Here is a 60,948-nt window from a genome sequence, read left to right as displayed (position 1 = left end):
AAGGGCGTATTCGGTTTAGTTTTCGGGTGTCTGTATTCTGGAGCTTTTTTCACTGTCGTAACGTGTGTTTTCAAACATTTATTCATCGTTGACATCTTGCTTAATTTTAGCCTTTCTGGTAAATAGTATTTATCTCTTTCTGAGACTGTTTTTAGATGTTGTACGTGGTCGATATAGTATGGTGGTAGTGTCAAAGGTTACAATCATTGTGTGGTTTCAAACATCTCTTTGTATGCTCTTTCTTCTATCTATAATTCCTTTTTTCCTCTCCTCAAAACGTCTTGATTTATCGGCCAAATTACGATTCATTGATCGGAGTCTTACCTGGAGTTTAAAAAAAAAAAATGAAGAAATTATTTTAATACCTAACAAATGGAAACATGTGAATTGGTTCTTCATTTTATTTATTTAATTTTCTTTTTTTTTAAAGCCATGCCGAGAAAAATATGACAGAGGTGAAAAGAAATGTGTTAATATTTAAAAACTTAAAAATCATCTCAAATATACCATCCTCGGATTTTCTAATAAGCATGATGGAGGTATTTGTCGCTACTTAACATAACCCTAATCTCACAAACAACTTAAAGTTGCTCTGAATGAGGTCGTTCATTTTGCCATTCCATCAAGATTTACACAAGATTAAGCTGGTTATCAGGTATTCTTGGTAATAATTTGCGTTATTATGAAAAACAGATATTTTCTTTTGGGAAAATGGCATATGCCATTAACGGTAATAGTTATAGGTTAAGCCAAATACCTAAGTAAATAGGTTTGTTAAGTAGGCTTAGGCAGAGTGTTAGGAATAATAACCCGTTGTAAACTATTTTGGTCATCTTTGCAATCGGTTTCAATTTTGGAAGAAAGCTGTTATATATTAGTGATAAAAAGTGAGTTAAACCCTTTTAGATATGATATTACTTTCATCTATTCATCACTAATATGTGAGCTTCATCTTGTCAGTTGGCTACTTCTTCAAGGTGTTTAGAATCGACAGATTCAATATATAAATATATATATATATAAATATATATATATATATATATATATATATATATACATATATATATACAAGGTTTGTTTGTTTCCATAGTAACATGAGGGAAAATGTAAAGATTGAAATATTGACTAAGCATCAAGTTGGATTCAAATTTTCAAACTTTTCTATCAATTTTCATGACAATTTTCTTGTAATATTTGGGGTTTTGGTCAATTAACTCTCTCTTGCTCATGAATTAATTTCTTTATGAGGGCACATTGTGAATTCTTAACGAAAGAAATGAGACCTTTTCAAGATATGGATAGAACACGTGGGGGCTATACTTCCGGAACTGGAATAAAAGGAAACATTCTCGATCATTCTAGACAAGAGGTTCAAACAGAAGTTGGGCTGTTATGTATCGAAAGCTTTTGTAAACAATCCTGATTTTGGTGTGGGTCAACATCAATGTATTATCCTAACGTCATCAGTTTTATATTAATATGCATTCATTATATGACATGAATGTTCTGTCAGGGGTAAATCGCAGAGAACAGGAGGAAACTGCTCTGTTTTACGAAACCACAGAGAGGCAGCCGTTTCTCATGGCTGAAACAATGGGAAAAGTGTTATTTGTAATACATTGTAATTAAGTATGTCATAACAATTTTGTATTCATATCCCAAGAGGGATATGTATTCATGTCATTTCGTCTTACTTTCTGTAGTATTTTTCTGTTTTCTAGAATTTTATGTAATTTATTTTGGAATAGTCCATTACAGAAAAAAAGTTATTTGTGAATTTGTAATGGAAAAAAATTCTTGAAATCAATACCTTATTTTACCCACCGAAAGAGAGAAAGATGTTTTTTGTTTTTGTTTGTCTACTACTATTTTTATTTTATTTTTTTTTGTCAGTGGGTTTTTACTTTCATCTTTGTAAAATATATATATAAATATATATAGAACGGAGAGCTAGAAATGTTAGCATTTTGGAGTCTCTTGTACGATATTCCTTGGAGGCCGTTATGTGTGATGTATCTGTTCCTCTGAGAAAAACAAAAGCTTTGTCAATCCTGTAGAAATATGGAAAAAAAAAACATGAAGTTCAAAACTTAATAATTTCTTTGAATTGGTTTTTTTGTTTTATATGTCTTAATATTATCCCATTTTATTCTCCATCTTTTTAGTCACAAAAACAATTCCCTGTAGAGTATAAAAAGCAAACACAAAGAAGAAAATTGCATACCAAATTTTATATCAATTATATAAATTTGAAACTAAATCCCAAACACATATGGTGGTTATTATTCCCACAAAATAAAATGATTTTAGCCTCTGAAGAAGATCCTGCTAGGATCGAAACATCAGGCCAACTTACTTTTACACAAGATAAAATGTTGCATATGCTGGGGGACATCTTTTTTGGTTTGGATTAATCTTAGCTTGCAAGTTATTCATGTTAGGTGTGCTCATTTAATTAAGGCATATTTTATGATGAGACCAGCTTTGTTATGAAGACGTTATTTTCCGTGATAACACACTGCTTAAAATAGGTTATATAATCTACTATAAATAACGGAACACTCACTCAAAATGGCCAAAATCTCACACAATATGGCAAGTTTTCTACTGCATATATCATCTTGTTTGAGATCATCAACATGTTGTCTTCAGAAGAAAATTTCATGGATCAACACAAGACCATTATAGGTCTGTTTAGCAAATCAGATCATCCAAGACATATGCTGAATCTTGACAATTACTAGTGACAAAAACGAATAATCTAAATTTGTAGATACCTTTGTATTTGGGGACATTCTACACTGTCAACACCGGTTTAATTAGAACATCCCTCTGCAGTGACTGATCCAGGATATTTCTTTGAAGAAGTGTGTTTGCACCAACATTTTAGTGCCAAAATAAATTTGAGAAGAGGGTTACAGGTCCCTTGGGGGGTCCATCAGGGTTGGGAGGGGGAAATAAATCCTGGGTGCCTTAGGGCACCAGAGCCTAACAACTAGTACACACAAAGTTTTGTGTTCAGACAAGATTCCAATACTGGCACTCGTCTTTTTATGCAAGCTGCCAAATGTGTAACTATACATACCCCATATCAGTGGCATATGCAGGGGGAGGGGGCTGGTAGGGAACCATGGCTTCACCACCTCCCCATGATTGTCAGTCGGGGATTATTTCAATAAGCAGAACAATTAGAGTAATTATGAAGGCAACGTTGTGTTTAGAGCAACTTATAGACCTTATTAATTATACCCACATCTGTCGTAGTGGGAAATAATTCCCCACTCCCCATCCCACACATTTTGAAATTTTGTGCACGCCACTGCTCAATATATACCCTTGCATATCCGGGGTTGCGTGATTACCAATTTAGGCTTCAAACTTTCGAATTACCTTCTTGATCACTCCAATAAAGGATAACAAGGTTCAAATTGATTCGTTGCTTCATTCTATCCTTCTCGCAAGTTAATGTAAGTATAACTATTAATGGAAACTTGAAACTAGGGATAACTCAACCTATAGAACAGGGTTTCCCTAACTTTATACCACCACGAACCCCCTGTGGATGTCAGAGTTGTCCACTAACCCCCATCTTTTCGAGACACGATCTGAGTCATTATCATACTATAATACGCATAACAGTGCTTCGTAAAAAGTTCATAGTGTAATATTGTAATGAATAAAAATGAGTTTGTCGATAGGTACGACTTTTGTACATTACTAAATTATATGATATATCAGATTTTAGTTCAACAAAAAGTACTCTAGTTTTGACTTTCAGAAACGTCTCACGAAACCCCTGGTATGGACTCTCGCACCCCCTGGGGGTTCATGCACCCCAGTTAGGGAACCCCTGTAATAGAGTCTTGATCAGTAGCTACTATGATGGGATGTTATGTACCGAATCTCGTGATTGGTCGAAAAAGGCACACCCTTAAAATATATTTATTAGAAAGTTCCTACAAACAGCCAATCACGGGTGAAGATGGATTACCAAATATCAGTTGTCTGGATGGTAAAGCAAAAACAAAAAGAGGGGAAAAGTGCTCTCTCGTTAAAAATAGAGTTGCCCCTGCTGCCCCCCCCCCTCTCCCGCTCAGGATATATTTCTTTGGACGTCCATGTCATCATAATGTGGCGGATAGGTCTAAACACTGAGATCATGTGGGTCTAAAACAGTCCAGCTCCTACCGCTTTGCAAATGCCTTTCAGCCTTTGGTTCAGAGAAACTGCAATATCCTGTTTTTTGATGATTGCATGTTTCATATGTCACAATTACATGGCGCTGCCAACTTCGAAAGAAATACCCAACTTCCGTGCTACTTTCTACTGTAAGAAAGCTACTCTGGATCGCAAAAACGTATAGATTTCTGTGCTCTGGATGAGTGGAGCTGAGTGAGGCGATGTTTGACAAATCCTCATTATGGGGCAATGTGACACAGCGCCACTATACTCAAGCTGTAAAGCTACATTGATCAGGGTTGCATGCGAAACGTATAACGTCAGGGTCAACATTGACTGCCTGTGTCAATAAGTCTCGCGAAACTGGATCTTGTTATAGTCAGTCAAGAGAAAGAAGAACAGTTTGCCAAAGTAGATTTTATAACTGCCGACAGAATATGCAGTAATACAGTATCCGGCCTAGTCGCTGTACACCACTTTCGCCAGGTGTCCTGTGGTGTACATACCTGTAATTTTCTTGTAAAATTGTCATTGGTAACCGAGGATGAATTTTCTCATCGTGTGATGGAAAACTCCGTGTAAAGAAGGTAAGCCGACAGATACTGAGGTACCGAGCCTATAGGCTACGCTAATGATCTTCTACCAACCAAACGATTTGGGTTCTGTTTGGTATTTTTATGGCATAAATGCCCCCCCAAAAATGTGCTGAGCTGATTTTTTCAGTTTCATATTGATGTGATAGACCTAGGCCATGTGAATTCACTATTATTAAAAACAAAACATCTTTCTTAAAGTTTGTACATTTTGTCATCTCTCTTTATTTGTAGCAAAAGTTCTGCTTTGTTGTTAGAATTGTCCATGTCTATCAATAGTTGGCACCCCTTCCCCTCCACTCCTTTGCAGAATGCGGACCATACCTAGGCCAACCTGCTATATCCATGGCTCTTAATCTCATGTATAGTAGCCTAGCCTATGCATTGAGAACCCTCAATGGGAGAGGTGGACCAAGGAGAGGGATACCATTCCATCGACCACAGAGAACATGTTTACATACAATGTTAAACTTACATAACTTTTGTGACAATTTTATGTGTGTTATTGGCTTTGTGTGATATTCAGTGTTCTCTGTGGTTCATTAAATGAAACAAACCAGAGAATTCATAATGTAGATGAATGAAATACACATTGTTCAATTTATCCTTGATTCACAGGTCCAATTCTTTGATTGATTTCTCTATGTAAAGACTCTGTTTAATAATGAGGATTTCAGGTCCTGCCAGTATTCTTTTCTCAGCACTTCTACTTGGTGTCCTGGTGACCTTGTGGAATATCTATGAGCTCTCTTTACTACAGAGACAGCATATGGATTTTCATAAAGATGAGTTTTCCATGAGTGATACTGTTCAAAGGAAAAGCACTTCTCACAGTGACAGCCCTGTATTCTGGATAAATGGCAAAAATGTGAGTATAGCCTACACTAATTTAACTGTAGCCAAGGGCCATATAGGGGTGCACAAAAACCAGGAGCCATCTTTTAATTAATTTACTACTGACAGTGAAGCCTTCTAGAACACATTTTTTTATTTAAAAATAAATGTACTTAAATCATAAGTGCGGTCCCATATTGTTGCATGATGCATAATTAGTTCTGCACATCAAAAGGATTAGTTCTAAAGTAGATTAAAGAAATCCAAATAGCTCTTAGATACACTCAAGTGACCCTTTGGTTAAACCAATGTGCCTATATCAACCAGAGCCCATATTTTTAAAAAGTCATCTGGTCCTAGAAACCCTGAATTCACATGTGGTTGTAGCATTATAAAATTGTTACTATTTGTGTCCATCACCCCCCCCCCCATGTTCACACTTTCACTTGACAAATTTAGAAGTATGTGACAAAGTGCATTCTTAGGCATATTTATACTATAAATTAGGTCTATAATTAGCTATTAATTAACTATCAAGTTAAGGTTGTGGTAATAAATGCACTTGATATTTTTATTTGGTTGAAAAGGGGTCTAGTTCTTCCCTGGCTGAGTGTAAAATACCCTCCATCTGAACCATTTTCCAAGAATGATGATGGAAGGTGGACCCCCCCACCCCCTCCCCCAATCCCCTTGTGCATGCCACTGGAAATACTATGAAATGAATGGTAATTAATCTTATAGTAAATTTTATATGTAGTACATATTCTTTTAAATGTAAAATTTTGTATCTGAGGGGTCTGGGATATTATCTTGGAGACCTCATCTTTTAATATATAGCTCTAACACTAAACATCGATGCATAAAACCCTTTATAAATAAATACAAAATTTTTCCTTCATTTCTCAGATCAACAAGGGTTACTTGGATCATGTGTTTGATATCTTTAAAAAGGTGGGCTACATACAGGGTGATAAAGATTCATCGTGGGATGTTCTATGGTCTCATGAATATCCATTCACACAGCTGCAGAGTGTTATAAGAAGCATGGAACCACATCAGAAGGTACAGCAATAATTTATGTATGTAATTTTTAATGCTTATTATGTACTCTGATCTCATGAATATCCATTCATAGAGCTACAGAGTGTTATTAATAGCATGGAACAACATCAGAAGGTACAGCAATAATTCATGGATGTAAGTTCAATGTTTTATTGTGTTCTCTGGTCTCATAAATATCCATTCATAGAGCTACAGAGTATTGTAAATATACTTGACACTAAGAATTGCCTCTATATTTTTTCCTCATTTGATTTTTCAGTAAGGTTTCAAACAGTTTTATTCATGTAACATCATCCTAGTATATTTAATACCAAAAAGAGATAGTTGTACTATTAATAAAATTTCCAACTAATACATGTATATATACCATACCATGATTGACATGTTAATGGTGTTCTCTGATTTCATGAATATCCATTCATAGAGCTACAAGGTGTCATTAATAGCATCGAACCACATCAGAAGGTACAGCAATAATTAATGTATGTAATGTTTAAAATACTTATTGTGTACTCTGACCTCATGAATATCCATTCATAGAGCTACAGAGTGTTATTAGTAGCATGGAACAACATCAGAAGGTACAGCAATAATTCATAGATGTAATGTTAAATGTTTATTTTGGTCTCTGGTCTACCATGCCATAATTTTCTTCACAATCATTTTTTGTGTTCTTTCTTTCTCTTTGATTTACATAGGTCAATCATTTCCCCGGGACCGGTTACATCACAAATAAAGTTTTCTTAGCGACATCGGACATCAAGTTCATCCCAAAGGCTTTCTCTTTGCCAGCTCAGAAGATCAAGTTTTTGGAAGAGGTAGATCAGTTCCAGTTTGATTTTTAATTAAGTTTACTATAAATCAATCCTCCCTAGATTGGAAATTAAAAAATTTAGTTATAATTTTGCAAAGAGATATTTGATGCATGGTAGACTCTTTGTCAAATTGCATGTTGTATCGCTGTACCTTCTTTGGGGTATCTTTTGCGTTCGGTCTAAAATTAACAAAATTATGAGTATTTCGTAAAATAAAGGTTAGTTATTATGCAAAACAAGACATCCTTCTAGAGTTTTTCACCAGATGAATGTAAAATTGAGTGAAAAATTAATGAATTTGATTCTATCCTCAATATTTTGTCTGATGGACACTGCTCATGTTAGTATAAAACACATTTAAAAGCAAGTTTAAAAATTTTAGACTTTTGTTTTAATTTGAAATGAATCTTTAATAGCTGAACAAATTAATGAGTTCCATTGTTCAGTCATTTTACTGTGGACTAGCAGTGAAATACAACTAAAAAAATAACATTTCAGGTTTGGCAAGATATCTGAGATACTGTAGTGATCAGAAGCAATCTAGCATTCATTGAATGTCTTTGAGTTTAAAAGTGCATCAAAGACAGTATTAACTATTAACAGTGACAATCATATACAAAGGGTTTCTTGGTAGGGAAGGGGTAGGGATGGCACGGGGTTGTTGATCCCTAAACACTGTTTAACCCTGTGAACTTTCTTTCATTTGGACTTTTGACCTCAATTGACCTTTGACCTCAACCCATAACAACTAAATCTGTCCTATTTTAATATATATCTCATAATTCTCTACATGTGGTTTAATGGCTTTTTCCTACACCTTGACAAGCAGGAATGGCTAAAAAAAAATAGATTTTTTGACCTTTGACATATGACATCATCAATCACACAGGCACGCGCTTACATGGTCAGGCACCAAACCACCAAGTTTGAACTTGATCTAACTTTTGTTCTAGGTGGAGTTGCGGCACACATTTTTTGCTCACTCACACACACTTCCTCACATTTCTGGTGTAGGGTGAAGTACAGTATCTCACCTCCCTATACATTACATGTAGGGAGATATGAGATCATAACATCAATAATGACAGATAAATAATATATTAATAAATCTGAATTAAATACCAACAATCATGTTTGGGCTGAGGTCATTTCTAAAACTCACAACAGTAATTTGGGGGGGGGGGTCTGTGAAGATTAATCATTATCTCCAGGATACTGTTGATGAAAATAGATTGATTCTAGCATATATAGTAGCTTGAATCTAGCATATATAGTAGCTTGAATCTAGCAAATATATAGTAGCTTGAATCTAGCAAATATATAGTAGCTTGAATCTAGCATATATAGCAGCTTGAATCTAGCATTTATAGTAGCTTGAATCTAGCTATATAGTAGCTTGAATCTAGCAAATACATAGTAGCTTGAATCTAGCATATATAGTAGCTTGAATCTAGCAAATATATAGTAGCTTGAATCTAGCATATGTAGCAGCTTGAATCTAGCATATATAGTAGCTTGAATCTAGCATATATGTAGTAGCTTGGATCTAGCATATATCATAACTTGAATCTAGCATATATAGTAGCTTGAATCTAGCATATATAGTAGCTTGAATCTAGCTATATAGTAGCTTGGATCTAGCACATATATAGTAGCTTGAATCTAGTTTATATATTAGCTTGAATCTAGCATATATAGTAGCTTGAATCTAGCATATATAGTAGCTTGGATCTAGCATATATTAGCTTGAATCTAGCATATGTATAGTAGCTTGGATCTAGCATATATCATAACTTGAATCTAGGATATATAGTAGCTTGAATCTAGCATATATAGTAGCTTGGATCTAGCATATATTAGCTTGAATCTAGCATATGTATAGTAGCTTGGATCTAGCATATATTGTAGCTTGAATCTATCTAGCTTGAATCTATTCATATAGTAGCTTGAATCTAGCATATAGTATATATAGTAGCTTGAGTCTAGCATATATATAGTAGTGCTTATATGTTTATTTTATGAGGTAACAAGTTTTCTCAAAGCATTAACTGGTGCTGTTGCTGAGTGGATAAAGGTGGTGGCATTTTAAGCAATGACGCTTAGCAATCAGGAGGTTCAAAGTTCGATACCCGGCCAGGTCTTAGTAAAGTGGGTTTTTTCATCCCAGAGCAATCCATGGTTTTCCCATCTGAAATGACTTTCTAAATTGAAAAGATTCTAAATTTGAGTTAAAATGTTGAATTGGAAGCCACCCGACATGTCAGTTGTAATCCATAAGCCCTTGCGAGTTTCTCCTACATTTGTGGTCGCTTAAGTGGCCTAAAAGTAAAGTTCTGATTATAATTAATATTATTATTAAAACATTTAAAACATTAATGCAACAAATAAAAGTCAATGCATTTATGCTGTAGGCTTTTTTTGGTTCTAAAAATCCAAATGTAATAAAAATGAAAACCATTTTTTTATAAATGTCCTGTGGCAGAATGTCAAATACAGGTAGCAAAGTTTTCTGCAACATTGGATAAAAAAACACATTCTGAGAAAATGTAACTTCATCATTATGAAGATTCCAAGCTTTAATAATTAACTGAACTTGTATAATTTATAGCTGTCAACAATAGAGTGCAATTTACATCAGATTGTTAATCGAGCCGAAAATGTCTTTCTTTACTCAAGAAGATGTTCATCGGTGGAGAGAAATAGAACATTCATGCTAAAAGATTGCATAAAATGATTAAAGAAACTTATAATTCAGAGAATAGCAAAGCTATTCAGTTTACGAATAATGTTGAACTGAACCTCATTTCAATGAGAGAATCAGCAACAAGATAATTATTTGGAAATTATGAAGAAACATTTTTGAAGAAGATTTATCATAATGACATATTACAGTCTATCTACTTTTGTTCATTTTACATCGGAGGTTTTATTTTTGTAAAGAATAAAGTCACCTTCAAAACAACAACATTGAGATTGTGGGGGGGGTTGCAGGTGGGAGGGAGGGTGGGGACAGGATTAGAGCATTGCTCATATTCAATAAAATTATAGCTAAATGGTGGCAGCATGTCCACTTGCAAATTGTTGGGGATCCATGGTCCACAAAACCCTGATTTACAGCTAGATGCAAAAAGATATTCAAATGAGGTTTTACCAAGCATTGTGTAATGTATTTGTCAAGATACAAATATAAAGTAATATTTTTTGTCACTACACAGTCCCTTAAACTCTGAAAGAGCCAGAAAAAGACCCATGGTCACCCCCCTCTGAAGAAACGACTTCTTTGATAGTCTTTATTGGAGATCAAATGTAATCCATTTGTTAAATGTCGAAATGTTTAAGATATATCCAAAGTTTAGCATGCAACATTTGTCAAAACCACAATATGTGTTTTTCATTTTTTTTTTAAATCTAGCAGATATCAACAACCTTCCCATAATAGTATCACTGAGTGAACATTCTATAATTGTTTTCTCTCTTTCTTTCTTTCTTATATTCATGCTAAAAAATATCTTATTAGTCACAATACATTTCTTTCATAATGTGTTTGACAATTTATTGGCTGCAGCCATATTAGTTCAAATTTTGTGTATAACGAATCATGAATTTGAGCCAAGCCTACTGTACATTGCTATGTTATGTAAAGCTTCCCAACACCAAACACCAAAGTTTCAATAGATATGCTATTTTACACCTGACATGATAATTTACATATCATGTGAATCTGTAAAACTGTTCCGATTGTTGTGCCAACACCTCCAGTGAACACCCTGCAGCCTTTTGAGAAAATCGTCTTTCTCAAAACTATAGATATGATATTTTGCACCTGACATTATAATTTATATAGAATGTGGTCTGTACAACTGTTCCAACTGTTGTGTCAACACCTCCCTTGAACACCCAGCCCTTTTGAGAAAATTGTCACTCTTAAAACTATCACCTTGAAAGTTGTCCTAAAGGCGTTACTGCAGACTTAAGTTAATGCCGGCCTTTAAAATATTAGCTTTCCGTAGAACTCCAAGATTGTGATACTTATATACTAATTTGTGTGTACACAAGTGCAAGTTATAATGTGCGAGTGTGTGTGTGTGTGTTTGCATTACTTTATGAATTCCTACCAGTGGGAGTGGTCTTCTCTCTTCAACTCAATCATTTCTTCAAGGCCATTTCGTCTCATATAGTAGTTTTCCAAATATATTTTCCTTTAATACCAAAGTTTTGGAAACAAATGAAGCTTTTTAATGAATAACATATATGTGGAGTGCATGTTTGCCTTATACAGTGCCTGTATGTGCAAACAATATCAGTAGAAATTTATTTTTGGTAAATTCAAAACATAATTTTTTTGTCTCCTTTTGAGTCCCCTGCCTTATCTCTTTCTGGGATCCTGGGTTGTTCAGAGATAGAAAAACGCTTCCAGAGCACATTTGACTTTACTTCTCCAATTTGACAATCTAGCAGTATGTTCTCACAGACACAAAAGCAGAACCACTTAACCCAACAAAAAACTAAGTCATCATTTTTTGTTCTGTGTGTTCGTAAATATTCCCTTCCATCAAGTTATAGATTTCTCTCCACTTCATATTTACTGAAATATACTTCAAATACTGGCAAGTGTGTGATGCTGACTCTGTCATGTGATCTGGGGCAGTGTAAACACAAAGAGTTCTCACTAGCCAACAGATGTCAAGGCCATGGACTACTTTAATCAGACCAGTAAAACCATGGAAGGCCAAAAATGAAATTTGAAGTAGCTCACAGTTCTAAAATGATCATATTCTGTTTCCATTCTGTCAAAATTACAAGTGTGAAATCAGAAATGGATCCGTTTCTACCAAGGTTGTATCTGATCTGTTGAAAGTGTCTGATGCAATATTGTAAATGCTGACTATTTGCATCACTTTGAGCTGCAATTTGCATTTTGAAATGGTCGCTATCTTGTGGTACCTACCATAATGAAATGTTAAGGGAAAACATTACGTACCTGAAAATATTGCCATATTGTCTCAGTTTGGAAAGGATTTTTCTGGTGACAAAACAATGTTTAAATTTATTTTGATGAGCCAAAAAAAATCCACACTGCTAGTTGAAAACCCCATCTCAGTATCTTACCCCTAACTTGAGATATGATTGATTGAATATAAGGTTGACTTCAACTACTCCAGAAAGTAGGAACACGGTAATGGGACTGTGATGTCATCTGAGCAAATACTTTTCAAAAAGCCTAACCTCTAGAGGCTACTATAATATTCCTGTTAGGCTGTTAATTTATCTATTTAATCCTGATACACTTGTTTGCTAAGATGTCAGAGTTATCTGTTCATAGAATTTCATCAAAATATATCTCTTCTCTTTTTTTCTTCTTAAAATGTTCTTTTCGTCTGTTGATAAATTGTCGAACATTATGATGAAAAACAACAACATTTTCCAGCTGATTTGCTTTGATGACTTCATCCATTCTATTGTGTTCCCCTGCACTTATCAAATATCCTACATTTTGAAAAATTCATATGTTTGTAATAAAGATGCTATGAGGATATGGTCTTCCCATATAACTGTAGTCAGAACATTTTTTTTTAGCAATTTAGGCTATTAGGCAATCAACTTCAGCAACTGTATAAAAAATCCTTTTAAGTCGACCAAAATCTTACAAGGAGTGATGAAATAAAGCAAAGATGCTAAAGGTCTTACTATGAATCTTTAAAATATTACATTAATATTAAAAAAATTATATAAAAAGACTATTGGTTTAAGCTGTTTATCAGTTGATCGGTAGCATCAGATAAATGGTTGTACAGACATCTACTATTTAGTGGTATTCGATTATCTGTGAATAATATATATTGAATGTTTAAAAATTTACAATCCAGCTCAAAAGTCTCTGTTAAGTGACACTTACAATTTGTCACTCTCTGTCAGTGACCATGCTCGACCTTCGACGAAGAGTTTAGGATTATCTGATTGTTTGATCCATCAAAAATAAAAGTAGTTAAGAAAGATGAAAATGGGTTATTAACCAGAAAATTTTGAAACAATAATATTGCATTACGTCTTTCAGACGAGAAGTTCTGTATTAGATGATGGATTAAAATAAATTGATGATAAACTAATAGCCGTTAAATTTAAATGGACAGAATCAGACACATTTTTCTAGCTACATTTGAGGGGTACATTGTTTTTTTTTTCTGAATTGGATAGAAAGTTTTAGCAAACATGATAAACTAGGAGTAGCAGGATGGATGTAACCACTTAGACCTCATTGTAACTAAATTGAGAGGTAGGCCTGCATATAATTATGTGTAAGCACCACATAACTTGGTCAAATTGAGGTACACTTACAACACACACACTTCAGCTTCAAAGCAGTCAATTGAGCCTGGACTGTGTTTTGTAGACTGGGTTTTTTCACAAATATGAATAGAATTCGATGAAACTTAGAAATTCTGTAAAATATGTCTTTCATCCGGTTTACCTGGGAGACATGGCTCTCTCACCAATCTGTGTCAACTGTCATATCATTACAGCAAGCTCATGGAAATGTGTGCAAACCTAAGATCCAATAAGGCACATATTTACAGAAGGTTGTTGATGGTATTGTAACACAGTTATTTTAAACACACCAAATAGAATATGAGCAAAAGTGTTACAAAAATTGTCATCAGGGATGAATATCAGTAATGCCCCCTTCCATCTCTTATCCTCCCCCCCCCCTTCCCGAACCCTTCTTGAAAAGGAGACGTTCTCTGTTTGCTCAGAAGGAACAGTGAAGAAGAAACCCATGTTGCTGTAAGGTGATTGGTTCATTTCACCTGACTGAACTATATACTTCAGTTGCCATTTTCGTGTTTAACGAGTGTTCTTTATTCGTTTATTTGTAGGCCAGTCAGAATCCTGAGAAACTTTGGGTCCAGAAAAGTAGTTCTCACCGAGGCATCCAGGTGAAACCGGTAAAGGGTGAGTTGCAATAACCGTTCCTTCCCTGTGATACATTCTGCACTCCACGTGTATCTGTCTCAGATTTCCCATTATTGCATTTCCATTAATAACTAATGTAGCACTGTAAGCTCCCCCACCCCCCCTCCCCCACACCCCCCTCTAATACTGGATACCCTAGCTCAAGCAAAACTGTGTGTCATTCCATTTCATATATAAACATACACATTCGTGCATATACAAGCATATACATACTTTGTACATGTGTTTATATACAGGACATTAGAAAAACATGACAGTGTTTATTGAGGCTAGTAAGCTTGAAAGGAAAGTTAAGAGAAGTAAATGTAGCAACTTGCTGGTATGGAAAACAAAAGCATCAGACTTTTTAATTGAACATTTGTAAATTTGGCCGGCAACTCTGGTCGTGAATAATTAATTCATAAATGTTTCACTTATTACTCATGGTGAAAAGTGCTTATTTAATCTCAATGGGGGGGGGTGGGTGGGTGGGAGGGGTTGGGAGGTTCAAGGCTCAGGCTGTATGGGAAGGGTTACCAGTACTTTTGAAACAGACCTAAACTATTGTGCAGCCATCGCTTCTCTCTTTTGCAAGTATTAGTTCCCCCTCCCCACCCCCAACGGCACAACCCACCACTGCAACTGGCTAAGGCAATAAACCTATAGATACACTTTACTTTATGATCTAAACGCAATTTCTCTACAAATAAGATATGATCATTTGAGTTGCCTAAACCATCTTTATTTTCTTTGTTCTCCTTTTTTAGAGCTGGATCTTAACCAGCAGGACACCTTCGTTCAGGAATACATCCGAAATCCATACCTCATAGACGGAAGAAAATTTGACATTGGAATCTACGCTACGCTTACGTCAGTGAATCCCCTGAGGGTCTATATCTTACACGACGATCTGCTGGTCAGATTCTGTCCCAAAGACTACAATCCTATCGACTTCAAGGATGTCAACAAATACGTGGTCGGAGATGACTACACTCCCGTGTGGGAGGTAAGCGCTTGCTTGCACTTTGTAGTTTCACCTGGTCAGAACAACTTCTTTTTATAAACTGAAACTTTTGTGTCACTGGTCATTGGTCAACTCACTTTGCACCAACTGTATGAGCAAGTATGACTGTCTAATTTGTGTTAGGATAAAGGTTCAGTATTGTATAAATACTGTCCGTATGATTGCTTTGAATCTTGACATGAATGTACTGTACAGAGTGGTATTAGCACTAAGAAGTTATCCCAACTAGCTGATTGGTTTATATTGTGAATATATGAATATTCAGTGTATTGCTAATGCATTATGCACTACAACAGTTAGGCTTAATTGTTAGGATATATCCTACAGAAAGTTATATTTCTGTGAACAAAAGAACACATATCCTCCACGAATAAGAACATTACCTATGGATATATCGTAACCCGAGGATATGGATAATTGGATGAATATGTGTTGGCATTCCTATCTAACATCTTGTAAACTAATTTCCGTTTCTATTGTTTTGTCTTTTCCATTCCTTTTTCTCTTTTTCTTTTATTTTATTTCATCTCTCTTTCATGCAAATTGCCATTGATTATTCGATTAAAGTCATCTTTTTGGACCTTTAATGAACTTTGAAGACCTGTTGGCAAACTTTTCTTGCACCTTTTCTTCTCTCACTTCTCTCTCCCTTTGTCCAGATGCCCTCTTTGAAGAAATATTACACAGAACATTACATGAGCTTCAAGGAGACTTTGAATAGCTACTTGAAAAGTGAAGGTACGGTTACATTTACTCTGTGCCTCTTTAGTATGTACAGGCCCATTAAAACTTACTGTATCTATGATAGAATAGTGAGAAAAAAAAACTAAATAAGTTTCAAATTATTGTGGAATTGCCTTGAAGGGAGCTGCATTATGTCAGGGCCCTCTGATTTGTGTGGTTAACATATTAACACCTTACACAGAGGCAAAACAATACCATTCCCTTGTTTCTGCTTTGAAGTTTCGTAAATGACATTAATGTCCTAAAACTACGGACTTGCGATCTAAGGATGGCAGGTCCAAGTTCTAATCAGATCATTACGACGTGTCTTTGGGCAAGGCACTTTATCTTAATAGCCTCTCTTGACCCAGGTGTGTAAATGGGAACCTGCCACTAAGGTAAGTTGTAAATATTGGTTGTGTGTACTGCTTTGTGGCTGTCCCCTTTGGGAATTCCATCAGAGGACATGTAGATGTGGCAAACTTTAGTGCCCCCGGAGCGACCGTTTTGAATTGTGCACACTTGGGTGTGTGAGTGCCACAAGTTACCAATGACCGGTGGTGAAATGTTGTAAGGTCGTTTGTGTGAGACGACCCTTGCCTTGGTACAAGACCGTAAACTTTCAACTTTGACTGTAACTTTAAAGACAGCTGAGATTCAAGTTTCTAACTACCAGACCATAAATGCAGTGATACTTGTTTGATGATGTTTAAATTTGTTGGCCTTCAGATGTCATAATACACTGTGTTAAAAAGCATCACTGCCTAGCTCTCCTTCACACTTAAAATCCATTTGGCAATATCATTTTGATTGGTTGGGGGAGTCCCAGATACCTTCAATCACTAAAAACTCACCGCCCAGTGTCCTAATAAATTTTGAAGTTTTTTCACGTAAATATTCTTATTTTAGGGCCATATGTTGTTACTGAGATAAAAATGTATACAAAAGACCTCATTGTGAACACATACTGACCTCTCCTTCTCTCCCCCCCCCACCCCCTCCATTTTCACACACATGCTCACACCCACACACATCTATTAAGAACTTGGGGCATTCTGGTGTTGAACTATCTGTCATGAGGGCTGTTAAACAATTAGTAAATTCTGTGCAAACTTTCAAAAAGTCTGGAGAAAAAAAACATTTCACAATTTCCGTCCAAAGGTTGTCGATTTGCAACCATGTTCAAGCTTGAAACAGTAGTCTATGATTTGCTCTCAAAATGAGATTTACCTAAAAGAAATTTTTGCCATCGATTGTAACAAATGTTTGATATCAAAGTCCATCAGTGGTGCAGTTTATTACCTGCTTTGACTGAAGCCAGTAATATAGGTTTCAAAATTGAGAATAACAGCGAGAGAGCGAGAGAGTAAAAACAAATTTATTGTTTCTGAGTCGATGCATGTAACTAATATTAAAATTTTATTTTAACTTAAATTTTTTTTTTTTCCTTATTTGAGATTGAATCTCAAAGCTTAACAAGAGGGCATTACCGTAGAGTAACAGTGTCGACAAAGAAACTTCACAATACAATCCCACGACCTGCTTTAAAAATGTATATATAAAAAGGGGAAGAGAGAGAAAATTCCTACGAGGGGATATTTAACATCTACCAGATCAAGGGAGAGCAACGGATCCTTATCTAATAATCCTGTCGTAATAATTGTTAAAATTTACAACTTGATGTCCAATGAAGTTTGATAAGTGCAAAGTTCGGTTAGCAAGGGAAATAATCTGCTTGCAGTTAAACATTTCACGATATGCTTTTATTCGCATTAATCTTGCCAGTAATCACATCATAATGTTTCACAGGGATAACCTTAGTGTTTGGAAGTTACATTGTAAGACAAGAAAAAAAACAAAAAGAAAAAAACATCTCGCCAAGCTATGGTATAGTAGCTAGCATAAAATGCCACAGTGACTTAATGTAGCCTTGCAGTTTTCGGTTAAAAGAGTAAAGGATGCCACGGCCCTCACATCAAGATTGAAAATAAACAACCGTAAATCACCGAACCATGCTGCCGTCACATATTCGCCGATGCATTCGAATGTTTCACTGTCATGGGAGGAGGCGATAGGTCGTAAATCATTTTTTAGAGAGGGATGGAAGGAGTGATTTTATGTTGCCGGATATGTCCGGTGGAAGTGTTTCAACATTTTTTATTTGTAGGATATGAAACTTATTCTGTTGCTTGTTGCAGGAGATGGGTTAAAGTCAAAGTCCTACTCGATTCTTTTACTCGCAATGGCAAGTTTTCAAATTGGCATATCGTCGACTTGTTTGCTTTCGTTGTCGTCCGCAGGGTTTTAACTCAGTTGTGGAGTGCTTTGTCTCGTGTGAACATTTTTTTTTTTTCATTTGGAATAGTTAGTTGGAAAATGTAAGTTACAAAGAGTAGCGTGCAATGATATCGCTACAGCTAAAAATTTGACGGATCACATCATCTGAATTCGTTCCGTCACGAAAATTCATTACCGACGATACGAGTGCTCTGAAGCAGGACATGACACTACAGTATAGAAAAAATTGTCCCAACTGGGTGGTTTATTATAGCAACTATTGAATATTCATTATATATAACTATATTGAAACTACCTAGCAGCTATTGACTATTCATTTCTCATATATAAACTGAGTCATAATAGCAACTATTGAATATTCATTTTTCTATATCTATATAAATTGATATTACCTAGCAGCTATTGAATATTCATTTCTCATGTCTATACTGAGTTTATAATAGCACCTATTGAATATTCATTGTTTTATATCTATATTGATATCACCTAGCAGCTATTGAATATTCATTTCTCATCCCATACTGAGTCATAATAGCAGCTATTGAATATTCATTTTTTATATATCTATATTGATATTACCTAGTAGCTATTGACTATTAAATTTTCAGGTCTATCAAACACCTTATTTTCATAGAAAGGCTTAATTGTTATGATTTATCCCAATAAGAAGTGCATTTCTGTGAAAAAAGAACACACGGTCCTGCGTACACATCCTTCAAAGACTAGAATATTTGCTATGTATATTCCCTAGCCAGGGTGTGGATATTTGGGCATAAGTAAAGCTATACTCACATTGTATAAGTTGACACTAGTATGAACCTGACATTAATGTTCTTGTGAAAAAATTTATGCCTATTTTTTTCTCTCTGCAAGTCATCAATCTTGTCCTGATTTGTTTGTTACTGCGAATAAACTGGAATGAGGTAAAAGGCTATTTTTGTCCCCTTCAGAGAGGAGATGAATAGGGGTTGGGGAAGGGGAGGATTGAATAACTACTGTAAATTATTGTTTCGTTAAATTCTGTTGTGCTTTCAATAGGAAATAAAACAATTCCAAACAACATTAATACTTTGGCTCTGAGGTCAAAGGTTTGTTGACAAAGATAGAGCTTGTGGCAGGAGTTGTTGCCTGAATATTGATTAAAATTAACCAAAAAATTTGTAAGTTTTTTTTCTTTTTTTTCTTTCTTTCAACTTTTTGACTTTGTGCCAATCCAAATATAGCTCCTTGAAACACTTATAGATCTCACACGACTGTCTCCAGTATGAATTGTTCCAGTAATTAATGTATAAATATTACAGTGATATTTCAATAACTCCAATAAATCTTCCTCTCATCTCGAATTGTTAGGTGAAGATCCAAATATAATACAAAGACAGATCTACGAAGCGATCGCCGGTGTTTTTTTGAGTAAACATTCGAACTTGATCAAATCGATGGAAAAGATGACGAACAAGAGGTGAGTTTTCAATATCATGCTTGCTTTGTTTGGGGGGGGGTTGTTTTCCAGTTGGTGTTCGTATGTAAGACATTTCAGTCACTGATGATGGGTGGGGGGATGGAGGTAGGAAAGGGGGGGGGACAGTAGGGGTTGGTAGTTTTGACATTCCAGTGACTGTTTTTCAATTGGATATCACCACAGCTGCTATGGCTTACTTTCAAATATCATTTCTGTAATACTTTTGATGTACTTGCAACCAACATGATTGGTACTATACATGGAATCCATCACAGGGAGGGAGGAAGGGGGGTGACAGAAGGGTTTGGTAGTTTTGACCTTCCAGTGACTGTTTTTCAATTGGATATCACCACAGCAGGCTGCTATGGCTTCTTTAAAACATCATTTCTGTGATACTTTTGAAGTACTTGCAACCTGCAAATGATTGGTACTATACATGGAATCCATCGCATCCTTCCTAAAAGAGTGATTTGTCTTCATGAGCGATCAACTGAAATTGAAGGACAGTGTTTGTTATCTTCCAATTTTTGTTACCTAGCAACCCATATGAGAATGCTCTCTACTTTTTTAAGCTTTATCTCATCTCATCCCTCTCTTAGGTCTTTCTTTGAACTGATGAGATGTGACTTTGTTTTGGACGAAGATCTCAATCTCTATTTGATGGAGGTGAGAGATTGCTTGTGTGGCTCCTCTCGGTAGAAATAATGTTTATCTCTTTGGAGTTTTAAACTCGGGGGAAATGGGGAGGGGATCATATTATGGATGCTATAGTCCCACTTTTTGTGGCTATTGGCTTAACTATGATGGTTATTATTAGAGGTTAAAGCAATAAGGGAAAAGAACCATAAAAGCATTTCAGGGGGCTATGTGATGGGAGGTATCATTTCAGTCGCTTCTGTTGAAGAAATTCTCTGGAATAGTGCATTAGCAAAATGTTATGAGATATTATTTGTATAGTGAGGAACTGGTGGGATGATTTTAGAGGGCTAGGGTCAGGGGTCATTAAAGCTATATATCAATTTGTAACTATATATTTATTTATCTCTGTAACCATGTAGTTAGTTCTCTGTAACCGTGTATTTAGTAGTCTATAAATTTTGCATTTCATTTTGAAGATATGCATTGTGTATTTATGTAACCATGATGTGAAATATACAAGTGCATTAAGTTTGTAGCTATATGAAATTAGCCTATAAGTTAACAACAACCTCATACAGTACATTACAATGTAATGTGATCCAATACAATACAATACAAATATTACAATACAATAGAAACAATACCATACTATGCATGAAATGCAATACAATGCTATGCATACAGTACAATATAATACAATAGAAACAATACAATGCATGAAATACAATAGAATACTATGCATATAGTACAATATATTACAAAACAATAGAAACAATACAATACGTAGAATACAATTGAAACAATACAATACAAACAATACAAAAGAAACGATACAATACATGATACAGTACAATGTGATACTATTACGATGCAATACAGTTTGTTACCAAGAGACACGTATTAGATTCATTTTTAAAAACAAAACCTCTCTAAGACTTCGTAACACAGTACATTACAATACATACAACATAAAACAAAACAACGCAAAACAATACAATACAGTACCATTTTGCTACATGTTATCTATAACAAACATGGATATTACATCTTCCTCCGTATTTCATCATTTTTATATCAGGTGAATATGTCTCCCAATCTATCATCGGCTCATTTCGATGGTAATAAACATCTGTACGAACAGGTGATTTATAACACGCTGAGCGTGGCCGGTGTCGCTAGGAATGTTCCCTTCAGTCTCAAGGGGAGGTAAGTCATGAATAGAGGACCTACTCTTCCATGGTTTCTAAAGTCACTTTCTATTCTATGAGTGCTCACCAAAGCAAGCTCTCTGAGTTTTTGAATGCTGCCATCACTGATAATATACTTTGCCTAGCTGCACTACATTGCACTATACTGTATGTTGAATAGCAAAGTTTGTATTTTAAGTTACTGACTTCTCTTAAAACTCAAAGTACCATTTCACTTTATTCTTGTATTTCCTGTGTGTTTTCTCCAATTGTTTATGTTTACTTTTACACACTTCAAATAGAAATACATGGCCAGTTTTGTAGAAACCACGTTCAGAGACGTTAGAAATTCTTTCCTCTTTCGTTTTTTTCTGCTTCCTAAAAATATTCTGGCTTCTAATTTAATTTCTTTTGGGGGGTTTTGACAGCAACATTCATTTTTCTTGTTGTCTATTGTACATTTATCTAAATAAATTCATAAAGTATCTGTACTTTTGCAATTTTCATGTCTTGCCTTTGTGTTTACAGACAATCTCATATGAATGACTTTCAAGTAAGCGATAGAGAGGTGGCTGTCCAAATGGAAGAATGTTCTAGTCAGGCCTGTCAAGTTTGTGGCGAAGAGGTGAGTTGCCTGCATTTATCATAACTAGAACATTACCTAGTATACTGTTATCATTGCTGAAGAGGTGAGTTGCCTGCATTTATCAAAACTAGAGAATTACATAGTTTTGTTATCATTGCTGAAGAGGTGAGTTGCCTGCATTTATGAAAACTAGAGAATTACATAGTTTGTTATCGTTGCTGTAGAGGTGAATTGCCTGCATTTTTCATAACTAGAACATAACCTACACTCTCATCGTTGCTATGCATATACTGCAAGGGTATGTCATGAGTAATATACAGCAATATGCTAAAACAACCACCAGCTAGCCATCTCTGGCTTTTCCCTATTTCTATAGTTTAAAACTCATGACTTTCTCAAAATGATGCCAGCTAAGCCAAATGCAGGTCGTCATCATGGCATCAAGCGCAAATATCGGCTGTCAGCTGCAAATCACAACGTACCATCAGGTAACTTTATTTGCATATGCAAGTAGTCAACAACTGTTCGATATCAACCATGTTTCCAAGGTTGGCAGGAGATTTAAATATCAGTGTGTTTGCACTCTAGCTCTATTTATGAATAGCGCCATCTATTAACTGTAGATGCTTTGTAAACAAGTTTACACAGCAGTATAGGAAAGTTATTTAAGTTTTGCTTGAAGTGTGCAACTATGTACAGTCATGTGATGCTTATTTAGAATGACTTCAGGCAGACGTTTAGACTTGATGTGTAATAATACAAGATAAAAAAGAAACTTTTGAGTGTTGGTATTTTGCTATAAGCTGTTTAAGTGTATATTCAGCTTGAAATTGTGCTCTTATCTCAGGAAATCGGTACGGTACCGTTGTGGGACACAGCAAAGTTTCTATGTTGGGTTTAAGAAGTAACAAACTTGGGGAGTTTCAAGAGTAGTTAGATTATTTTTAGCAAGTTACTTAGATCTCTCTATTTAGATTGAGCGGTTAATATCCTGATATTGTATTTACAGATGGCTTCAACAGAATGATGCAATTTGCTATCTTACATTGAAAATGCAAGCTGTGCATAGCATACCTCATTGGGTTATATAGTGATTTAGGAAACTGTTAAAGAATGTCTGTGAAATTTATTTGGACAACTCTCTGCGACAATTACTGTTTCCTGTATCATTAATCTTGGAAATTGCTAGCTACCACTGGTGAAATTTTACATCTCTCTCAAAGTAATTAGAATGATCCACATTTTCTTTAACTACCACAAAGTAATCGGAATCATACACTTTGACATAACCGCAACATATCTCAACTGGTCGTAATTATTAAAATTGTAAAAAAAAAAAATGTTCGGAAGGGAAGGGTGAATGAACGAGAAGGATGAAGTGAACCCAAAATACCACTTTCACTTCCTGTACAATAAGAAAGCAAGCTTTGAATGGCAATGTTTGTTTTATCATTTGTACGTTATAAAAAAGCTTTCGTTAATACTCAAACAATTATCTGACAGAGGGGTCATATTTTTTCTGTCAGACCAGCTGAATCAAGGAAAGTATTAACTGTTGTATCGCTGCAATGTCGATCACCTCTTTGCACGATTGAAATACCATTTTTATGTCCCCTTTCACCTCATGTTCATGCTCAAAGTGATGAAAGCCAACCAAATTGTTCCAACAACGTTGAATAATTCTCGGTCTTGCTCAGCCGTTTGCTTCGAATGCATCAAGTTCCTCAGAAAGTATAGCTCAGAGCTCTCATATTATTGGCCTTGTAAATATTGCCCAAAGTACAAAGGAAGCCTATACCTCAAGTGATTCCTCTTTTGTTAACAAGGTCATAGCGGTGTTTTGAATCTTGAATGCTGAAGAGATAGATTTGCTTCACTTTGCGTTCAGAAATGATCTTTGTAGCCTGCAGGAACGACGAGCATCCAAATGATAACAGTGGCAGTATAAGCTGATATTCGTTGTGTTGATGACTAGTGTTCAATCAGCGTATGATATATCATTTATAGATAATAGGAGACTGTCAGCCAAAAACAGTCAGTATTGATAGCCTGTCATAACACCCAGATTCATGTCCCTCATTGGCTGTTAGTAGTAATACATGGATTGTGACAGTCTCCCGGTATAACCATACTTCTGCTGTTCCTTTGTTAACATTAATAAAGTAACATAAGTCAGAATCAGAAAATTGAGACCTCAAATGTTTGGATTACATTGTCATTTTGGTTTGATTCCTTACCGAAGGTAGAAGGAATCTGTGTGTTGGTAATGGTGTGTTAGTATGTGTGTGTATCTGACACTTCCCTGTAAACACTGTGACTCAAATAGTTAATGTTGGATTAACTTCATACTTGGTATGTAGATATGTCTTTAATATTTAGTATAAGAACCCTATTGTTTTCTGTGAAGTTCAATGGTCATTTGGTGTCGACAGAGGTCAAAGTCCGAAAACTTTGTAAAACATGATAACTCAAAAAGTACATCTTTGTTGAACTTTATACATGGTTGGCAGATCCAACTTGGGTGAGTAAAGAACCCTATTAAAACTGGTGGAGGTCAAAGGTCATTTGCCGTCAACATTTGAGTCAAAGTCTGACAATCTTGTAAACACGATAACACGAGAAGTACATCTTCGTTGAACTTTATACTTAGTATGTAGATCCAGCTTGGTGAGTGCAAAAACCTGTCGAAATTGGTAGAGGTCAAAGGTCAAATGAGGTCAACAGGTGCCAAAGTCTGGAAACCCTTTAAACATGAAAACTCCAAAACTAAAGCTACAATTCACCTGTAAATGCTCCAATGCTATGATTTTCTTTTTGTGAACATAGTTTTGGGCAAATTCAATTCAGTTTGGTTTTGTGAAGGGGCTCTATAGGTCTTCAAGGAAACACATAAAGTCATCCAGGAAATGAAATCTGCTTCAATCTGTTGATAATATCTAACACACTCACTTTAACACACTTAGCAGGCCCTTATCAGTTTTCACCCTCTGAACTTCAAGGGATCAACAGGTTATCTCAAATGGTGAAAAATATTGTCTCAAGGGGTCAACAGATTATCTCAAATGGTCTCAAACTTGGCCATTTTCTCTATGGTTTATACTGGGTGACTTTTGCTTTGACAGTAGGTTGTGAAAATATTTCACAGTGTATAAAACAATGTCTTGTAGAGCTCAACTTCATTAAAATACAATTATTAAAGGGGTGCAAGATGGCAGAGCTGATTTACTAGTTCAAAATTTGTAAAATAAAATGTCTTTTCATTTCATACATCTATGTGTCTATATTACACAGAGGAAGACTGTTCTTTCTGGATATTGAAAAAAAATGAAATAAAACTGTTAGCAAACTGCTTATCCACTAGAGAGCCTGTGTAATAGAATGTGTAAAAGTAAGTTGGCCTGACGTTTCGATCCTAGCAGGATCTTCTTCAGAGGCTAAATGACAAGTTACAGTAACAGAGGGGACAAAAACACGCACAGAATACAGACAGGTTAATGAGCACGGTGAACACAATGAGATGGATGAAAGGGGATTATAAGTAGAAAGCAACAGGAGAAGAGGAGAGGAAGGAGATAAACTGTGGAGGGACAAAGAGAGGATTAAAGGCACAGGGTGAGGAATAAACTGGAGAGGGACAAAGACAGAAAGGTGTGAAGAAAAATGGAGGGGAAGAGAGCTGTGAGAGGAAGAGTGAAAGGGGGGGGGGGGAAGGGAGAAAGGGGAGAAGGAGTAGGGAACAGAGGAAAGTTAGTCATGTCCTTCCTGAATGTTCAGCCCATGAGGTTGAATGGTACGAAGGCGTTGCATCCAGAGCCTCTCTCTGCTGATACGTACTAGGTCAGGACGGCTACCTAAGGATTCAATCCCCTGTAGGGACATGTCGTAAATGGTATGGTTGGGAAGGTTAAAATGTTCTCCAACTGGGGTCTCAGTCTTCATGGTGTTGACTGTGGATCTGTGACCATAGAAACGCTTCTTGAGGGTGGTTTTGGTTTCGCCAACATACTGGATGCCGCAAATTCTACAAGAGATCAGATAGATGACATTGGTGGTAGTGCAAGTGATGTGACCCTTAGTCTTGTGTGTGAGTTGCATGCTGTGGCTGGTGATGGAATTGGATTCAACAATGTGGTGGCTGCAGACGATGCATCTCGAAGTACGATCACATTTGAAGGTACCATGCTGAATGGGTGTGGGGTTAGAAGTTAGAGGTGGAACAGCAGCACGTACAAGAAGGTCTCGTAGGTTGCGTGGTCGTCTGTAGGCGATGATGGGTTTTTCAGGGACGGCTCGTTGGAGTCTATCTGAAGTGAGGAGAATGTTGTGGTTGTTAGAGGTGATTTTCTGAAGGGGAGGAAGATTTGGGTGGAAAGTAACAACGAGGGGCAGCTTGTTGTCGCAATCTCGTCCCTTTTTGTCCTTCACTGCCAAAGTAGATGATCTGGAAAGGGAGCGGACTCTCTGAATGGCTTCACGCACCCTTCTGGCACTATGGCCCCTGGCAATAAGGTGTTTTTCCAAAGCATCTGTATGGCGAATGAAAGAGGAATTGTTAGAGCAAATGCGACGAAGACGTAGTGCTTGACTGTAGGCAATTCCAGACTTGCAGTGACGGGGATGGCAGCTTGAAGAATGGAGATACTGGTGTGTGTCTGTGGGCTTGGTGTATAAGTCTGTGGAGAGAGAACCGTGTTCCTTGCGAACAGTCACATCGAGAAAGTTAACCTGTTGGTGAGAGTAATCAGAGGTGAATTTGATGGTGCTGTGGAAAGAATTGATATGATTGATGAAGGTGAGCAGGCTATCCTCATCACTGGTCCAAATGAAGAAGATGTCATCGATGTAGCGCCACCAGATAAGGGGACGACAGGGAGCCGTACTGAGCATGCGTTCTTCAAGGCTAGACATAAACAGGCATGCATAGGAAGGAGCCATCCTGGTTCCCATGGCTGTCCCGTGTCTTTGAAGGTAATGCTTGTCCATGAACGTGAAGTTGTTTTTGGTGAGAACCTGTTGCATGAGAGCTTTGATGTCAGAGATGGGTGGACAAGGGTGGACCTTCTTAGACAGGGCTGCACACGTGGCTGCGATACCTTCAGCATGAGGGATGTTAGTGTACAGAGAAGTGACGTCGAAAGTACCGATGATGGCTGTACTGGGGATTTGGTTTTTGATATCTTCAAGTTTCCTGAGGAAATCTGGAGTGTCATGGATATAAGAATTAATCTGAGGAACAAGAGGTTTGATGAAGTGGTCCACAAACAAGGATATCTTCTCGGTGGGGGACCCATTGCCCGAGATGATAGGCCTACCAGGGTTACCAGGCTTGTGAATTTTGGGCAGGAGATAAAACCTGGCTGCCTTACAGTCTGTGGGAGAAAGGAAAGAAACAGCCTTCTTAGAGATCTGGTTCCGCTGGTACATATCAGTGATGGTCTGTTTTATCTGCTGGGAGAAAATATCTGTGGGATCAGAATCAAGAAGAGTGTAAATATCACTGTTGGAGAGATGACGCATGGCTTCCTTGATGTAATCCTGTCGATCCTGGATGACAACTGCAGAACCTTTGTCGGCTGGCTTGATGATAATGTCACTGCGAGACATCAGTGAGGAGAGTGCTGTTCGCTCATCTCTTGGAAGGTCCCTCTTGTCCCTCCCTTTGTCCCTCTCCAGTTTATTCCTCACCCTGTGCCTTTAATCCTCTCTTTGTCCCTCCACAGTTTATCTCCTTCCTCTCCTCTTCTCCTGTTGCTTTCTACTTATAATCCCCTTTCATCCATCTCATTGTGTTCACCGTGCTCATTAACCTGTCTGTATTCTGTGCGTGTTTTTGTCCCCTCTGTTACTGTAACTTGTCATTTAGCCTCTGAAGAAGATCCTGCTAGGATCGAAACGTCAGGCCAACTTACTTTTACACATTGAAAAAAAATGTGATTAAAATTCTATACTATAAAATCCTTACCAGTGAATGACATGGTTGATGCCACCAAGGGAATACTACTAATAAGAGCTGAAAACCTCTGATTTCACTTAATTCTTGGACAGATTTAACTTACTTGGTCTACAATAGTCAGTTATTTTGAATTTTGACCATATTGTATGGCAACTGGCTTCTGGTTTTTTTTTCCACCCTCCTTTATGTTACTCCATATTGATTTTTAGTAGATTATTTGTAATAAATGTTATGACATTTTCTAAAGGATAACTAGTGTTTGTCTAAAGGGAATGGTTATATGTTATAGACATTTAGAATTTATGCTTAGAGTTATTCTAACATAAATGATAATGTTTCTCATTCTGTTTTGTATGTGTAAAGGTAAGTGGGCATGACATTTTGATCCAAGCAGGATCTGCTTCAGAGGCTGAACGACAAGTAGCCTCTGATGAAGATCCTGCTAGGATCGAAACGTCTGGCCCACTTACTTGTACCCATTCTCTTACACAGGCTCTTTAATGGATAAGCACTTTGCTATCAGTTTTGTTTTATTTTGATTCTGTTTTGTACTCAGAAGTGTAAACTCTGTTTGAAGTGTATGACTGAAGAAGAGAAGTACATGTTGAAAGAGGCTTTCCTGGAGCATCACAATAGGAGGAGTACTAGGAGGGTGTACCCTGAACCAATGGTAAGATGCTAGATCTCTCATGAATATTCATAGACATGCTAACCAGCCCAAGACCTCAATTTTTGTTCATCTCTCAAGACAAGTTATAATATGGCAAGTTGCATTGCCTCAAGAAGCAATGTATTGCATGATACTACATGTGATGCAGTATTTCTCGGGTTAAGGTTAGGATCAATCCTAGGGGTTAACTCTAACCATTGGGTTTCCCCAGTCCACAAGATGCGTCACTCATTGGGCTTTATCATGCATGATGACATTGTTCGACATATTACACTGTGTACAAAACGGTTCTCTTGAGAAATACTGTCACTTGAGGATTGGCTGTAACCAGTCTGAATTTTCAGATTTATTTAGTCTGGATTTTGTGCGCACCTGCAATTTTTCGAAACAATGCCTGTCTGAGACAATGAAGCATCTTTAGTAGTATCCTGGCTTCTTATATCTTCAGACATGCAACTCCTACTTCCACATAACAATACACTGAATGTAAGAATAAGTAACCAAAAATCATAAATTATGACTAATTTACATTGGTGTATTATTACTGTCAGATCTCCCTTAGTGGAAGTAAAATATCCAAATGTTTGTGTTACAAAGATTTCTAGGATTAAATATACTAAATACCAAAATTTAGGTAAAGCTGTTGCAACTGATCATTAAGGGTTGAGTGAAAACATGTCATATAAAGCTGTATTTCTTCTAGTAAAGTTATTACATGTTAAAAGTACTGATTTTGTGTAGGAAATACTAATTTTCTTGGCCTCTTGTGTATGGAAAAAGTATTTTTCAAATTTGACGTCTCTGCTCATATACTAGAAATGGAAAGAATTGTAGATGGTTCCATCTTGGACCAGTGGTACGGTATCTTACAAATATTTAATTCTTTTATTTAAGAAAAAAGATACTGGTGAGACAAATTAAATGATGAAATTGGAGATGTATCTGTCCGATTGTTAACCTGAAAGTAATAAAGTGTAAAATCCTGAAGATTGGAACAAATTCTTGATGAGGAATCTAACATATTTCACATCTGATAATGAAGCCACTCAACTTGACTCAAAGAAGAGTCAGCACAAACTGATTTATATTTAAGGTGTTTTTGTTGCAGATTGTGTGGAAAAGTATTAAAAGACCTCTTTTCCTTTCCTATTAACTTTTATTCTCACAGACTCAGGAAGAGGCAAGGACTTTTAACAATGATGATGATTCAAGTCTGGGAAGAAATGATGGTCTAATGAGGGCGTGGTTTAGAGCCAAGTGCCTGGCCGATGCATCGTGGTGTCAGTGAGAGACCAGCAACTATGGGATGTGGGAGGGGGAGGGGAGGGGGTGAGGGGGAGGGGGAGGGAGGGGAAATGATGGTCTGATGAGGGCGTGGTTTAGAGCCAAGTGTTTGGCCAATGCATCGTGGTGTCAGTGAGAGACCAACGACCATGGGAGGGGGAGGAGGGGGAGGGGGATGCGGGGGGGGAATGGAAGGTATAATCTGGTGAAATCCACAGTACTACTTAGATCACCTTGAAGAATGTAGAAAACACCACCAGGTATTAATGGTTAGTAATTGTTAGCTCCGTATTGTACGTGGGTCTGCGACATCCATTTTTAAAGTAGACAACGAGAATAGCTTTAATATAGTTTTATGTATTTATCTAATTTTTCGTCATTTCAAATGAAAAATGTTTCTTTCTTTTGAGTACTGCTTCTTCAAGTGGAATTTCTGGTTTGAGTGAAGTGTTGAAAAAAGAAAAAAACACAGACGTTACGTCAGGTACAATAACATTTTAGAATGTCTTAGAAGGCTCATCGTGATCCTCTTGCAAACCTTTAAACACAGACGACCAAACATCATTCTCTGTATGCAATAATTATCGTCGTGCAGAATTTTGCTCTCTGCATGCATTAAATACCCAGTTGCCTTGGTTTGGTCAGTGTAAGTTCTTCAGTGGTGTTTTTTTTATCTCTTTCTTGTCCATTTTACTATCTTTGACTGTTTCTAAACTTTGCACTAACAGCGGATTTTCCTTCTTCTTGTAGTAGTAATGGTACTTGGTCTCATTGTAATCCTAATTTAGGGGCATTCTTTTCACAAGGGCGAATAGTTTCAGTTATCAGCAAAAGTATTGATATATGAATTTTTGCAATATTCACTTTTTATCGTTTATTCCATGAAAACATGACCAATGGTGCAGAATTTGTTTTGGTTTATAGTTGGATAAAGTGGACACCGATAAACTTTCAAAGTTTTTAACATAAAACCAATAAGTAAGATTAATTAGGGTAAACTTGAACTTGTTTTGCAACACTCAATTCTAGACACTATTGAACCCCCAAAATTTTGAAAGTTTTTGAAAATTTGAAAATGTTTGGAAAATTGGATTGTTAAGTAAGCAGTAAAGCTAAATCAAGCTCAAGATGAGTTTGAAATAGTTGTTGTCATTTAAATTTGACATTTTTGACCTGGAAAGCATGTTTCCAATCTGACTCTTGCCATTTGAGGATTTTTGTGTCCATCACAAGATATTTATTTTGCATAATTGTAAGAAACTTAGCGTTGCTGTCTTTGGGGGGGGGGGGGGGTGGGGGGGTTCACACCAAGTGGATAAGTGTGAAATAACATTGTTGACACAAGCATTGAAATTTATTGTAATATATATTTATTGTTTTAGAATATTGATTATGTTCATCTATTTAATAACCAAATTTGTTATTTGTACTATAAGGCACAACTTTTTTTAAAACTCAAATGATCAAATTTTCTAGTGGAAGTAACCCATCAAAATGTTAAAATATTTTGCTCTGTAAAGTCAAACTTCATCTGGCTTTCAGTGCCATTATTACCTGTTTAGCCATAAATGTGCTGAAGTTAAATTATAGAGCAAAAACCAGAAAAAATGTTTACCAAACTGCTCATCACCACAAAACCAAAACCTAAAAATCGTAAAAAAAAATATGTAAATTAGAGGGCGCAATGCTCATGTCCTCCATCTTGTTCAGTTGTTGTGTGTGTGTTATTTCTGTTACAGTGTATGTCTGAAGATGATAATGAATATAATATAAGGAATTTGTAGTTAAATTTAATCAGACATTTTTTTGATAGTTACTGTTCATTTGGTTGAAGAAAATGAATCGTCCATTTCGTATCGATTCAAATCTGTTTTCTTATCCAAAGGAGTGCCATGATTGATGACTCATCATTTGTCTTAGCCATTGTTTTTAACTCTTGCAACTTTTGCGATATACATTTTTATATATTTCTTCGTTACTTTGACGTAATTTTTCAATTTTCTGCTTGATATTACGTTTACACTCAATGCAACTTTTCTTAGGTATCTTCGTTCGTAGATGTTTTCATCACTGAATTTTTCCATACAGTTTTAAATATCTGTTGTATGCACTTAGCTTTGTACCTTGTGTAGTTTTTCCTATGATACCATGCACTGCTGTTTTCACGACTCCGTTATGTACATTTTCTAAAGATCGTCAAAAACTCACAGATGATAGACGACAAAGATTGATATTAATTAAAGCAAACGATGAAAGTAGTTTCTTGTCATGTTTAATCTATAAATGGAAAAGATAGAAATCATACCTACCTCTAAATATTCAAAATTAATTATTCTTATTTAATTATCATTCTTTTTCTTTGGGGAGGCGGGGGGGGGGGGGAAGTGTAAAATGTTTTTGGTTTGAAGTTTAACTAGCCGAAAGTTGCCAGTAGTGGATCCAAATAGTTTTCTTAACGAAATATTTATAGATATGATTGTGCTATTATAGACTTTAAGGCAAATTTAATTGCACTTACAGAACTTTTTTTCTTACCAAACTATGTCCTTTGAAAATGTTAAGAAGGAAATTTATGTGCTATATATTGTGGTCGAGGGTATTAAAAGTACAATACTACAAAATTGAAATAGGCCTAGTGGAATTAAATACGATTGTCCATAGCTCACAATTAGTATTTATATTATATTGTCTTGCCATGTTATTTTATAATAGTGTTGGACGCTTGGTGCATGGTTTTGAAAATCTTTTTAATTCATTAGTCACATATTTGGACAAGGAAAATGTCAGTTTCATTCATGGTTCCTCAAATGTTAAAATGTTATTTCAAGAGTTAAGTTAATCCATCTTGAAACTTAACATGGCTTTTTTTTCGTTGATCCTTTAGTTTCTCTGGTAGGAGTGGGACAGGTTAGTGAGGGGGGGGGGGGGGGGACAGGACGAAAAGTTTAATTTTCTGTGTTTTGTTCCCTCAATACTATATTACTGTGTCAATTTGGTAAATTTTATTCTCTATTGTTCCATATTTCATAAATGAAATAGTTCCAACCAATTTTAAGCTTTCACACTGTCAATGACATTTTAATGCGATTGTATGAAATGTATTTGAAATGATAGGGGGTGGGGTAGGGGTGGGGGGTAATAAAGAGGTTGGAAAATCGAGTGATCTCAGCGTGATATCCTGCGTTGTTATAAAATAAATAAATCATTTATTAGGTTGGATGTATAACCGTTTGTGTATATTTCGGCTTGGTCTACCCTATCAAAACTTGTTTTAGATATGAATAAACTTTCACCGATCATTGTAAACCACACTTTTGTTTTTTATGTTTACCTTGTATTGTTTGTTTTGTCCTCTATCCAGGTATAACTAGTTATGTGGTTGAAACTAACACAGGAAGTTATTCAGTGCGGATGTTATTGATGGGAAAGTTTCTAACTTGAAGGTTCAATAAACTTGTAGAAGATTGTCACAGATTTAAATAGTTCCAATGTTATGGCATAAGTGCATTATTAGTTGTTCAGTATTGTCTCTCACAAAATGTAAGAATGCTGACAACATCGGCAGTTCAATCAGTTTATTGGATTTATAGATGTATCTTTGAGCCTGATTAGTAACCTCACATATATTTCCTGTAACACAACATGAACTGGAACATGGTTATTGAACATGAACTGGTTGATGCCCAAAAAAATAATAATAATGGTCTTAATGAAATATCCCTTGGAGAAGGGGAGGGGTGGCACAAGGGTCAGGGAAGCGGATGTCAACATGTGGAAACTGGTAATCTCTACATCAGAGCTTCTCAGTAGGAGGTCGGCAGGTAAAATCCGGCCCCCAAAAAGACTTCGGTCACACTCGCAATTTCGACCCACAAAACTTGGAACTCATCTGGTATGAATGCCCGTAACATTCAGCATCCTACCAGCCTTAACGTTAGATTTTTATTTTCTCTCTCTGGCCCATGAACTCCAACCGATGCTATTTCTGTTACTCATGGAAAATTATTGAGAACCAGTTCTGTTATTCCAAGGTCATGGTCTTTATTTGACCTTGGTGTGTCTGCAATTTAAAGCAAGGTCCAGGTATAACAAACAAAAACACAAAAAGTTTGTGTCACAAAATGTTTTCAAATAATTGTTTCTTACTTCAAAATAGAACATGGGACAAGAAAGTATCAATTTGACATCTTTATTTCAGTTTTTTTTTCTTTTCTTTTTTTTAAACTTTTCATACATATCATATGTCCAAATAAAAATCTTTCCAAGTAAAAAATAAACAAAGAACATGTAATAAAGAACACTATACCATATTGTAAATTTAAACAAAGCATTCACATGAGATGTAGGAATGAATTTAATATTTTATCCACCCTGACCGAACAAAACCATCTCTGATATTGTGATTGAATTCCTGTAGGGTTACCCATGAGACCCTAACATAAACTGATTATATTATTTATCAACCATCACGAGAACTAACTTCGTTATTTAGTCTAACTCCCTAAGAACAGATATTTCTCTTTGTGTCAATAGATTATTTTTGATACTGTTGTTTCTAAGCTAATGACATGGCAGCTTTATCAAAAAGGTTACAAAATGAATGTATTTGTCTCTAGGTTAACACTACTTAGTACCAATTATGAGTAACTAAAGTGAGTACATGAACTAGAGTATCAAATCTGAGTAAAACGTTCCCGGATAAGGGATTGATATCAATATTAAGTGTATGCAATAGTAGTACCTGATATGTTTTCTTTCTTAAGCACTTGGATAAATGTTTACACAATGAATGCATAAAGTTTACACTCCTGAAATAATTTTCTGATGTTTTTTGTGACAAAATTAAGGCTCAACCTTCCAACGTAGACTGTAAATTGCGATAGTCAATGTTTTTTTTTTGGCTGATTAAACACCACTTGGTACCTATTGTGTGTGCCTATTGTGAGTACATTAATTAGAGTACCGAATGGGGATACAAAATTCTCCCCGATTAGAGTCGATACTGATATGAAGTGTACCTAATAGTAGTACCTGATATGTTATTTTTTAAGCACTTTGATCTTTGGTAATTTTCATCTCAGTAAAGTTACATGTTCATATTAGATATTGCATACATAATCTTATTGTATGATGTAATCTTAGATAGCGTATACGTAATCTTATTGTATAATGTAATCTTATTGTACATAGAAATGTATTGTAGTGTACAGAGTGTATAATATTATAAATACACAAAATAATACAAAAAGAAGAAGGCACAAAAAGTTAAGCCTACGTTGAAACAATCTCCCCATCCTTGATCCTCCCACCATTCAACTCTCCACCCACCCACCCACCCCCACCACCCCCCCCCCACCACCACCCTCCCAAATGGAACCATGACCATTCCATAACACTCCTGATTCTATTAACCACTTTTACCATCCATCAAGGGACCACTAGTTTATAGTGGTTGCAATATTCACCATCACCTGATGGAGAAATAAGGAAACCCTCTAAAACGGTTGTTTTTAACAATAATGAAAAATTGATATTTATTTCATCAGTGAGTATTATTTATTAAGGATAACTAATAGCTTGCAAAAGTTCATTACGCAGTGTTATTGAATTTGAAGCCTTTTATTATCTTATCTATCAAAGTTCTAATGAAGTTCTGCTTATTAAGAAAAAGCTTAAACAATTCTTAAAGATCTGTTTTATTGGCTCCAATTATAGCACGCTTTTGCTAGGAATGTTTTGTGATTATGTAATCGACCTGCCACGTTCGTAAATCGACCACAGGCTCTACAATTAGCCTGCATAGCTTCTTAACACCATTAGGCTCATTGTGTAAACACTGTGTGGAAATATGTTCATGTGTACAGTGTAGTTAATCATACAGCGTTCACACAAAGACCCTCATACAAGAAAAAATATGTGGCAGGCGTTGCAGACTAATTGGTAAAAAGAGGTCAGTTTACGACCGAGACAGGTCGATTACTTAATCTCAAGAAACTTTTCCATGATAGCGTGCTATAGTTGGGGTCTATACAACAGACCTTTAAGATCCTTTAAGATTTAAGTCCTTAAAAGGAGGTACATGAGGCAATTTTAGGTAGTTTGTTGATATCAAAATAACCAGTTTCATGCACTTCTGCCTAAAGCACAATTAAGTATCCTAAAAGCTTTAAGCCAACAATGCATAAGAGGAACTGTTTTTAAAAAAAAAATTTAAATTTCATAATTCACCTGATTTATAAAGAAAATGAAATAATGAAAAAAAAATAGACCTTGTAGATATGACAAGCCATACAGCTGTTAATACAAAACAAAACAAACAGTTTGTTTAATTATCATATGTTATGAAGATGGAACAATCACACATACACATACACACAGTACGTGTGTGTTGCATATACTCCAACTTTTCTTGAGAATTAGAAAAACCTTATTCAAGAGTTCAGAAAATTTAAGAAAAAGACAATGGCAAGAAATTTTGGGATAAGAAACATCTTCCTGGAAGACAAATAATACCCAAAACTAAATAATTCCAGAAAGTTTTTTTCCTTTCAATACCAGTGTTGTTAAACCAATTGAAAGTGTATTCCAGCTGAATTTGCCTATACCCAGGATGCTTTTCACTTCAAATCTGAGATAAAAAAAAATCCAAGCCAGTGAATTTTTTTCCTTATATATAAAATTTAAAATAAAATTTAAAATGAAGGCAAAATTGCAATTAACTGCATTATTACAAATATTTCTTCGCATTAAGAGAATTAACGAAACCCTGTTGTTTTTTAGGAAGATTAATTTTTCTTTCTCGAACAAGCCAAGAACAGGCTGTAAGTTACATCCTAAGCTCCAAGCATCCTGCAAAATAATTTTTCAATGGTTTTTTTGAGATCCTAACATTGACTATGAAATCATCTGCAAATTTTAACAACACCAGACTTTTTTATCATTTTCGATGAACATTCACTTAACCGATTTCAGAGTATTTTTTATTATGTTACAATTCTTTCCTTCCAAAATGTTTTACTGTTACAGCATATAAAATTTCAATTTACTATGATAGACTTGATTAATTACATTCGTCACTACTATTTACATAAGCTGATAAACCAATCAAGGCATTTATATACAATTACAAATACAAACAAATTGTTTTTGTTTTTTTACATTTAACTAACTCCAGGGCCGATAGACTTCAATACCCTCCCTCCTCTTTAAGTTCAGGGGGGTACATCACTTAGTCTAGCAGCTGCCTGCCTGTATTCATTTTGTTATTTGATCACAAAATCCCTTTGTGATAAGCACTTGGTATGCTTAAATGGTGGAGTCTCACTTCAAATATTGAAGAATATGTCCATATTTAAACTTTCTTAAATTCTCAAAATTTGCTTTGTGGCATGTCAGTAATACCTAAAGTTTCTCTCTGGGTCAGAAAATTCTGCCAGATGCCATGATTAGATAAGAAAAAAACATTTAACTGATTTTTTTTTAGGAACTATTTTTCAAGGCAATAATAATATGGTAATAATACAAAATATTACCATTATGAAATCAGTACATTTGAAATTGCATATAATTACAATTTTTAAGCCAACTGCAAATCTTTCCCAAATTCTTTGCTTGGTCATCGTATCACCAAACATTTTTCTAAAATTGATTTCCGTGCAGTTTTTTTTTTCTGTTTGTCTCTTTTCCTTTCATTGTTGAGCTTTTGGTTGCATAGTAACTGAAAATATTTGCCAACATTTGGTCCAGAAAAAGAAGAAAGAAACTCCTTGGAGGAAGAAGCTTCAAGACTATTTTTTTTTTAATGAAAAAAATTAGCCAAAAATTAAAAATTAAATAATCACCCGACCTGAGCCTTAAAAACTATTGCTCCATGAATGCATATCTATTTTAATTTTAATCAAGCCATTTCTGCTTTTCTTTTTCCACAGGTTTCTGCATAAAGTAAATTATCAATCCAGTGAAGTTATAAACATGATCTTTCCCCAATTCCAAGACTGCAGGATACGCTACGTAGATATCTACAAATAATCTCACCGTTGGAGAACATATTTACCGTCACCTAGCATATACCCCGTTCCTTGGAACCTCAAACGGTCCATTTTGCGCGCTGTTCCGTTTACTATATATATATATATACTACCTGTCACTATATGTAATATTGCAAAACTCCACTCTCAAGACCAATCAAACTCATCAACATTGTTCTCCAAATATTAAGACGTAAAACTTGCTCACGGCTCTCAAAAGCACTTTCCATTCCATCCTGATCCCTCAAATTCTTTCAGATGGAAAGAAAGAAGACGGTTAACTTAGACAATTCGGTGAGAAGAAACATAGTTTGCTTATGGTTGAAGCAAAGATTCAGGTGAAAGTGTCGGCCTTACCAATTGACTCTCTAGTATATATTTGGGCCCAATACCCCGACGATCTTTGACAAAGCCTTTCACAGCAAAATGAAAATGCTGGTGACTCGAGCAGACGAGATCCGCAAAATCCACCGGTTTCATCCTACTCTAGTAAACAACTAAAGCATTCATCTTGTTAGAGATGAACCCGACTTGGTAAGGAACAACATCGAGGGGGTATACAAACGTATTAGTATCTCACAGTTTCACATGCTTGCTGTAAGTTAACATGCACCTGTCAATAAATTCTGTATTTCAGCTCTTTGCAGTTACACATTAATACAGGCCAATCTCTAGGTTTCTGTCCAAGGTTGTAAACCTATTTAATGTTATCTGTACAACCCAAGCACTTAATGCTTCATATCTGAAGTTACCAGACAATACTTTTTTACTTGGATAGAATAGCAAAACTATACCCAAAAAGAACAAATCGCTAAGATGTATAAAAGTTGTATTACAGTGATTTTTTGTTTTTATATACACAGAAAAGCCCTGTTTTTTAAGTGTTTTATGACAAGTAAAATTTAGATACCTCAAAGTTGCATAGCCAGATGTAAACACTGAAATTATTCCTCGGTCAACCCACTAGAACTGCTAATAATCTAGGTGACTATTACATCCCTTGAGGAGAAAACTAAACACTGTGACACCCATTGACGGCAATGTTGTTCCGCTGTCGTGATTACCACCGCGCACCCACAATGTTCCAAATATATAAGGGGTCTAATAAATGGCATATGTTCCACAGCCGTGACTGCCACCGACAGCTGCTCTACAAATACAACAGCGTGACAGCCGCCACCGACAGCTGCCTTACAAATTCAACAGCGTGACAGCCACCATCAACAACTGTGACAGCCACTGCCACCAACCACAAACGTTTCGCAACGTGACTCCGCGTGTTGATGACGGCTAGGAGACGCTCAAAACATTAAAGACTAGACTGAAGTGGAGACTTTTGAGCATTAGAGGGTACTCTCCACTCATCACTCCTGGTGCTGACGATTGCTTTTAGGAGGCTTCGAGCTGTAAGGACTCAGAGAATCATCGCTGGACTCAAGCTGCCAAGGGGCACTGCCAGTAATGTATGTTACAGAATCGAGAAAGTGAGGTGTACGCAGTAGTCTGTCCCTCACACTGACAATATACAGATCCATCTTCGGTCTTCATTAAATTAGCAGCGGTGCCTCCATAGGTAGCGCAGGTAACACCCGTGAACACAAAGCCCTGAAAGAGAAACAAAATAAATTTCTGAATTTTTTTGAAAAATTTCTGAAAGGTTTAAACTTAGGCTAACATATATACATATTTGTACCTAGGGGGCAAAAAGTCTGTACGGCAAACACAATACAGTTACACAATAGGCCACTGTGCCTCATGAAAGCCCTTATCTCTTTACCTCACCCACCTCACTTCACTCTACCGCACCAGATCCTGCAATCCTTTCAACAGATCTGTCACCACATATGGTTGTCAAATATCTTACCGTTTTTGGAGTATGCGGTGTACCCTGGGTGAGAGGTCCGGTGAAAGAGGAACTGTCGGTGAAGTAATCGTACTCGCAGCCCGACAGATCGGCCCCGTCCCCACCTCTGGATCCATTGAATCCTGGCGGTCCCTGCATTTTGCTGATGGCCTCCAGGTCCATGTAGATGGAGTCGTTGTAAATGACCAAATCGAGAGCAACCTCTTGTTTGACAGTCTCTATCCTAGACTCTAGGCCAGAGATCTGTCGAGAGAAGATGAAAAATAACGTGAAAACTAAACTGAGGCAACATCATCGTTGAATCCTCATTTGTAAAGATTTTGTACCGACGGCCTACTAACGAGTGCAGCTAAATCATATATAGTCTATGTGAATGTGCGAGAAACTCGCTTCCATTCTAGTTTTGTAGATGTCTTATGCACACAGATCACCAAAGGTGAATAATCAACAGTTTTAACACTGTCTGTTTTACCACAAGTTTTACCACAAGTAGTCAATGTTAGGCCTATATAATCAAGTCATAAGGCCTAAGCTGGCTAGGCTGCTATTTTTACTGTTGGTGTAGATGTCATATGCACACAGATCACCAAAGGTTAATAATCAACAGTTTAACACTGTCTAGGAGGAAAATCCTACACACCTAACAGTTATGAACCTTAGTCAAATGACAGATGTAAGCCAAAGTACAGTCCTAGCTAAAAAAATAGGATGAAATGTTATGGAATGTGACAAGTTTTACCACAATTTAGTCAAGGTTAGGCCTATATAATCAAGTCATAAAGCCTAAGCTGGCTAGGCTGCTATTTTTACTGTTGGTGTATGACAAGATCTATCACAACTAAAACTAAACTTTGTTATAAAACAGTGAAGTTGTGCTACAAAGATTTTGACAACTACTTGATCTCCTTCTCAGCCCTGCCAGTCTGACATAGGAAAGCTGTTTCCAAAATTCAAATTCCAGAAGATTGTGGAGGTAAATAAAAAGACAATCATTATAGTCTATTACTGTATCTCAGACTACAGTAACTGATCTTCTTGTGTCTTAGAATCATATCAATAAATAATTGAATTCACAAACGACTTTACGATATATACTATGCTGGTCGTCGACGCTGACCAGAAGGGTTCAGAGCTTTCTGGATGGGTTTGTTTATTTATAGGTTCGATATACGGCACAAGTATGTCCAGATGAGTCCAAGACTGCCAAACATGCCATGCAAACATAACACAAAGCCACACGCAACTTACATCTCTGTCTTGGTCGGTGTTCTTGGATGTAATAGACAAAATATCCTGTCCCATTGTTTCACTCCGAGCAGTCAACGTCGATATCTGAGAATAAATAAAGCAAATATCACAATGTCAGTAGATTACTTCCAAAAAACAAAGGGAAATTATGAAAATGAAAATATATCTATTGAGAGACACTATTTAATCAAATGCAGAGAGTCACTTTTTAAATCAAGGCGACAGATTTTAAAACGCTGCGCTCAAATCAGAAATCACCACCACACTTTCTTGGTTACTATGGTTACAAAAATTAGACACATACATCTGAGACGCGACCTGCATGATCATTACTGGTCTATGTGTCATGAAAAAAATTGCCTGAAACAACTCAGAAGAGACTTTTTTTTCAATTTAGGGGGTATTGCAGATCAGTAATGTTGCTTGCCCACACCAGGCTGAAGGCTTGATCCAGTTTAAAATATGACATCATCAAGCCCCATGTCCTTAATTTTTCGTAAGATTTTTTTTGTTCCATTATTTTAATGTTTGAGTTTTGTAATGAAGATGCGTCTCGCAAATGCTGAATCTAAAATAATAAAAGCCTTCGCAAGCCCCCAATGATGGCAGTGATGTCATTGTGAATACCGATCACATTTCACCTTGGGGAAATATGGAAAGTCCGAAAAACTTTAAAGTGAAAGATTTCAGATTCTAGTGACACTTTGACATCACTGATTAACACAATGACAGCTGCCAGACAGGATTTTTTAAACAAGAACAAACTGTTCTGGGGAGTTGTTCTTCTTTGCAAAGATCACTGTCGTTTACTGTCCTTTACTGTCGTATACTGTCGTATACTGTAAGCCAAAGATGGCGGTTGGGCTAATGTTCACTAAAGAGGTATATATAGCACGGTAGAAAACGACATATTTAACTCACATCACTCTCGAGTTGAGATGTTTTCTGGATGTTACTGGTGATTAGGGCGTCATTCGATTCAACTTGTCGCTGTACTTCTTGAATCTGAGTTGATGAATTCCTTCCCAAAGCTGTAACTTGATTGGATAGCTGTTCAATCTGAAAGAATGAGGCATGAAAAACCATGCTACTGATATGATACGGAAAGCTTTATACAATTTACTCAACCGATTTTCCTGGTTTAGTTAAATTTTGGAAACTGTTTGAATAGTTTATACTGCAGTGAATGTGAGTGAGCAGAACTGAGATACGGTGATAACATTTAAGAAATTGGAACTCAATTCCTACTACAAAAAGTGAATCTGGAAGTTTTTGAAACTTTCATTCCATTTTTTGGGGATTGTATAAAGTATAAAAATATCAAATGATGTCCTTGCCATGTTTGACATTCATTTTGCTAATACCCTTTCCTTACCTGATGCGTGTTCTGTGCTACTCTGGCAGTCGTAGTCGCATTTTCGCTCGAATTAGTCATCAGTAACGATTCCAACTGTGAGACCTACGGAAGAGTGCAATAACAAATGGATTAATAATTGAAGATACGTTACGGATTTACAGCGAGACTTAACAACTCTTGTTTATTTTCAGCTTATACCAACTTCTGCAACCGGACTAACAACACACCCCTAATCTGTTAAAGAGTCCCTGTGACCCAGAATTTGTGGACAAACCGTGGGCACACTTCATAACTACATCAATTTAAGATGCTTTTATGTCCTATCGTACATGGACTGCTAGAGTTGACGAGAACAAGGTGGCTTTATAAAGCTTGATGAGGATATGACTGAATGCAAAAAGAGTTAAGAAACTTTAGTATATTTCATAAACTTAACATAATAAACGTAATTCATGACTTTTTCTCATCTAAAAACTGTCAAAGAGGAGAAAGTTTAATTTAAGTGGCTCCTACTTCTTCTATTTGCAATTTTTGTTTTTAACTCTCTCCAAAATAATTTCACCAAATAAAACAAAACCTACACCAACAACAATGTCCTTCTTTGACAGAAGCATGAAATGTGTATCCTTCGAAAGTGGTTTCTATTTTTTTGCAAGAAAAACACAATTTTACCTATTAAAATTTGTAGAAAAAAACTCATCTATATTTGACTCACTCTATTATGTAAGCTCATTATCAGGTCCTCCTGCTTTTTTATAATGTTAGCTAATTCTTCGTAACCAGGGAGACCTGTAGACTCAGGTGTAGTCTGCACCAACTTTTCTCTTGAACCAGGCAAGGCTGTAATAAAGAATTAAATAACATAAAATTAGGGTCAGCTCTTCATTTGCAAATCGGACAAACGACTGAAATTTTGTTCATGACGAAATTTCAAAATTGTCTAACTGACAAAAACAAAATAAAACAATAACAATCATAACATGAAGGAAACAAAACATGTCAAACAAATTTCCATCCCCCGGCCATTTCTTAAAACCAAGGAGGAGGAGTGCAAGTTACCTTGTTCAAGTGCTCCGGTGAACAGAAGTAACAAGGCAATAGAGTTGAGAATGACAAAAACGGCTATCGCAAACAGTACGAGGGGATGTCTGATGCATCTGCAGGGGTTTTTATGGTAAGAATCTTTCGAAGGCGGCGGCTTCTTTGTCGAGGATGAGCTTGTCGTGACGACTTCGCCAAAACTGTCGTAGAGAGGATTGGCCTTTTTCCTGCAACAGAAAAACAAAAAGAACAAAATTATGCAAAAATTAGACATCCATGTACTCTGATCTATCTAAAAATAAAATGGAAGAACATTTGAAATACAAAGGTGATGGGATCTCTTCATATTCTGGTGCACCGTCCGGAGTTTTACGTGACACACTGAACAGTGTGGCATGACAGCAATATCAATATATATAAATATATATAAATATATACATATATATATATATATATATATATATAAATATAAATCATGGAGAATTCGATCAAACAGTCTTAAACAGAAGCTAACTTCTACTAAGGATTACTAAACCACGCAGAAGAAAGCTGCTGATCGTTTGGCAAGGATTCTTGGTAGCAGCAATTCAGAGGACATGAGGTATAATGTGCAAAACTTAATTGGTATTTTCACAGCACACTTCATATGTTAAGAGTGCATTAATTGATGGAGACAGGTCAGTGAGGGGTGTGTTTCACAACATATACTGTAGCACTATACTGCCCATTCAATGAACCATGAAGGGAGCACATAGCCACTTGAGGCACTGTGCCAAATTAAATGACACAATATGCTTCTCGGTGACAAAAACATTTAACAATGCCAGCCTACGTGGATAGGTTTTATTCCAATCAGTATACTTTTCCCTAACAGGATACTATTCCTAACAGGATACATGTGCCTAAATTACCTTCAAGTTCACTTGAAAAAGAAGTTGTTGTTTTACTTTAACGTTATGACTCACACATACCTGACAACATAGTCATTCACATATATTGTATGATTAGGACGAATTCATAATTTGTTAAACGTTTAACAACGAATGCACTATTGTACTTAAATTTGTTTTCTCGATAAAAAGCTATCATCTTGACTAAGAAGGGTCAGTTTAGAAATTATTGTTCCATAGCATTGTTAGATGGCCATCATTTAAAACCACTTAATAACCACCGTGTCCTGTTGAGTTTGACCACCTCCTATTTCTGGGTAGGCTAATGACATTGGCAGAAATATGGATAAACGGAACCAGGAAGATTAAATCACGTACTGTACTATTCGCACAACTTTAATGATAAAGGTCAGTTAAGAATTATTCTTCAAGTAAAGGTAAGCGTCAAAATTCATCGACTATACAATAGATACGATCCACACTCGCAGAATTTTATTTTAGAATTAAGAGGAAACTTGGAAGAGGAACTAAATGACACAACTTATTACTTCACCACTTACATCCCATCTTTACTGTTCTGTTTTATATACTCAATCTACAGTACTACAAAACCGCTCTTCTGATTGGCCGAAATATGAAGACTGTTTACTGTACTTTGAATGGTTTGACCATTTGGTGTACAGTATACATTAACATGTGAATAACCTCCAACAGTTCTTTGTATAAACAAACATATAAAACCCATAAATAAAAGGAATAAAAACTTCCAATGTGACTGCTGCTACCAACATGAAACCACCAGGATGTAACAATTACTAAACAAGTCCAATCAAGAAATCAAAACAAATTCTGCTTGCCATCATTTTGCACCACCCTTTCATAAGTGGCAACTTTTGATTGATCTTGGCACATGATCAAAATCATAAAAATTTATAGTGCACTTCAACGTTACATGCTTGCTTAAGCTTACATTTTATGCATTTATTGCAGGTTACACGGTTCTTAGAGTGATTTATTCCAGTCTGTTAATGTAAACAATGATACACCAATAGATACGAAAGAGAAAAAAACTATATCTATTTACTGCAGGGAATCTTTTATCCGGTATTGCATTGCAAAATACTATTCAAACTTGGCAAATGGCTTATACGATGTATATAAGATGTATAGCAGTTTTGTAGAGAGATTGGGCTCTCAAAAGGCAAGGTGGCCAAATCCAGCCTACAAAAGATTTCAATATTCAAGCTTTCGTGACCAGAGCAGTATTTGACCAAACTTGCCTGAACAACATTTGAAAATTTCAAGACAGAAAATTAGTCACCAGCTGCCAAAATTCAACGATTCAGTAAGTTTGCGCTGTTTCAGTGAATTGAAAGCATCTGACCTGGTTGAGTATTGATAAGTTAGAAAGTCTTAGTTGTTTGTATTAGCCCAGATAGCAACCCCCCCCCCGCCTCTTGGTTGTATAATATCCATTGTGACGGAAAATGCCGATAAAATCCAAACAAACAGTACAGGAAAACAATGAGCTGCATTTGAATACAAGGAAGGGCAACAGAGACCCCCCCCCCCCATACACACGTCACAGACTCAGACACCAAGGAACCAAGATTGCCCAGAGGTTCAGGAAACAGGAAACAATTCAACCAGTTAAGGCCAACAAATCTGAAAGTACAAACACCTGCTCAAAACCGTTTTATTTTGACAAACTATTTGCTGCAATTGTTGGACTCGCAATGGACCGACTATCTAGCAATCTCGTCCTTTCCCGAATGAATATCCCCATTGTATTGTATTACAACTCTGCATCAGGATTTTAAAGCTAGTAGTGTAACAATTTGTGTTCGTGCTCACAAAATATAATTCCCCAAAAACTATGAAAAATCAGATAATTTCCAAAAAAAGGTTCAACATTTCTTATTCTTTTGTCTTTGCTTTCATGCCTTGTTCAAGTATTATTCAATTCCGCCTAAATGGTTTCTACGGTTTCAGATTTCTGCTTGACACTACAGAGTCTTACAAAATGGGATGGGAATTATGTATTGAGATCATTGCTCATTGACGGGAGAACTATAGTCCTTTGCTAAGACAGAATACTGTATATAAATGTGGAAAACATTTGCATATTTCTTTTCCAGTTTCTATGATTCCTTTGTCATATTGTGAAGGCAAATACTACAACTTTTAAATAGCTTAACAAGCTTTAAACTGATCTGTTAAGTAGGGTTTGGTACTAAATACATCAACATATGCAGTCCTGCTGTGGGTACAACTATTTGCAACGAGCAAGAATATTCAGAGCTAGTCAAAGGGTCAACTTTTCTTCCTGTTTCGAGCGGTGTTCACAATCCTTTCCGGAAGCACCTGAGGATTCTAGCTCAAAAACCAGACGTGTGCGCAATCAACTAACAGAAAAAGCTTTCTCTCTGAAAATGCAACGGCCCAAAATCACTGTTTTGTTGATTCATACCTTCAACCTCAATTGAGTTAAAAGGACAGTCCCAGCAAAAAAATTTAAAAATTTGACCGATGAAAAGAGGGAGCACACTTTAGAAACACCCTAGTGCAATATGCATTCGATTCAGGACAACATTTATAACAACTCTTTCTGTGACACCGATCGAATAAAAATGCCAGTCTGTCCTGCAATATGTCCATGTCAAGGTTGGAAAGTAGGCCATGGCTATTCTTACAACTTATCGTAACAATTATTTATAAACTATTCTTCCGACATCGGCGAATTCATGCGCAGTAAATTAAAAAAGCAACTGCGCATGTAGTAAGGGTAACCCGAACCCTAATCTCTAATCCTAACCCTAACTGGAAATTATTGTTACTCCTGGTCGATCCTGGTCGTAAAAATAGCCACATTAAAGCAACTGCGCATGCGAAATCGGAAATTATTCTTACGACTAGTCGTAAGAATAGCCACTTTGTGGAAAGTACTGTACACAAGTTAGCTGATATTAAATATGTTATGATTTGTAAGCGTTTCACTCTATTGTTGTTGTCTTTCATGGTCTTGGATTGTGACAGAGTTCCAACTATGCGTATTGCAAAGTTTACAATACTAATGAATACATGGTGTACTCACATTGTGATGCATACAAAGTAATACAAAAAGCTTTTAGTAACTAAATACAAATAGCACCATGCAGGATGGTTGCAATAACATATTACTATGAATGGACATGATACAGACGCATTATTGCTCGAATCGGTATTCAAAACACTTACCTCGGTCTCCTCTCTCCTGGAATGGGTGGTGGTGGTGCTGAGACCGCTGTGAGGGGTACTGTCGAGCTGCTGGTGGGCAAGGAGGTCCTATAGAGGGCCTGGTCCACCTCCGTGTCTGATTGCTGAGAGAGACTCGTCGATAGACTTGGTGGCTGGGCCTCCTCTGCTGGAGAGGCGTGCCCATTGGTGGTATCGTAGGGTATCTCCTGGTACTGTGGACCCTGTCTCTTTGTTATATCTGGCACCGAATGATACTCAGGGGGGTTGGAAGACACAGGTTGAGGAGCTGTTCAGGTGAAAAACAATCAAGATGGTAAAAGGATGTCATCATTCAGCATATACATCCCATAAATAGGAACACTGAATAATCAATTGAAATGTGATACCCACCTTCCAAAACATTTGCTTTTCAATTCTTAAAAGGGTCGGTAGTGAAACCATTTACAAAAACCAGCAGATAAATTTCCATTCTTCCCGCACCCCCTCCCCCCCCCACCCTTTAATTTTAAACTCCTGAGTCCTGGATATCTGAGAATACTCTAAAATCAGAAGGAACACAATTAGTGAATATTTTATAATAAATGCTGTCTTCCCGCCACTGATGACACCATGCTTATGTCATTCAGTGTGACAGATAGTACCGTACCGACTATGCAGTGTTACAGATAGTACCGTACTGACTATGCAGTGTGACAGATGGTACTGTAGTGACTATGCAGTGTGACAGATGGTACCGTAGTGACTATGCAGTGTGACAGATAGTACCGTACTGACTATGCGGTGACAGATAGTACCGTACTGACTATGCGGTGTGACAGATAGTACCGTACTGACTATGCAGTGTGACAGATGGTACCGTACTGACTATGCGGTGACAGATAGTACCGTACTGACTATGCGGTGTGACAGATAGTACCGTACTGACTATGCAGTGTGACAGATGGTACTGTAGTGACTATGCAGTGTGACAGATAGTGCCGTACTGACTATGCGGTGTGACAGATAGTACCGTACTGACTATGCAGTGTGACAGATGGTACTGTAGTGACTATGCAGTGTGACAGATGGTACCGTAGTGACCATGCAGTGTGACAGATAGTACCGTACCGACTATGCGGTGTGACAGATAGTACCGTACTGACTATGCAGTGTGACAGATACTGTAGTACCGTACCGACTACTCAGTGTGACAGATAGTACCGTACTGACCACGCAGTGTTTTAGGAAGAAGACATCTAATACACAAATACTCACACTCTTCATCTTCGAGACTTATGGTTTTACTGTATGCATGGCCGTTCACTCTTTCTACATTCCCAAAGCTGGCATACTTTGGACTGACAGGTTTATTCCTAAGCGATGGTCCACAATCAATTTCATCTACATCTGTTTCCCTGACAGCATCCAGCGGTTGCAAAATCAGGGAAACCCTTTTACCACCAGATGCCATGACAACAGCCAAGTCAAAAGGAACCTTGAATAAACTGAACAAGCTAGGAGCTGCAGGTCTGCAGTAGAGTTCCAGAACAATTTTACTGGTTACAAAAAACCAAAACGTTCTTAGTCAGTCACACAGTATAACAAACTCTCCCAGAACAATTTCGGCCAGTGACTCCGCTTGCAAGAAAATATATAACCACCGCTATTAAATTTTCTTCCTTTTTTTTCTTACTGCCTTACTCAAACTGCAGAGTACCCTCTTTTTCTCTGATCTTGAAGGTCAGGCTGAGTAAACTATGTTGATGACATTTCCATAAACACTGAAATTTTCACAACTTCATAGGATTAGATCCAAGATGATGTAACCAAAAAGTACGGATTTCCACACACAGAACTTGTCACTCTTCATAAAAAAAAGTTACAACACACATTTGGGCTACAGTGCTGAGGACACAATACTGTGTAAATGACTAAGGTACTCAACATACTATTGCCAATACCAAACTTTTAACTGCTTTAGCTATGAAGATACTGTCTATCAAGTACAGATCCTGTACAGAACAACAATCCCTTTAGTGAACCACTCGGGCATACAAAGCCTATTCTCTGTCTTCTATGGAGCTGGGACCAAAGTTAACCAACCCAAACAAATAACTTGGTCTTCTAGTACAGTACAGTAGGTAACAGGAATTTACAGTAGTATTGTCCTTGGTAGCACTTCTTCAAATAGTGCTGTAAGTATAAACTAATCCTTCACATATCATAAGTACTGTAGCTTGTACTGTATGTAGAAAGCAACCAATGAAAACAATCTCTTCAGTTTACAAAGTTGAGGGAAAGGTAAAACAAATCGCTCCTTAAACAATCAACAGAAAATCATTGTCAACTGCATATCTTGCCAACAAATAGCCTTTGGTCTACCATAAACCTAATATTTGGTTCTGATATCTTTTTTATAGCCTTAGTGTTCCTGTTATTCCAAATTTATAAGTTTACCTTCTACATGGATTGTTTGCATTCCATGTAAGAAGCAATTGTTGCCAGGAGGATGGAACTTGTCAAATAGTTGACTTATTTACCTGATAACAATCTGATCAGGTGACTGGTACAGAAGTAGGTATATTTTTAGCTACTATGTCAATATTTTTTTGGCAGATTCACATAAATCCACATTTGCAAATAGCAAACTGCACCATAGAGTGTGGTAGGCAAGGTGTGTAGCAATCACAGTCTAGCCTACCCAATGTGTAACAATCACAATTACGCCTATCCTTTGTAAAAAAAACTTTTTGCAGTTGAATTATAGTCCTTGCCCAATTGAGTGGATCACTTTTAACACGACCTGATCGCCATATAATTCTAGACGGACGGCTAGAATATAGAAACAAACAAAGCGATTAACTTTATACCAATATTAACTTCTACAAAAACTACTGTTTCCAGAGGAAGTTTTACTGAGATGAACTAGTTCAATGATTCCTAAAATGATCTTTCTTATGATAACCACAGAAGACACACTGTGGGCTAGATTGCAACTGTTCAATCAAAAGCAAAACTTATTCATTTCAATGGACAGAGATTCAATGGAAAAAGCAGGACATTCTCTTATGATTTATATTTTAATTCTCTTTATCACGCAATTCATGATGATCTGTGCATTCGTATCTCGGGTGAATAAATCTAGATGAAACAATAGAAACTATACTGAGCTTAAATGCAATTCTTTAAATAAATACAGTACTTTTGAAGAGCTAAGTCTGCACGAGACAAAGGATTCTTTGTTTTAGCAATTAAATGTAAGTTTGTGTTTGATACACGACTGAAACAGAAAACAGAACTCATATTAAGGCTGTTTAGTCTTCGGTCGAATTTTTAAGCTAAAAACGAAACTGTCCTGAGGGTTGAGGCCATTATATGAAAGCGGAATCCTTTGAACATCCTTGAGAATTGAAATACAAGAGCAATTAAGGATGTGACGGTTGTTTGATAAATGTAATTTGAGGGCTGCCGGATGTGAGATCATGTCAACAAAGCAAATTATGATATTTACATGATAATGCGTCCAAGGAAATGTTTGCAAATCAAAAGTATCGAAGCCATATATGTTACTTATGAAGTAAACAGTAGAATGTCACTTTGACCTGCCGGCCTAGAACTCCATAAATTTAGCCACCAGCTAAAAAAAAAGTAGCATTGTCTGCCTTACGAAATCAAATTCCCATTTGCATTTTCTTTGAATTAATAAAAAAAAACATTACTTTTTGCTTAATTTTTCCATTGGTTAATGGCAAAATTCACTGGCATTAAGCCAGCACATTGGCATGAATTTTGAGGCCCTACCATACATCCACAGCCCCTTCATAGTGCAATAAGGGGGGACTAAGAAAAGAAGTATAGCACCCTCAAAAGAAATCCCTGCCACCAAATAAAACAAAACAAAACAGAATTTGTGTCTTAGCCAATACTTTGTCTTCACTTGTGGTCTGTTCTCCAGTCCACAAATATCCAATATGTATTCTTCACTCCCACATTAACCAACTTTAGTTTATCTGTGTCCCATTACAGTATTCTTACAATTGATAGGATTTATCTACCAATCCTGCACTTCTAGAATAGCTGAGGTTAGCCACAGAGTCAACAAAGAATCCCTTATCAAATTCATATTCTAACCATGTAATGGTGGGGGGGAGGGAGGGAGGGAGGGAGGGAGGGAGGGAGGGAGGGAGGGAGGGAGGGTTGACCACCAGACCTGTGGTAGATTTGACATTCAAATGGATTCACCATGGACACAGGGTGTTACTTTCCAGGATACACTGTGGCCTGCACATGGCAACAACAAAAAACAGGAGAGATAAAACATACCTGCATAAACTGATCTTAAGGTAGTTAAAATAAACACATTTGAAGAATTTTCTATATCATTCTGATTCATAATCCTGTCACAAATTACCCACAATTCAGCTCATAATCTAATTACCAAATTAATATTAATGCCTGAAGAATCAGGAAAGTCTGTCCCCAACAGTAGCTCATCGTCAGAAAGGTTATAACCTGGTCACTCTAGGCATGGTAGCCCAAGAGTGCAGAGGTAGTGAGGAGACATGAAAGTGAGGAAGCGAAGCGACGATCAATTGAGTGTTTGCAATGGTCTAATTTACACATAGGTGATGGATTTTGTTTAGAATTGATTGGAATGGATGTAATTAACTGCCTGCTCAGCTAACTTATGAGTGAGAATGCTACTGTACCAAGCTCTGGCCTTACTCTTAGTTTGATCACTTTGATGGTGATTAATTATATTTTGATTTTGGAAATGATACCTGATATGCGGGTTATACAGTATATATGCTAATTCATAGAACACACAAGACTCGACCAACTCTCCTTTGTGGCCAACTATAAATAGTTTGTACAAGACCACTTTTTTATATCGCCATTCCCATTTAAAGCGGATAACTAATTTCACTTGATTGTCTATATATGAGAAAAACCTGTTACATGCTACAACTTTTACAAGCATTAACAATTTAATAAAAGTTAAAAATGAAGAAAATAGTCGAAAAACACAAATTGTAATGAAAACACAAACAGCTTCCATGATATCAGTATAGTGTGATTCTTTTCTGTGGTTTATAGGTTTAAAACTCTTGCTTATACTATATAAAGAGAGAGAGATATAATGTATATATATAATATAGTATACGTATATATGGTAATCTACCGCATATGTTGTAACTTGAGTTTTACGCCTGTGCCGCGATCATCAGTCAGCAGGACGCAATCGATCATGTAAACCTGACTTCTTCCTAAAGCACAACTGGGCGGTCTATTGTCCAGCTGACAATGACTAATCTTGACCAACGCACAGGACTAGCCTGACAACGGCAACTTGCACTGTAAGATCGCAAAGTTCTACTGGAGTCTGGAGACCCTGGAGCTGAGTATTAATACTGTCATTTTATATGTTTTCATGAAATGACAAAACTAACAAATTAGAAAAGAATTTGATTCTCAATCACCACATTTCGACACTGACACACTTTTAAATATCAGCATCGAGAACGCAATTATCAACATTTGCAAAGTTCACTAAAAATGGAAAAGGATATACTTGACTACAGTAGCTCAGTTGATTCAACTACAAGTACATTAATTATTGTTGATGGAGGTAATAGTGTCACTTAGCATAAAAAAATATAAGAAAAACATTTCCACCAAAACTGAAAATTACTGACAAACTCTGCCTTAACTAAAACAAAACATAAAGATATATACTTACGTTTATCAACAAAAGTTGTTTCTGCATATTGGTTCTCCATTTTTTGGCTGAATTATATTAAAAAGTAGTATCCAAAAATCCACCAGATAGGCTGAGATAGCATATATAGACAAGTTTTATATTGAGGACTATAGTTATGAAGCCACAGATTATCTAAAACTTCATCGAATCTGCATCCATGACACGAAAACTAACTGTTAGTAACAGGAGGTAATAAACCAATCTTCTAGCTGCAAACTTGATTGAACACTAAGAGGGCGTACAACACACTACGACCACTGAATGATACCAATGAAGTGCTCAGGATTTTCAGACCTCAAGTATTTTTTTCCAAAACTGTTAGGAAACAATCAAATCAAAATAGCACAATAAATCCAAGGTTATGCCTGGATGGATTTCGATTCAACAGTTAGTTCATTTCTATGACTGTTTTGGCAATAACTCACACAATAGGTCAAATTGGGTGATTAATCCAAGTAATTCTTCATAAACTGAATGACCCTGTGATTAGTGGTTTCCCTATAACCTACTAATACTGCACACAGTCAGCAAATTCCAGTGAAACCCCACCAGTGGAATGGTATCCTGGTTATGTTTAACCTGGAAGGTGGACTTTCTAAAAGTTACAGATTGTTGGCTAAATGCAGGTTCAAGAGGTTATGATTATGATCTCAATTTTGAAAGTAAGGGCAATGGAAAAACCCCAAGCCACAGAAACTAGATCTTAAACACTGTGTGGTTAGGCCAGTGTTTATATACAATGGCATACAGTCAAAGACAGGATTTAACTGTGAGTCCTACTGTAGCTACTAGCCCTCTGTAACAGACAAACACATACACCTATATAGAGTACCACTACACTGTTAGACTCACTAACGGTGACATACCTATGTTCCTACGTCTCTATTTTCTGACGTCTCTATGTTCCGACGTATCTATGTTCCGACAAATTTTTTGGACTCTCATTTTTTTTACCAAAATATTTTCAAACCCAGTTTTTTCAGACCAACATTTTTCCTGACCTGATTTGTTTAGGGGGGACTCAATTTTTTTGGACGTACCAAATTTTTTTCACGAAAAAAAAAAAAGAAGGGCCCAAAGTTTGTTATGACCCAAATAGTGCTTGTCCGGAAAAAAAATTTGGTCATAAAAAATTTTAGAGTAAAAAAAAATTGGGTCATAAAAATTGTTTGGTCCCAAAAAAATTTGGTCATAAAAATATTTTGGTCCAAAAAAATTTTGGTCAGAAAATATTTGGTCCGGAAACATGTCGGAACATAGAGACGTCGGAACATACAGATGTAACCTCACTAACCATTCTCAGGATTAACTGTGAGACCTAGCCCTCTGTCAGACCAGGGAGTTGTTCCATAATAACTCCCTGGTCAAACACATAATCATATTTACTGCACTTTCAGACTCACTTCTAAGACTCAAGATTTACTGAAGAGTAAACCCCTTTCCTGTGAGAGAGCATTGTACAGTACAATTAAAATTTTTAAAGCAATGACAATTGTTATGTAATATCTTTTAGAAGGTGGACAATATTATTACACCCAAATCATTGAAGAACTGAACAAATTTGATGCAGGAAAAGTAAACTTAACAGCAACTATCCATAGCCCGGTGGGGGTGGGGAGGGGAGGGGGATATTATAGACTTTCCTCTTATGACCTACATTTAATAACATACACTTAAAATTGAATAGCACCAATTTACATTGAATTTCCCTAAAGGAAGGCTAAGGGAATGGGACACCCAAGACAGTCATCATGCAGGCACCTACCTGCCCCCAAACAACCCACCCCCACACCCACCCCCCCCCCACAAAAAGTGAACTCTGGCTAGGGGTATGCAACTGTCTGTATTTGGTCCATTTCAACTGATTTTGAACAATATTCAGTTGGTTTGCTACAACTGTCACAAAATTGGTGAACAAACTCTTCAACAGGTGCTAAGGTTTCAAAGATCCACAAACCCGATATCTACATTATATACACCCGACCCTATCAAAAACCATCCATTGTTCCCCTGCTACTACCATGTAGCTATATATATACTGTGCCTGTCCTTAGCATTTGAAGAGCTGCCTGATAAGCTGTTTCATCACATGACCAGACTATTGTTAGTTCATAGCTGAAATTCTTTTCTAGAAACCTCTTGACCTCTGTAAATTCCTGGCAATGAGCTGCTGGAATGTTTTTTCTTTTTTTTTTCCGAGGTTTCAACTGTGGCAATATGAAAGGAAGAAAGAAATGCATAACATAACTAGCAACAGGAAAAGAGGTCAGCATTTCAGGAACAGGACAGTCTTAAAAAATGTTTAAAAAGACATTAATTGTTTCCATTTTCACTTTAGCTGTGTACAGAAAAACAACGAATACGGTGTTCATGATACAGTCAAAATTTCTATGGAACAGCAGTCCATAAATTAAAGATGAAATTAATAAAGTGAAAGAGTGGGAATCCATGGTAATCTGACTTCCTTTCCAGCTCTAGGTAGACAAATCAGAGCCAGAAAAACTGTTAGCATTCTTCCTTTTTCATTTCCACAGGTCAAGAAAGTGAGAAAGGGAGAGGATGCCTAAAATGAAAGTCACATAATATTAAGAAATATTTGTAAAAATGCATCAAATTGGTGCTGGCTTTGTTTGAAGGATAAACTGAATAGTTTTTTTAACTGCTTGGAAAACTCCCATGAAGTTTGAGTGAGCGTAAATCAATCACGTCTCATATATATTTACTAATCATCTAGGCCTATATTTTTCCCCAAATTTTGTTTAGCCATGAGAACCCAGCCATGAGAAAATGAACCAATAGTTCCTAAACCAAAATCTTCCTGAATGTGTTAACTAGAGCTGCACATTAATGCCAGAGGTCTGGAAGGTTTACTCACAAAATTACTTAAAGGAAAGTGCCAGGTGAACAGGCTCAAGAAGGGGCTGGGGGGGTGGGAGAGGTGGTGTCAGCCAATGGAGTATGGCAAATAGCTATGGCTAGGCTGATAAAGGTAGAACAGAAACACCACTGTACAGCAGTTAAAGGCAAACTTTAAAATAAAAGTCTAGGAATATCAAGGTTAGTCATATTAGGAACACACGGTTAGCTATCCACACCTAAGACATCTCACTTTACATGTCTGCAATTTTGTAGAATTTACCACAGAATACAATTATCTGACAAATGAATCTAAAATCTTTGAGGAAAAGCACAGTGACAAGCTTGCTACTTCTGAAAAAATTAAAAACAAATCCACAAACTGCCCAGCAGTATGTTATCTTGGAACTGTGAAGCAACCTCTGTATAATTTACAATGTACATAATAGCTTTGAGACTTATATTAACTATCTCACAGATTTGTCACACAAGAGTATGAAAACTAGATAACTGCTACTGCCCTCATTTTCAAAGTATCACACCAGTTGATCCCTATAGACTGTAATTAGATACCATGCATACATGTAAATACAATAAAACTTTGTACTGTATAATCTTCACAGTAAGTCTCATCTCTTTTACTTATTCTATTGATTGGGATTGACTTGTTTTGTTTAAGCACCTAGAAGAGCTACTTCTTGTTACTACTATTATTATTATTATTATATTATTATTATTAAATAGTAAGTAAACAAGCCAATACACTTATCATAAAGTGAGGGCAGTATACTACTTTCATATACAGTCCAATGGCTCAGTCCACACCATATACATACCATATCATCATTACATTTCCATGTTAGTGGGGGGTGTTGTTTTCACTCTGTAGTTTCCTGTGTTTGAGTAGGGCTTAAATTACAGTGGTAGATTCCACATATTATGTATCTCACTGTATATTGTACATGGGTACCTTGGTGTCTTACTGTGGAATGTGGAATGTGAAAAAACCTCAACTTTTATGACAGATGTTCTGAAAGGTATGTATGTCCATAGAAGCAGATCCCTCTATAGATGACATGTCCATGATTTACTGTACAAGACAATTGTTTAGATATGTGTGTGGCTTTTATTGTAAAGACTTATACTGCAGTAAAATAATATTGTACATAATATTCCTTAATGGTATCAGTTCATGAAACCCGGTACATAATTTGAAGGCATTACCATATTTGGTGACTGTTTTGGCATGCATACAGAACTACGAAAGTCTCAGTAAATATTGGTTTAAATGCATAGATCTACATTGTAAACTGACAGCAGCTAACATAGGGCTGTGGTATTATTGTGATGCGTAGAAACATCACTGCACTTTAAAACAACGAAACAGAAATGTTACGAGCCACGATCTGACCAGGCACTTTGTGAATAACACAATCGTAAATAAATTTTTCCCACTTCTTCTCTGGTTAAATTTACCGTTGAATCTTGCTACAATAGAGCTTAAAATATCATAATTATATCATACACATGTATGCTGATATATACATCACTAATTGAGTGAGCTCTTAACTCCGAACAATCAGTCTCACATTCAACGCTCAGGTTGTTGATCATCCACATGTGGCTGCAATCTGGATAGAACTAGTTTTGCTGACAGAACAATACCTCCTTTAACAATACATCCAATGTACCACACAGACAACAACATGCAATTAACCAGGTCAGAAACTACCATATTTGCATTCTGGGAAATTTTGGTGTTCAGTATAAAGATAAAAGGACCAGGATGGATTTTGGAGCAAGCTCTAAAGCCGGAGGGAGATAGGATATAGGTTGTCTTTCTTATTCCCTTCTACTCTACCCTCTCATTATTTTCCAACCCAAACACCACCCCCCCCACATCCTCAAACCCCTCTTCCCAAAATAAGTTTTTGAACTAATACTTGATAATATACAAAAACCCATTGGATAATACGCATTACATAACCGTACAAAAAGTATCACAGGAGGTACTGCTCCACCCATTTACTCAATATCCAACCTTTAACAATACCCTTAAAATAACCTATTGTTATATATACAAGTGTATGTTTCATGTGGTTATATATTATATAAATAAGATGTGGAAAAAGTTTGTCACATACAAACATTAAGGTATGATAACCTCAAATATTGATAACTCCAAAGTCCTTTCCACTGAATTTTGCATCATGCATATAGGCATGCCACATACAGTACAGTACAGTACAACTTTCTTATCTTACAAGGGCAAGTTTACCTGTATGACATATCTAACCCAGAAATTATCCAAACATTATTAAACATTAAACAGGCTATTAATGATTTGGGTGAACTGGCTTTTGGAAAGTTGCCTTTGTGGCCTGTGTGCTATGATGCCACGTAGGATACACTGATCGGTTTGGATAACATCCCTCAACCAAAACCCCACCCCTCCCCCCCTGTACCCAGACAACTAGCAAATATTATCTTTTCTATACTACATTCCAACACACTGAAGGCCAGAACTAAATGCAACACATGTGTGACTTGAAATATCCCCAGCTATATTCTCATGATCGAAACCTCAAACATTTTGCTATAATACCAAAAATCCGCTTCCGGTGGCATCTAGCCGCCTAACTTGTGGTCATTGATATAGATTTTATTCTCACACGTAGTTTAACAAGTTTTCTCTAATCTTAGTTTTCTACTACTTTTAGTTTAATGACCATCTTGTTCCAATGTAAACTGACCCCTAAGACTTAAGTGCTCGACGTATTTACCAAAGTCTGAGAAACCAGCGCATGGCCTTTTCCCAAAGATGTTGATATTTATCCAAAATAACCACACTTTCAGCAGACGGACTATTTCTTTCTTTCGTTTAGCTTTCTGGGAAGTTCTTTGAGTTCTCAAACAAATAATAGAAAACCAGTCTAGTGAAGTAACTTTAAAGAAAAACTTGTTTAACTTAAATTACATCGAGGACTCGAGGTCAACCTTTATTTTCTTTTTGGGTACTTACCTTGATAGAAATTATATAAAAAAATTGGCCCCAAATTGTCCAATGCTTAACTTATTAGCGATTATTAGTTTGTTCGCTAAACTGCTTGATAAAGGCTGCAACCACAGATGAACAAACCTCAACAGCATGGGATCCAATGGTGCCTGCATGGTCATTGCCTAAATTACTTTCAACCAATCTGTGCTGCTTATAATGAACATAAAAATTGACTTTGATGTGACCAACATTTTGGCAGCATTTATGACAATTTTCAATTTGACTTAACTATCACGTTTTTCTTTGTATGTTCCTAAAGATATTAACCAACATAACTCTATTCACATATATGCTCAAAGGTAAACATTAATTCCTTCCAATGACCAAAATGCAGGTGGCTGTACAAAGAAGAGGTGTAGCTACTGTACGGTAACAATAATCACAAACAGCAATTTGACCCACGATTGCTGAAAACATTCACTGGTGATGCTGTTAGTAACAGCTGACCAATCATAGCCTATCCTTGTTTACTTGTAAATTGCAATGAATCTACTTCTAATCACAATATCTAAATCTCAAAACAGGAGATAAAATTTCTGTTGTTTTCTTTCCCTCTTTGATTGCTCTCAAGACTGCAATTTAAGTTTACCTGTCAACGCTGATAAATAATATCCAATATATTCTGAAAGACATTTCAATTAGTTTTGCCACCTGAGGCCAAATAGCCATCGTCCCTGATTTTATCTATTTGTACCAATTTGACCTGCCCTATGCTACGTGCAGTGCTGAGTTTAGCTACAACCCTCAGTGTAAGGCTCTACATACTGATTATAGTTAATGTCTACTACCTAGAATTTCGTTTAAATTACCAACCCACTAAAAATACAAGAAAAAAATGACAATACGGCATAGTAACAACACAATGTTCCGCTTTCAATATATTTCATTATTGCAGTGAGTGCTGATTTTCAAAAGTTAACCATTCAGAAATTTATTCACAGGTCACTCTTGTTGCCACCTTGCCATCTCAACCTTTGACCTTTCACGTAGTCGAATCAAAGTGCCAAGAAGTAGTTGCATATCTTCATTTTGATTTCAAGGAGCGTCGATCCTCTCCAAGTTGCTGCTTCCCCTCTTAATACAGCGCCGGTATCAATGTAATTACAAAAAATACCGATTTGGCTACGAGCCAATCAGAAGCAGTCGCTACCAGTGTCGGCCTCAGCGACTGCAATTTACTGACAAGCAAGCTTGACGGTATCGATGAGAACCTCGTACCAGTAAGTTTTATAAATAGCGTGATGTTGTCATTGCTGTAATGCACTTTCATCCCGTCTGGGATATAATGACATCATAACGATCATCATCTCTCAATGAGCTGGGAAGAAGAAAATGCAGGCATCTTCCTCTCTTCCTCATCTTCATCACTGATA

At 36.5% G+C, this 60,948-nt stretch overlaps 2 protein-coding genes across 7 annotated transcripts in view; one reads left to right on the top strand and one right to left on the bottom strand.

Moving 5' to 3' along the window:
- The first annotated feature begins 4,500 nt into the window (after window positions 1-4,500).
- LOC139971806 (probable tubulin polyglutamylase ttll-15) lies at window positions 4,501-30,300 on the top strand. Its single transcript, XM_071978554.1, has 13 exons — window positions 4,501-4,766; window positions 5,391-5,640; window positions 6,513-6,668; window positions 7,367-7,486; window positions 14,359-14,434; window positions 15,202-15,440; window positions 16,118-16,196; window positions 19,830-19,938; window positions 20,538-20,604; window positions 21,656-21,783; window positions 22,293-22,389; window positions 28,860-28,973; window positions 30,142-30,300. The coding sequence occupies exons 2-13, from the start codon at window positions 5,437-5,439 to the stop codon at window positions 30,259-30,261; spliced, it is 1,509 nt and encodes a 502-aa protein (XP_071834655.1). The 5' UTR covers window positions 4,501-4,766; window positions 5,391-5,436; the 3' UTR covers window positions 30,262-30,300.
- Window positions 30,301-36,460: 6,160 nt separating this feature from the next.
- Window positions 36,461-60,948, bottom strand: part of LOC139971805 (uncharacterized) — a 42,700-nt gene continuing 18,212 nt past the window's right edge. For 4 of the 6 annotated variants that reach the window (XM_071978549.1, XM_071978550.1, XM_071978548.1 and 1 more), the window contains 8 exons: window positions 47,922-48,207; window positions 43,813-44,021; window positions 43,469-43,593; window positions 42,772-42,855; window positions 42,318-42,455; window positions 41,397-41,480; window positions 40,149-40,391; window positions 36,461-39,889 (listed from right to left, as the gene is read on the bottom strand). In XM_071978549.1, the coding sequence (XP_071834650.1) occupies window positions 39,719-39,889; window positions 40,149-40,391; window positions 41,397-41,480; window positions 42,318-42,455; window positions 42,772-42,855; window positions 43,469-43,593; window positions 43,813-44,021; window positions 47,922-48,207 (1,340 nt within the window). In that variant the 3' untranslated portion in view covers window positions 36,461-39,718. Of the gene's footprint in view, window positions 39,890-40,148; window positions 40,392-41,396; window positions 41,481-42,317; window positions 42,456-42,771; window positions 42,856-43,468; window positions 43,594-43,812; window positions 44,022-47,921; window positions 48,208-49,175; window positions 50,863-53,640; window positions 54,281-60,948 lie in introns of those variants that run through there. The other 2 variants (XM_071978552.1, XM_071978551.1) reach the window with 2 other exon arrangements.

The sequence above is a fragment of the Apostichopus japonicus genome, chromosome 8 (genome assembly GCF_037975245.1).
Source record: "Apostichopus japonicus isolate 1M-3 chromosome 8, ASM3797524v1, whole genome shotgun sequence".
Classification (NCBI taxonomy): Eukaryota; Metazoa; Echinodermata; class Holothuroidea; order Aspidochirotida; family Stichopodidae; genus Apostichopus; species Apostichopus japonicus.
The sequence above is the reverse complement of the archived record's forward strand: the minus strand, read 5'-3'. Positions and strand labels throughout refer to the sequence as shown.

Excerpts from the sequence above, each read along its gene's own strand:
- LOC139971806 (XM_071978554.1), top strand. The coding sequence starts at position 5,437 with ATGAGGATTTCAGGTCCTGCCAGTATTCTTTTCTCAGCACTTCTACTT. Across the intron at positions 14,435-15,201 it reads CCAGGTGAAACCGGTAAAGG|AGCTGGATCTTAACCAGCAG; the intron begins GTGAGTTGCAAT and ends CTCCTTTTTTAG. Across the intron at positions 20,605-21,655 it reads TCAATCTCTATTTGATGGAG|GTGAATATGTCTCCCAATCT; the intron begins GTGAGAGATTGC and ends TTTTTATATCAG.